The following is a 72,089-nucleotide window of genomic DNA, read 5'->3' as shown; positions in this document are numbered from 1 at the left end:
GAGCCTAGGGAGTCCGGAGTCAGCCATGTAGTCATGGATGTCGGACGACCGACCCCCCACCAGCCTGTGGGAGATGGTACAGGGACTCTCCAAGGCGTGGACATGGCGGGCCTCCGATCGTTTATGTAGCATACGGGCCAGCAGGCGGCCACATTTGTTACCATGTTCATAAAAGCGTTGTGCCCAAAAGCGCAGCTTGTCCCTGGCCCGTCTGTCCAGACAGGATGACAAGTTGTTCCTGAGCTCCTCTAGGGAGCGAGCATCCTCCGGGGCCTTGTCCCGCTTATGTTTAGTTTCCTGTTCGTGGATCCGATCCAGCAAATCGGAGACCTCCCGCTTCAGTCGGGCACCGTGCGAAATGAGGACCCCCCTGATCACAGCCTTATGGCCCTCCCAGACAGCGGACGGGGAGACATCAGGCGAAGAGTTAAGCTCAAAATAGGAGCGCACCTCTTCAGTAACCTGACCCAAAATAGAGGGGTCATCCAGGAGGTTTTCATTCAGGCGCCACCTCCGGGTCACACGGTGAGCACCGGGGGGCGCGAACGTCAGGGAGACCAGGGAGTGATCAGAGAGAGTAATGGACCCGATCGAAGCGGCACGGACAGAGTCCAGGTGGTACTGGTCCACCATGAGTAAGTCCAGTCTGGAGTACATGTCGTGAACCTTGGAATAGTAACTGTAGTCCCTAACCCCAGGGTTGAGGATCCGCCAGCAGTCTACCAAATGCAAGGCCCTGAACTGCCTGCGAAGGTGCTTATGAGCTCGGAAAGAGAGAGGGGAGCACCCTGAGGAGGAGTCCAGGGAGGAATCAAGGACCACATTAAAATCCCCTCCCAAAACAACAATGCCCTCCCGAAACCCCTTGAGTTTGGTAAGGGCAGAGGACAAAAAGGAGACTGTTCTAGAGTTAGGTGCATATACATTAGCGAGGGTGTACGTGTGGCCGTGAATCGCACCCTTCAGAAAAAGGAAGCGTCCCTCAGGAACCACAAGAGAGTCTAGGAGTACGAAGGGACACTTTTTATGGATTGCTATGGCAACCCCCCTGGCTTTGGCAATTGGGGATACACTATGATACCATTGGGAAAACATCAGGGTAGGTAAGCGGGGAGTGGAGGAGGCAGTGAAGTGCGTCTCCTGTAAATAAAGTATATCAGGGCGCAAGTGACGCAGTTCCTGCCACATCCTACCCCTCTTATTGGGAGAGCAAAGCCCCCATACATTGTACGAGGTTACACGTAGTGTATCAGCCATGAGACATCAATGGGCAGTCAGTGAGAACAGGCAAATAATACGCATTCAAAAGCCTCGCCCCGATCAGTAAGGGGAGCAAGAAGAACTCCAAGACGCATTGCCCCACACCTCTATCGCGGGCTCCACGCCCCCCCTCCAGACCACCCAGGAAAAACGAGAGAGAGATGGGAATGTGTAAAGGGGGAAAGGGGAAAGCGGAGGGGGGAGACAGAGAGAAAGAATGGGACAGCAGAAATGAGGAATAGAAAAGAAAGAGTAGGAGACAAAAATCGTCCCCAGCATGGTGAGCTATCCCACAGGAACACGCCCCCTCAGAGGCAAGATTTTGACACAGATCTTAGGCTCGATTTACACCTATGCAGTGCTTTTAGCTGTGCTTTCCACGTTTTCGGACACGTGTTTTGCATTCTTTTTAATTGGCCAATTTGTTGTTGGGCAGATTAAATCATGCAAAACACATCAAAAATGCAGGACTTGCGTTTTTAATGCATGCCCATTAAAGTCTATTACGTGCAAAACACTGCATTTTGTGGGAAAAAAAGTTCCTGACCCTATCCAAAAATGCAGAGGCACAAAAATGCATTGGATGCGAACATGTTCCATAGGAACCCATGTTAAAAAAAAATTAAAATGAGTTTCTGAAAAAATGCATTAGTGTAAATAGAGCCTAAGGGCTTATTTCCACCCTCCTGCAGAGCCTGTAGGTCTCTGAAAGAAACACAGAAAACAACTGTTTTCCATGTATCTTGTTCATCCTGAAGTGCATCCACAGACGCAGCTCCATCTAGTCAGAGACTATAGGCATTATGCTCCTATCAGAAATAGGCACTACGCAGGAAAAAAGCTTAACCACACCTATGGGGGGCTGTCCCTGCAGGCATAACCCCATCACACCCTGCTATCAAACAGTTTAGTTGCAAGCAGTGTTTACAATAGAAAAAACCCCATCCACTCAGAAGTAGAGGGGCAGGTGCTGCGTCTGTCTATAAACTTCAGAGAAAAGGATATTACAGTAAGTTCTTACAAAAATCCAGCTTTCTCTATCGTTCATCGACAGACGCAGCTCCATCTATTCATATAGGGATGTCCCAAAGCAGTATATTCATGAGGGGTGGTAAGACAATGGAAACGTAACTCCCCAAAGGCTAAACTTAGCCAACCAGGTAACATGGAGCTCAACCAGGAACAACTGGAGCTCACCCTGAAAACAAAATACACCCTCAAAGAGGAAAAAAAACAAAAAAACATTTCTCTTTAAACAACAGCCTGTAAAACCTTGTGGCCAAAAGAAGCATCCGAAGATGCCAACACATCTACTTTGTAGAATTTTGTAAACGTATGCACAGACAATCATCCGCCTTGCAGAACCGATGCCTGATGGCGAAAAGCCCAAGAGGCACTTGGCGCTCTCGTAGAATGCGCCTTCACTGGGAAAGGAGGAACCTGACCCTTCATTGAATAAGCCTGAACTACCGTCAGCCTAATCCATCTGCATATGGTCGCCGCAGACGCAGCCAATCCCTTTGGTAAGGGATCCTTTGGTAAGGATAAAAAGAGCATCTGATTTTCTAAGACTCAGTGGTCTCCAGATATGACCCTGATCGCCCGAACCACATCCAAAGAGTGCAACGCAAATTCCTTAGAATGTTTGGGCTTAGGGCAGACTGAAGGCAACATAATGTCTTCATTCAGATGAAAATCAGAAACAACCTCAGGAAGAAACGACTGATTAGGTTGAAGTACCACTTTATCCCTGTGTATCACCAGATAAGGTGAGCGGCAGGACACCGCCGCCAGTTCAGATGCGATAGCCACCAAGAAGGCAACCTTATGGGACAATGAAAGCAGAGAAATCTCCCAAATGTTCTCAAAAGGAAACTTTTGAAGAACAGATAATACCAGATTGAGGTCCCACAGAGGTAGCGGGGACCTTCTCAGAAGAGTCATATGGCGCACTCCCTGTATAAAAGGTACGAAACAAAACATGCGTAGCTAACGGGCGTTGGAAATATATAGCCAAAGCCAACACTTGGCCTTTGATAGTGCCCAAAGCCAACCACTGTTCAACTCCTTTCTGCAGAAAGGCCAAGACCCTAGCTATCGAAAACAAGTGAGGGTGCACCTTAGTGACTCACACCATGAAAATCTAGGATTTCCACGTACGATATATCTTCCTAGAAGTCAACTTCCTAGCCTTCAACAGCGTAGGAGTCAGAACGACCTCTATCTCTCAACACCTGGCTTTCAACAGCCATAGAAAGAAAAAACTGCGCTAAATATCAAGAAAATAATTAAAGCAGCAACTTAAATATGACAAACATCCCAAATAAATATAAGTGAAAAAGCTGCGCTAAGTGAAAAAGACCGTAAATGATTTAAAGTCCATAAAGTTCCAAAAATTGAGTGAATAAATAATGTAATGTCCAAATGATCAACCAGAACTCCACAGATGCAGATGATGTGTATAAATACTGCTTACCAGATACAGCAGTATAATTCGCCTTGAACAAAGATTCGCCAAACCAGACGAAAATCTTATGGAAGGATCTCTCACCAGGATATCCGACCCAAGAACATGGATTGATGGATGTTCAAGTAAAAAATTAAATAAAAAATATAGCGTGATACTGCATAATAGTGAATTCACAAAAATACACCATGTGTGTGTTGAAGAAGTGCTGATGTACACCACCACCCACATAGGCTGCTTACCAGAAGAAAAGGTAAATATGACAGAAAGATCAAATCACCATCAAATTCCGTCCATGCAATAACAGCAGTAATAAGTGTCCCTGCTTACCAGAAACAAGTAAGTTGAAAGCATATAGAAATTAGGATGTTCTCCAGGGATTATGAAATTCTATGTAGATTTCTTATCCTCCAACGATGTAGTAATCTCAGAGATCATCAAACATGTGCAAAAAAATATATACACATAGCGTAATATTGTCACAGGAATCAACACACCCCCAAGTGAGTGAATAAATGCTAAGCGTGAATGGAGCCGCCACCTCCCTCACAATCTCTTTACCAGATTCATGCGAGTGAACATCAGAAGCAAAGCCGCCACACACCCCAACTACGTGACACCACTAACCATCTGTGTTTGTGTGTTTGAATACTGCGGATTATCACTGGACTATGACCGGATTGCCATAAAGAGAGCGATAGGAATATTTCTAATGGGAATCATTTATTCTTATTGAGATACAATCGTATGCCTCTGGTAAGCTGTGACATATGGTGGCGGTCTTAGCGGTGTCACACAGTTGGGGTGTGTGGCGGCTTTGCGGATGGCCTACCCGGAAGTCAGCTGGAACACAGTACGGGTGATACCGCTCTCCACGCTACAGACTTCACTACTAGCGGGTGCGGCTTCATTTTAAACTACAATTTACATGTTATTTTGATCTCTAATTTGGAAATAAACCTTTTTAAACGGTACTTCACCATCTGGAGGCATTTATTTATTTTTTCCCTAACCGGACCTTGAGGACATCGCTTGCCTAGGAAGGGATCACGGTCTATGAGGGATAAGCCCAGCAGGTACCGCATCTGAGGCCAGGAGGGCCACCAAGCCTTATTGGTCTTTGTGCCGTAAGCCAACTTAGACCCACTATTTCTGGTAAGCGTACATCTTACTTACCCTAAATCACTCGATCGGCTATTGGACCATAGGAGGATCCAGCACTGAGCACCTGCACTTTTCTTTGCACTGCAGTGATATCAACCTTCACTAAGTCACATATGAACTTTTTATTGGACTTTAATTTTGCACTTCTATGCACTTTTGACACTCTATTGCTTTTATGATATCTATTGTATATAACATTTCTTAGTGATGTTTTTTATTGTTATTTATGATTTTTATTGATCTTAATGATTATATTTTAGTGGTGACATTTTAGCTTTATAATTATTGTCTTATATTGTAAAATTCCTGTTCCCAGCAACTATTAGCAAGCGCTATACAATCCCAAATAGCTTGGGGTTTATCCGTTTCAATCCTTTCTATACACAATATAGCAGCTGCTTTCCCTAGCTTTATTAATTTCACCCCACCCATTAGCCTTCCTAGGCGCGAAGAATACACTCTATTGAGTATATTCACTATCTAATTTTGTTTGTTTGATTATTTAGTAATTAGCACACCGTTGTAATTTTCAGTTACATATTTTCACATTATTCATTTATTTTTCACAGTGCTGCTTTTACACGTTTGTATTGGTTCGCGCACCTTTTTTCATTTTTATTCAAATTGTGGAATAGACTCCCTCCAGAAGTGGTTCTGGCTAGCGTACTAGATTGCTTTAAAAAAGGTCTGGATTCTTTCCTGTGTGTACTTCATATAAGTGGGTACTAAAACATTTTTAGGTAAAGTTGATCCAGAGAATATCAGATTGCCTCTTGGGGGATCAGGAAAGCATTTTTTTTCCCCTGCTGTAGAAAATTGGATCATGCTTTGCTGGGGGTTTTTCACCTTCCTCTGGATCAACTGCGGGTAAAGGATTGTGTATATGGGATTGTATGGTTGGGTTTTCAATACTGTGTTGTTTTTTTTTTGTTGGTTGAACCAGATGAACTTGTGCCCTTTTTCAACCTGACTAACTATGTAACTGGTCCAGTAGTCCCAACAAGGCCCGGACTGGGACAAAAAATAGGCCCGGGCATTTTGGACTGAGCAGCCCGCGAGGGGGGGGGGGCGTGGCGGGGCATGGCATTCGTTGGCATGGTTGATGACAGGATTTAATGTTCCAGGATGTGTGGATTTGATTACGGTACCTTTTTTAGTTTAATCTTCAATTTAGATCAGAGCTGCCATATGATGCTGTTTTTTTTGTCTTACTTTAAATCCTGTTTTGATGGTTGAGTCCTAAAAATAGTATGAAGCAGATCAGTCCCAATTCCTGCACTATCACACCTCAGATCACCCCCAATTCCTGCACTATCATACCTTAGATCACCCCCAATTCCTGCACCTTCACACCTCAGATCACTCCAATTCCTGCACCTTCACACCTCAGATCAGCCCCTGGTAGGCTGGCACTGGCAGCAACAATTTTATTCAAATCAGGATTTCTTCTGCAAATAGGCTGACCTGGCACTGGCAGGCATAGTACTAGACTAGTACTATGCCTGGCTGCCAGTGCCAGGCCAGCCTAGTTGCAGAAGAAATCCTGATTTGAATTAAATTGTTGCTGCCAGTGCCAGCCTATTTGCAGAAGAAATCCTGATTTCTTTGAATAAAATTGTTGCTGCCAGTGCCAGTCCAGCCTATCTGCAAAAGAAATCTCTAAGTAGAAGTCACTCCTCTCTCCAGTCTTCCACTTACCTTGGGTGTGCTGTGCGGTGTGGCTGCAGAGTGTTCCCGCTGGACATAGTACAGGAAATGGTCAGAGACTGAGGACATGATACAAGAGATGGTCAGAGACTGAGGACATGATACAAGAGATGGTCAGAGACTGAGGACATGATACAAGAGATGGTCAGAGACTGAGGACATGATACGGGAGATGGTCAGAGACTGAGGACATGATACGGGAGATGGTCAGAGACTGCGGACATGATACAGGAGAGACTGCAGATGTGATACAAGAGAAGGTCAGAGACTGCAGACATGATAGAAGATAGGACACTAGGGGGGCTGGAGAGCACAGGGAAAGCAGATAGCACTGGAGGAGCTGAAGGGCAGGGGGGGGGGGGCACTGGAGAGAATTAAGGAAGGTGCAGGGTGTGGATAGCACTGGGGTGGGGGGGGGGGGCGGTCAGGGAAAACCAGGGGGATGGAGAGCACGGGGTAGGGGGACTGGAGAGCACTGGGGGGGGAACTGGAAATCACTTAGCCAGGGAGCACAGGGGGGTGGAGAGCACTGGGGGAGCCAGAGAGCATAGGGGGAGACGAAGCACTGTGGGGACTTGAAGAGCAGGGGAGGGGCTAAAGAGCACTGGAGGGGGGGTTGAAGAGCACTGGGGGAGGGTTAAGATCACTGGGGGGGGCAGTAAAAGAAGTTGAATAGGAGGGGGATGGGACAGCTCAGCTGCATATATAGAGAAATTGATATTTCTCCTGCAGCCGCAGAATGCCTGCAGAAGGGAGGAGGAGAATCAGGCATCCATCCAGCGGCAGCAGGATCCGGAAGAGGGAAACATCAAATCCTCTATATGAAGCCGCCCCATCCCCCTTCTATTCAGTAGCAGTACACACGGCCGGTGACACCGGGGCTGCACAGCACTGAAGACACTGGCGTCATGGGGAGCCGCACTTACCTTCTCTCCCCGGCCCGCCGCCGCCCCCCGTGAGCAGCCCGGAGTCAGAGTGAAGGAGCTGCCATCTGCAGCTGCTTGCGTCGATGGCCGATGCTGCGAGTGCGGGCTGTGCTGCTGGCCGCGCCGGGCAGGACACCGGCGCAGCGGGAAGGAGCACACAGACACTGACACAAACTTCAGGAACATACTTCTCTTCACTTCCGGCTCCCTAGCCAATCAGACTCCTGCTCAGGGGGGGTGTGACTCACACCCCCCCCGAGAAGAGGGCTGATTGGCCGCGGAGCCGGTGTAGCTGGCAAGTACACCGGCCGCTGCCGCCGCAGTGAGGGAAAATGAATGTCTGGCTTCTACATTCTACTATGAGGAGTCCGACTGAGTGTGAGCCGGCGCCGCGGCCCACCGGGAATGTGCCCGGTGTGCCCAATGGTCAGTCCGGCCCTGGTCCCAACACTGCAGGGAGGAGCCGCTCAGCTTCCAAGTTACTTGTAAGTAACTTCACCCTAAAGTCTTTAATATGTGACCTGCTACCATGTGTAAATGGCAGGACAAGGTATCCACCCATCTATCCACGGGGTCTGCAAAAGTTGGAGACTCTTCCACCGGTACCAGAGTCGCTTTATTCAACCTGGACACCAGGAATCCACTTTTGGTGGTACAGTCCACCAAGTGGACACCGCCTCCTAAAAGGGGTAACAGCGTGCAAAACGCTTAGGCTTCACTAAAATGTGCTTAATGCGTCGGCATTGTTCATCCACAATAGTATGAAACAATTCTGGACAAGGGAACACCTTGCCCGATTTACGGGAGCCAAAAGACACCTGCATACCCATCGCTGTGGGTTCATCAGCCAATTTTAAAGTTTCCCACACTGAAACTATCAGAGCTTCCACCAAAGGTCCTCTTCACCGCCAGAATACGACACCGACCCCTCAGGGTGGTCTGCATCGGCCATGTCTATCTCAGAGTCCGGAGAGCGTTTGCGGCTGGCAGCACTAGCAATGACAAAATCTACCGTAGACATCAAATTTAAAAAAAAAAACAAAAAAACTGCAATCTCTGGCTGAGACTGAGAACCAGAAGGTCCCACAATCACTCCCAGGGGGTCTGCAGGTGAAATATTATCCTGGAACTCCATGTTACACTTTTTAAAATAATTGGGCAGTGTCTCTTTAAGACTGCAAAAACGCAGTCCCACTGCTATAAGTGCGGGCTCACAATTCCTGGTTATTATAAGATAATAGAGTGAATGAAGAAAAAACCCACATGGAACCCCAGGAAAACTGTTACCAGACCACAGAGGAGACTTCTAACACGATCTGAACGAAAATGGACACTGACTGTACAGGATGAGGAAACTCAGCCTCAAATTTAAAAACCATACCGCATGCATGTCCAGCCTATGCACCTCAGGAAAATGGCCGCTCATGCATTCTCACAGGGGAATTCTAGAAAAATGGCTGCCCATATAAACAAACGGGAATATAAACATGATCCACAGCAAAATGGCAGCCCCCACAGCGCACCAAAAGGGGGCCCAAAACAATAGACTTTTGAGGGAGCCCCTAAGGTCTGACTATTCCAGGGAAGGGCCCACGTCCGCCCAGAGAACGCTGTTTTTTTTTTTGGGGGGGGAGGGGGGGAGACAATTTACTAACCATACCATAGTACCAGGTGGGTGCCATTCCAAAACATCACCTCCCACCCGGGATGGGGGTGCTGTCAGCCAAGGGGAAGCTGCGACTCAGGACATTCCAGGTCGTGTGCGTCCCAGCAAGACGGTCCACTCGCAGACTCGTCCCCATCTGTTGTGGCGAGGCCTAGCTCTCTCGACTATAACCTGCTCACACTCACTGGCCAGGCTGGGAGACCTTAGGGCTCTAGATTATCCAGTGTGAAACCGCAGCCGGCTGTTGCTTGTAGTTCCTCTGGATCTTGGTCCTCAGGTTCCTATTCCTAGGAGGAGGAGCATAACCCCTATAGTCTGACTAGATTGAGCTGCATCTGTCAATGAACGATAGAGAAATACATATTTTTACTTTTAAGCAACAAATGTCAGAAAAAGGTCTGGTCTTCAAGTGGTTAAACTATAGAACTAAAAAAAAAAACACCCTTTTCATTGTTAGTTTGTCCTAGCCCCTATAATTGAAAGCCTTGTTGGGCAGCTTGGCCTGGTAAAAGCATGTTAAATAACAGTTCTACTGGCAGAATCAACAGGTAAGAAAAAGGTTGTGTGTGGGGGGGGGGGGGGGGGTCACAGAAAAAAAAAAAAAAAACTGCTGTCAATTGAAACAGACTGCTTCATGCAGAGTATGCCATTTATTTGGTCAATAGCTACATTTTAAATGCCCCATGTACACTCACCCAGCCAGGTGCATGGGGCTCTTGTGTGTATTTGCAGGTGAAGAATATCGGTACTCCAGCAGCTGGACAGTGCACCTAACTGTACCTCTGTTTTATGCAGTATGTGCCCAGGGACAAAAATGCTCAGAATGCAAGTCGGAGTTCCAGGCATTTGTCTCTGGGGCGCATATTGCCCTACACTAAATACAGGAGTGTGCACCATCCAGGCGCAGATTGACAAGTGGCTGGCAGAGGGGCTGAACAGCACACCGGTCGCTTCTGCCTGCAATTAAAATCGTGCCTAATGCATTGGGGCCTTACCCAGAAGGGAATATTATTTTTTACCCTCTCCAACAGCTAATCTCAAGTAGTTTGGAGAACATAGAAAACCTATTCCTCCTGAATTACGCAGTACTCCAAGCATATGCCAGCAAATCTCTATCAACTGTCCCCAGGACAAATGTGAATTCTCAAGAAACTGTTTTAAATGGGATTTTAAGGCACCACACTAGAAAAATAATGCAAAGCTTATATGTAGGACATTAAAAAGGAGGGTGAACAGGTCGAAGCATCATGATATACAGTACATGTACATGCAAACTAGTTTACACATAACATTGGCACTTTTATAAGCGCTTGTAGTGGTGGTTCAAAATTGTTTTATAGACCCCAATGCAAAAGCATCAAGGTGTGAACAGCACAAGGGCTACCCATACACTCGCCAAAATACAGTAGCCCAGAAAACACTCGAATGACGATGGTGAAAAAAAAAAATGAATTTTTGACTTACCGTAAAAATGGATTTTTGTAAAATCTTACCGTAAAATCCTTTTCTCTTAGCTCATTGACAGACGTAGTCCTCGGTGATACACCACCTTCGGGTTATGTTGCCTCCACAGGAGCAGGACTAGACAGGAAATTAAAAAGCTCTGGCCACACCCCAGGGGCAGTCCCAGAGGGTATATCCTCTCTCTCTCTGCCTCAGCAAATCAGTTATGTGAAAAAGCAGTCTTTAGAGATTTTAACCCAACTCAAAAAACAGAGGGGCGGGGACTACGTCTGTCAATGAGCTAAGAGAAAAGGATTTTACGGTAAGATTTTACAAAAATCCATTTTTCTCTAGCGCTCATTGACAGACGTAGTCCTCGGTGATACACCACCTTCGGGACGTCCCAGAGCAGTATCACAACTGAGGGGTGGGAAAATGGAAATCAAATCCCAATCTAGAAGGCCCAACCGGTGCCAACTAGAAGTTTACAATGCTCATCCTTAATGACGAGACTCAACAAAAAAAGAGAAAAATTTTTTTTTTTTTTCCAAACAGAAAAAACCCTCGAGGTAGACCACCGGTCTCCTCAAATTGCGGCCTGCAAAACCTTGCGGCCAAATGAGGCATCCGCCGATGCCGTCACATCAATTTTATAGAACTTTGTAAAGGTATGTACCGACGACCACGTGGCCGCCTTACATACCTGGACCACTGACGCCTGATGGCGAAAGGCCCAGGAAGTACTGAGCGCTCGAGTGGAGTGCGCCCTAACAGGGAACGGAGGACTCTGACCCTTAATAGAATAAGCCTGTACCACCGTTTGTCTAATCCATTTGGCAATGGTCGCGGCAGATGCAGGCAAACCCTTTCTGGGGCCATCCGTGATCACAAAAAGTGAATCCGTCTTACGGAATGATTCCGTAGCTTTCAGGTATACCCTGATTGCCCGAACCACATCTAAGGAATGCAACGCATGTTCCCGATGATGCTTGGGCTGAGGACACAAGGAAGGTAGTACAATATCTTCATTCAGATGAAAATCTGAAACCACCTTGGGAAGAAAAGATGGCTTAGGATGAAGTACTACCTTATCCCTATGAATCACTAGGTATGGTGACTGGCATGATAATGCAGCCAGTTCTGACACCCTGCGAGCAGAAGTAATAGCCACCAAGAAGGCCACCTTCTGGGATAAAGTAAGCAAGGGAATCTCCCTGATGTTTTCAAAGGGAGGTTTCTGTAGAACCGACAAAACCAAATTAAGATCCCAAGGCGGTAAGGGCGCGCGGACTGGAGGAGCCAGGTGCCGCACCCCCTGGATGAAATTCCGCACCAAGGATTTGGTAGCTAAAGGCTTCTGAAAGAAGATTGCTAATGCTGAAACTTGACCCTTGATGGTGCTCAAGGCTAGCTTCTGCTCAACCCCTTGTTGCAAAAAGGCCAATATTCGAGACACCGAATAGGTACGTGGAGGAAATCCTAAAGATTCGCACCACGCAATATAAGTTTTCCATGTGTGATAATAGACTTTGCTGGATAATAAGGGTAGGAATGACTGAAGCTGACAAACCTCTGTCCTTCAGTACTTGGGTCTCAATGGCCAGGCCATTAAACCCAGCGACTGTAAAGCATGATGGTAAATTGGTCCTTGAGACCACAGACACTCCCTGAGACGAAGTTCCCACGGAACGTGTACGACTAACATGTCCAAGTCGGCCAGGCCGGCTTGAGGAGGCCAGCCTAGAATTTCTAGGACCACTGGCGCTGATTGAATCTGAACCAGGCGTCCCTAGAGGTATCTGGCCCCGACCATCCGAGAAAGTCTGGTCGTTTTCTGTTCCCACACATTTATCAGATACCTGATAGTTATCAGGAAAGGTGATCTTTTCTGGTTGAACCTCAGGGACCGAAGTCACCCGACTAGAGGCTACTTGGCCTATCTGGTCAACCAGATCCGATTCCTGTGAGGTATCGGGACTAATCTTGGGAAAAGGTAAAGGAAAAGATCTATTCAGGGAACGGTAACTACCGCTTCCTGTAGTACTTAAATGTTGGAAGGGAAGAATCGCACCGGTAGTAGTGGTTGATGCTCGATCTAATGTCCTGAATACCGGTGAAAACGTCCCCCCACCCTGAAACCGGGTGGGGGCGCACCTTCAGGCTGTGTACTCCTTTGCTTCGGGTTTGGCTGGGTTGGTCCCCTTCTTGAACCCTCCTGGAGGAGTCTTGCCTTTCCCGCTAGTACCAGCCGGGCGCCCTTTATGGGCGGTAAAGAAAGGTCCTCGCTTGTTGCGAGGTCCCTTAGCTTTAGCAGCCTGTGGCAAAAAAGTGCTCTTGCCCCCAGTGGCATCCTTAATGATTTCATCTAGGTTGGCCCCAAATAGACGATTCCCCTGAAAGGGGAGATTTGTCAAGGTCTTTTTGGAACCTAGGTCAGCTGACCAGCATTTTAACCACAGCACACGTCTGAGGATCACCGCTGTCTTAGATGCATGCCCTAATAAGGGAGTAGTGTCCAAGGCTGCGTCACAGATAAACTGTAGCCCTTGTATAATCTGTTCCATCAAATCAGATGTCTCCTGGGGAATATCTTTTCCCCTAAGTTCTTGGCGTACCATTTTCGCCCATTCCGTAAGTGTCTGGGAAACTAGACCAATAACAATTACTGGTCTAAAAGCTGACCCTATCAGAGGGAAGATGGTGCGGGACTCTGCTTCCATCTTTCGATCCACCGGATCCTTAAAGGACGAAGTGTCCTCCACTGGAATAACCGTGGCTTTATTCAGCCTGGAAATAGGCGGATCCACGACTGGTGGTACCGTCCATTTCTTAATGATGGATTCCTCAAACGGATAGCGTCTAGCAATACGCTTGGAAATAGTAAAGGTACGTTTAGAATGCTCCCATTCTCCTTTAATCTGATTACCGAAACATTTAGGTACAGGAAAAGCCTTCATCGTCTTGATGGGCTTATTAGTACCAAAAGGAATCTCTGTTTCAGTTGCCTCTGCCGGTAAAGCCTCAAGTTTTAAGGTTTCCTGCACTGCCACAACTAGTGCGTCCACCAATGCTTCTTCCTGAATAATAGCAGGAGAAGAAGCGTCCTCCTCACTGTCTGAGGGGGCTTTACCTGGGATAACAGCCCTTGCAGAGGAACCTGCAATTGCCGTGACCACCTCTGAATCTGAGTCAGAGGTGTCAGATGGTATAGGGGTAGGCGGGGGTCGCTTCCTTGACCCCCGTCCCTGACAGGCCGCCTCCACCCGAGCCACCATAGACTCCAAAATTGCTGTAAATGACGCTATACTCTGTGCACCGGCGGGTCCCGTGGCCCCCTCGAGGGAAACAGGTGGGGGAATATGTGTGGCAGGGTCCATGATAATTCCAGTTACTTCCTGGTTAATATAATTCAAAAATAAAACTTTTTTTTTTTCGACCCCCAGCGCCACAAAAGCCCCTTAGTGTTACCTGCTAGGGATCCCTATCGATCGAGAGAGAGAGATAGACCCCCAGGCTCACCACTTGATGCTCAGAGTTTAACTGCAACAGGTTACAGCGCTGTCTTGACAAACAGGAAGTCTTTTGGCTGGCTGCCCAGGAAAAAAAGGAGGCGGCTCCGCCCCTCTGTACGCCTTCCGGCGCCTCCCCCAAGCTCCACGAGGTGTTTGGATCACCTCAAACATGGCTGCCCCCATGCTGGAGACACGAGGCTACGCCAAAATGGCGGCTCATGCGATCCAGCAAAAAAAATGGCGGCGGCCCGTACTGAATAGCGGTGTGCTGCAGGGCACACAACACTCTCTCTGCATGGGGATATGGCGTGGTTGGCGGTACCGGCCCTGGCGGACCGCATGGCCGTTCGGGCCTGCTAATAGCTGGAGATCTGATTAGGAAGGCAGTCTACATGTCCGTGGCTTCTGACTGGTAGGTAGCTTATTCTTAACCCATAAGATTCCCAGAATGCCACAGATTACATCTTTAAAACATGTATACAATTAGATTGTTAGCTCCCAAACCAAGCCTCCTGGCTTTTTGCACACATAAAATCACACTCAAAGTAGGAGGATCTGTGTCATGTTGTAGGATAGAAAGGGACTCTATCTTACCATACAGAGAGGGGCCCGCGTTCACCACAAAACCCGTCAGGGGGAAAGGGGGAACATACTACTCACCATACCGGAACCAGGCGGGCACCAACTCCTGACAGTACCCCTCTCCACCGGGGCGGGAGGGCTGTCGACCGATACGGACGCCGTGACTCATGGTCTTTGGCGTTTCAGCGAGACGTTTAACTCGCGTGGACAGTCCTTTAATGGGACTTTGTCGCGGCCGACCCAGCGCGGAGCTATGGCCTGCACGCGCTCGTAGGCTGAACTGGGGTGACCACCGGATCTCAACATCCAGCCCGTCGCCCAGTTCAGCTTTCTTGCTTGAAGATCTCACAGGAACACTGGAGAAAAAAAGCTGTCTAAAAAATCCTTTAAGAAAAAATTCTTGCCAGGACCTAAGATCCCAGCAAGGTATCTAGGTCCTTACTCCTAACTAGACAGAAAATAACTGATTTGCTGAGGCAGAGAGAGAGAGGATATACCCTCTGGGACTGCCCCTGGGGTGTGGCCAGAGCTTTTTAATTTCCTGTCTAGTCCTGCTCCTGTGGAGGCAACATAACCCGAAGGTGGTGTATCACCGAGGACTACGTCTGTCAATGAGCGCTAGAGAAAATACTTTTCTCTTAAGTTCATTGACTGATGCAGTTCTCTGATCCATATCAGTAGGGTTATACTGCCCCCTACAGGAGTAGGACACTTAGGCAGAAAAGTTCTGGCTACGCCTATGGGCAGTCCCGGAGGGTACACCCTCTCTTCCTGCATAGGATGTCAATTTTATATCACAGCAGTGTCAGAAAAAGTAACACCAACTCCAACTACAAATAGAGGGGCGGTTACTGGGTCCGTCAATGAACTTAAGGGAAAAGGATTTTACGGTAAGTCAAAAATCCAGTTCTCTCTATCGTTTGACGGACGCACTTCTCTGATCCATATCAGTAGGGAGCAGTGCCATAAATGAGGGGTGGGAAAAGCAGAAAAGAACAAGTCCAAGGCTAAACATAGCCAACCAGGCAACGCAGGACTCATCAGAACAAAGGATGAGTCCCACCGGAAACAAAAAACAGTAAACACCCTCAAGGAAGGCCAAAAGCCCTCCAGACAGCAGCCAGCAAACTTTGTGGCCAAAAAAGGCATCTGCAAATGTCAGCACATCCACCTTATAAAATGTAGTAAAGGTGTGAATAGACGACCAGGTAGCAGTCTTGCAACCTGAAGCACAGATGCCTGTATGGCAAAAAGCCCAGGAAGCAGGCGCCTGAGTAGAGTGCGCCGAAACAGGGAAAGGTAGGACCTGACCCCTAATTGAATAAGCCTGCACCACCGTCTGTCCGATCTGGAAACCGTCGCAGCAGACGCAGGCAGACCATTTCTCGGGCCATCCGTGAGTACAGAGAGCGAACCTGACTCACGAAAAGACTCAGTCACCAAGTACACCTTGAGTGCCCGAACTATATCCAGAGCATGCAATGCACATTCCATAGGATGTTCGGGCTTAGGACACAAGATGGTAATACAATGTCCTTGTTAAAGTGACCACTAGGACCACCTTCGGAGGGAAGGACGGATCCGGATGAAGTACCACTTGTCTTCATGAACCAACATATAGGGAAAACAACATAACAGTGTCGACACCCTGCGCGTAGAGTGACAGAAACCAAGAAAGCCACCTTCTGTAACAAGGTAGGCAGGGGATACCCCCAAATACTTGCAAACGTGGGTTTTGAATAACCGACTGCAACAAAACAAGGTCCCCAGGTGGTGACGGAGGTCGCACCGGAAATACCAAGTGTCGCAACCCCTGGAAGAAGTTACACACCTTTGGAAGAAAATTTCCAAAGCCGAAACCGGACCCCTGATAAAACTCAAGGCCAAGTTTTGATCAACTCCCCGTTGAAGGGTAGCCAAGATCTGGGCCACCGAGCAAGAGCGAGCCCAAAGAGACTCCACGCAATATACGTCTCTCTCCCACAATGAAAAATCATCCTAGAAGTCGCTTCCCACGCTTTAAGCAGGGTAGGCACTCACTGACATCACTGAAGCAGACAATCCCTTGCCCTTCAGCACCTGGCGTTCAACAGCCAAGTCAAAAAGCCAGCGACCGTAAAGCAGGATGGAAGATGGGCCCTGGGGACAACAAATCCTCCCTGAGACAAAGCCTCCAAGGAGCAACAGCGACTAGCCTGACCAGGTCCGTGCACCAAGCTCGGCGAGGCCAGTCCAAAATCCCTTTCCGCCTCAATCCTGCGAAGTAGTCTTGGCAGCAACTTGAGAGGAGGGAAGGCAGACAGCAGCTGATACTGACCTTAGCCCATCCGTGATTGCACTCACACGACTATGCCGGCGTCATCCTTGCACACGTGACCATGCTAAACTTCTCTGCATCGTTCATGTTGAACTTGGCATATGTTCTTGCCCACGGCAGAACCCATGGTACCACCAGTGCATCTGCCAGAGGGTGCCGGGAGCAGGCCACAAACCTCTGAACTAGCCTGTAGATGCAACCCCCAACAGATCCACGCCTGGAGTGCCCCAACAAAGGCACAACCGATAGAAAACCTCCAGATGAAGGGACCAATCCCTTGCATCCACGGCCTGGCGACTGAGGCAATCCACCTGCCAATTTTCCACACCTGGGAAGGGAACAGCGGAGACAGCTGGAACAAGGTGCTCCGCCCAACGAAAAATGTCTGTCACTTCCAAGACCACAAGGACACCCTTGGTAATGACAAGCCATGACCATGGCATAGTCCGATGGAAAGCGCACTGGACAGCTGCAGGTGCCCGGTCCAGTGAACTAGGCAAAGCTGGATCGCTCTCAGCAGCAGAACACTGATCGGTAACCTGGATCCTCCAGGGACCATACTCCTTAAGCAGAGAACCTGCCAAGGATTCCTCCCCAGCTGGACAGGCTTGCATCCGCGGTGACAATTGTCCAGTAAAAAGGGGAGGAAGGATTCTAGATCAAAACTCCCTGGTCACCTGGATACGAATAACCAGAGAGTTAGGACTCATTTGAGAAGGATCGCCTTCTGGGGAATCCTCGAGAGGGATTGAGTGAAAGGGACCGTCTCGAAAAACGACACCATCAGTCCCAGAACTTGCATGCAGATCTGAAGGGACCACCCTGTGCTGGACAGTAACCGTTGAACCACAGTCTGAAGTTCCAAGATTTGTTTTACCGGAGAGAGAGAAACACCCTGACTGAGGACGAGTCCAAAGTCAGGCCCAGATAGTCCAATCTCATGGAAGGGACCAGAGATGACTGCTGAAGGTTCAGAATCCACCCGAACTCCTCCAGAGTTCTCATGGTGACTTCCAAATTCGCCGTCCGCACCGTAGGGACTCCCCACGGAGAAGCAGACCGGCCAGGAACCCAGGACTGATACATCCCGCTGCCGCAACCGCGCCAGAGCAAACACCTTGGTGAATACCAGAGGAACAGAAGCGAGACCAAGAGGTAACGCCACAAACCGATAGAGATCTTCCCCACAGTAAAAACGGAGAACCTGTTGGTGTCCTACACATAACAGGATGTGAAGGTAGGCATCCTTGAGGTCTATGGAGGCCAGGAATCCCCCTGATGTAGGGAAGCCACCATCATGCAAACCGATACCAGCTAGAACTTTTGATCCGCACGGAACCATCAAGGGCCAGTAGGTCCAGCCTTGCTGAACTAGAGCCTGAGCGGCCCCATAGAGCACCTGCAAGCAATCTGGAGACAGCCGTACATTGGAAGGGAAAAACCTTACTGGAAAAAAATTGATCGAAAACTCGATCTAGCAAGTGGACCGCACGACCCCCCCGAACCCAGCTGCCTGGGATTCCAGGCCAGCCGCAGGTGCGAGAACCAGCAATGATGCACCTTCAGGCCGAGTAGGCCTTGTCCGCAGGTCTGGAAAAAAAAAAAAACGATCTCTGGTTCGCCAGACCAGGGTCGTTTGGAACCACCCGAGGAAGTCTTGAAGGACTGTGCCACATCTACTGTCCCTGAGGAACAAAATGTGAGCCGAAAAGGAGGGACCCGGGTCCACGACAAAGGCCCTTACCCCTGTTAGCCTGTGGAAGAAAAGCACTCTCCTCCCCCCCCCCCCCCACGAGAGACCCTTATACAATGTCATCCAGAGCAGCGCCAAACAGGCAATCCCCCGGAAAAGGGAGTTCCATTAAGGCTTTCTTAGAAGCTCATTCTGCAGACCAACACCCCGACCAAGGATACGGCAGATAACCGCCACCAAAACCGGCAGGTGACCCAATAAGGGAGCCGTGCCAAGCGGCATCGCAACAAATTGCAGCCCCCACGCCAGTTGTCCCAACAGCTCCCCCAAGGCAGGAGGGAAGAAATGCACTCTTCCCCTGACTCAAGTCACGGCATTGGAACTCTGCCCTCAAGAGTCTACGTGGCAAGGGCGCTTGCACTTTATGAACATGCTAGCAAAATAGGCTGCTCCGGATGCATGTGTGCCAGACGCAACCCGCGCCCCAGGTGCAGCAGCCGCCGCTGCTTCCTCCAATAGCAGGGAGGCACCCACCGAAAAAAAAAACAGTGCATGCACCAGCGCCTGTATCATGCGCGGCAGGGGAGGTAGAAATGTAGACTCCGAATCCAAGACATCAGATGAGGCAGGATTAGGTGGAGAAACCTTTCAGCGTACCTCGCCCTCTCGAGGCCCCCTCCACCCCGGCTAAAATGCTTCCTGAACTGCTGAAAATGCATTGATGGACAGTGGAGCTCCGGAAAGGCTCTGCGGACTGAGGGGGTCAGGTGGGAGTCACATGGTCTGCAGGGTCCATACTGAACCAGAAGAACCCACCAGCAGAATAAAAAAAAAAAACACACGATCCCACTGTGCTACAGTGCCCCCCAAAGGTCAGGCACGCCCACAGACAGACGCAGAGGCCCCCAGAAACCACTGTCCCAAAATGCATTCTCAGGACTAGTGCGGCAACAGGACCCACAGGGAGAGCCTCCCGCCAGCCCTGCTACACTATCCTGCAGCAGGATGCCCTGGAGGAACCGACCAAGGCCCCTCCTGCCTGCACGATCGACCACCGCAGACAGTGCACCCCCGGCCCCCCATGCGGCCTGCACACTAGGTTTTAGCCTCAGGTAGGCCCAAACAGTTCCCCGGGGGGGGGGGGGGGGTGTTGCACAGGACGGAGGGAAACCCAGGAGTGTGAGGGTCCGACCATCCCAGGGAGGGTGCCCACGTCCACCCCAAAATCCGCCAGGGAAGGGGGGGGGGGAACGTTTACTCACTGTACCAGGAACACAAGTGGGTGCCATCTCCTGACAGAACCCCTCTTCACCGCAGTGTGGGGGCTGTTGGCCAAATAGGAATGCTGCGGCATAGGCCTATACCCAGTGTACGACCTGGCGAGACGTTTAACTCGCAGGGCCAGTCTCCGTCCAGTGGGACTATGTCACGGCCGACAAAGCGCAGAGCTAAGGCCTGCACGCACTCGCTGGCCAGACTGGGGTGAACCCGGCCTAAATACATGCAATTCAGCTTAAGAGATTACCTAAGGGATGTCCACAGAGGGAGAGAGCAGAAAGAGCTGTAGGGGAAACCAGGGCTAGGCCGTCTGGTTTTTAATGAGTGGGAGTTCTCTGGTGTTAAGGTTTGGATGATTTTATAATATACAAGATATTAGTTCTAGAAAAAAAAAAAAAAAAAAAAATCCCCCTGTGCAGTGATGCATGAGCTGAGGCTCCACTGTGGATGATAATCGTACTGGGACTTTTGTATCAACATAAACATGTCTGGGAATTAGCCTTAACCAAATCAAACAGCCCCATGATCCATGGCGCCTCTCCCTTATGGCACAACAAACTACTGCATGACCTCATAGTCCAGAGATATGGGCCTCTAAGAGAATTATTTGTGCCACCTCTATACCTCAAACTGTCATAAACCCTTTAAGTTATTATAGGGAATTTTGACTCCAATTCTTTGTTCTTCAGATACCCACAATTGAGACATGTGCAAACCCAGTTTTCCAATACTCTCCCAGTGTTGGCAACTATACCATTATAAACTGTTGTAGGTGGTCTAGAACCTCAAAAAGCGGATCTCCACATTTTATAATATGCTCATTACATCCTCAGCCACTAAATTTTTTTACCAGGCTAAGTCCCCGTTCACACTGGGGCGACCTGGTCGCCTGACAGGTCGCCTTCCATAGAGAAGCTGCGGACCCGTTCTAATAGGAGCGACACAAGTCGCTCCGACTTAGAAAAAGGGTCCGGAGCTTCTTTGGGGCGACCCGGAGCGACCTGCATAGACTTCAATGTTATGAAGTCCGTGCCGGCCGCTCCCGAGGTCGCGGTGGCAAGTAGAGTCGCCCCAGTGTGAACGGGGCCTAAATCTCACTGGGAAGCAGATATAAAAACAAACAAACAAACAATCTGAATGATTAAAACTGGGAAGAGGCTTCAGACACCTGTAAACTGGTATTTCCCAAATGGTCATATTTAAACACAACTACAGTGTAAATATATATCACACACACTATTTAAGCTTTACCCAATGTGTAGCCGCCCACTATGCTCTAGGTGTCAGTAGCCCCTGGTACCTGCATCACTTATGGGCATGCGCAATTATTCAGAGATATTGGCAGCAAATTGTGTGGTTCCTCCACAAAACACCATGGGATCTTCCCTTTCTCCAAGTTTCAAACATGGTAGACTTGTGATATTTCCTGACCCTGAAGATAAATTCATGACTATATTACTCAATTAAACCTTGTATTGTTTAAAGAAATTGATATCTAGAGCTTGGATGCAAGCAGCTCACACCCCCCAATTCCATGCATCTATTAGAGTTTGATGCTTTCCTACCTTACAAAAAAAGGGTGGTACCTCTATGTATATTAAAATATGGGACTTCTGGCTAAAAGCAGCAGGCACCTGTGTATAAATTGCCTTCTCCTCTCCCAACCTTGAACCGTTGGGACTTACTGCCCACCCAGCTTGCTTTCCCTAAAACTAGTAGACCCCCCCCCCCACATTAAACATTCAGGAAAAGCTTTATTCACCACCATGCTCATTTCTAGTACATGTGATGTAATGTAATGATGCCCTTTTCTTGAAAGTCTAGTGTCCCGTTTAGCCTCTCATGCTCACACTCATTGCAGCTCTGATTTAGATGTACATAGATATTGCTACCGATATGTTAATTTATCTCACCGCTTACTAACAAGTCAGATTGTTCCTCTCTTTTTTTTTTTTACTGTACACCTTGTTGTATTCACTTTCAATAAATTGTCTTTTTATTTAAAAAAATAAACATACATTTAAATAAAAAGGGAGACCTCAATTTTACATTCAAGACTCAGAACAAAATTACAAAAATTCCACAACGATAAAAATGTCATCCAGTCACATCCTTTATTAGATAAATAATAAAAAAAATTCACATATTGTCTCTCAGGGCTAAGAACCTGAGTTTCCATATTAGAACATTCTATTGCAGCATGATCTTCTAGGTAATGCGTGCAGTCTAAAGAACTGTGGGGGCTGACTTATAAAAACCAGAATGAAAACAAAATAATGGTTTTGCCCCCATTTAGCAAAGTTTGGCTTTAAGTTGTATCATGTACATTGCACAGCTCCAACCCTACACCGAGCACTGTATATATAGGCGGATTAGAAAATATTAAACTTAACAGTACATGAGCTAAAAAAAGTAACAAAAAATATTTGAGATAGAGACAGTAAAAACCCATGAGTTAGTATATGCAGGATCATCACCCTGGAAACAGTCACATTAATCATATCTGGTAGTTTTTGGTTTCTTTTAAGAATCTTCATTAATGTATGTTAACATTTAAGTTACTACCAGAAACAGTATAGTCTTTAATAAAATGGAATGCAAGAGTTCTACCTTATATTGCTATGCACAATGGTCCCTCCTAACTGTAGGATAAGCTTTACCTGAAGGAAAAATGTGTAAAAAAGGAGGGGAAAAATAAAAGAGGACTAGCTTCTGTATAGAAAATCAGGACTCTACAAAATAAATTGCCTTGTAACAGATAAAAAGGTTTGAAGCAGTCCTACCCTTATTCATAAGAGGTGTTATGTGTTCTTTGGTCTTTTGACAAGACATATATAAAAAGAAAAATGCAGCAAAGAAAAAACAAAAAAACAAACAAACACTGTTAAAACAAAACGATTTTCCTCTTCTACTTAAAGGTCTGCTGAGAATTTAATAAAAAGTTACACAATTTTACTACCTTGCAAGACTAAGACTCAAGCTAGCCATAAACCTAACAGTTTGGAAGCTTGCAAAGATGGGAAAAAAAAAAAAAAGTATTTTACTACAGTCTTTCCCTGTTATATATGCACAATATACAAAACTCAAAAAACATTGACATCTGTGTCCCTGGTGCAAAGGGGTAGACCCCAAGACAGCTCTACATGCGACTGGATGTAAACCGACCCCAGTGTCCAATTACATCAGGCTACCTCCAATCTGTCCTGTTTAGGCCTGGGGAAAAAAAAAAAAAAAAAACAGAAGATAGCAGTCCAATTAAGTCTCTTTCTGGACCTGGACGGACACAGAGGTAACTTGTGTAATCAGACACAAGTCCATTTACATCCACCTGTCCATAGAGCTGCATGGAGCTTCCGATCAGATCTGCCTGAAAAACGGACAGGCGGACATAATCAGAAAGCCTGCGTGAAAGGCCCCTTAGGAATCAATGTAGTTTCAGTGAACCAACCCAGCAGAAAAACTTTAGTCAGGTGTGTGCGCACACCCCTGTTTATAGCCACAAGTCTCTGATATCCGAAATCAAGACGGCATAAATCTCACTGTGGGTGCCCTGAGTGGACATCAACAGATTAGCTACACTGGAAATTAGCAGTTTTAGCTCCTATAGGACACCTTTGAGGTTAGAAAATTCACTTTTGGGATTTTTTCTTCTTCAAAAAGAGGTATGGCTAATACTATCGCCCCTGAGAACTTTAAAGGCACTTACTAGGCCATAAGCAGACCTCTGTACATATGGCAGTATTATATACTTGCATCTTCAGAACCTTTTCTTGTTAATACTTAATCATTTTAAAAGCAAAATATTTAAATACAGAAAATATGAAAGTCTACATTTTTGGGGAGAGAGAAAGAAAGGCAGCTTGGTCTGATTTGGAATGGAATTTGTATTGTGCCGCATGTGTACCATCTAAAAGTCCTGTTCATTAATGTAATTGTACGGTTGCGGTTCTTCATCCTCATCATGCGGCAGGTCATCAGGATTGCCCTTAGGACAATATTTAGGATCGTAGATCTGTCGGCCCAAACCAAAAATCTGGCCACTTTGATTGGCCCCTTGGTTATATCCCATCTGTAGTGACATGGTAGAGTTATCACACTTCTCAGTACCCGTTTTGGTATCATAGATGTGTCGTCGTGTTCCTGGAGCCGTCATACCCACCTGGAACAGTGCAAAATATGTGAACAATGGTTAACACAAGCACATACTTTTAATTGTTTTATCCTGGAATATAGACACATACCTTTTCCATTGCTAGAAAGATGGACAACAGTTGAAATGGAATTCATAGCACAAGTATTCACAGTTTTAATAACCAATCACATAGGGGCGATCCGACTCGGGAGGGCGACCTCCGAGGTCGCTCCTATTAGAACGGGTCCGCAGCTTCCCTGCGGCGACCTGTGAGGCGACCAGGTCGCCTCAGTGTGAACGGGGACATATACTTCTATTTTTACAAAGCAAGCATTTACAGGGCTCTGCAGACCACATACACCCCCGCCCCCACCGCTGTAAGCAGTTTAGACCTATGGAACAATACAAATGCATACCACAACACGTACGCACTACCATGTAAAGTGAATCTGTTAGCTTTGTTATCAGTAACTTCATGACATTGCAACAAACAAATGTTCATTTTTGGCAGCAACCATAATGAATCAGATTCAGCGTTTGTTCCTCATGGAAAACTGCTATATTTAATACTGCTCCAAACATCCAAATCAATACTCGCATCAAAATTTGATGCGTGGCAAATAAGACCTAGAACCCCCCACATGTTTAAGAAAATAGCAGGGACAAATGCTGGCTGAAGGTCAGAAGGTCAGAATTTGGGCACCCACATCTATAATTTTATAAATATAAGTCCACTTATAGTGTTCTCTAGTAAATATGAAAAAAAAGCCAAATCTTTTTTTTTGTTTCCTCAATCTTCAAATTCTCTAAGGCTCAGTTCACATTACTGCAACATGAAAGTCGCGCAAATTACTGTGGGACTTTGTCAGGCAACTTCCTGGTGATTTTCTGGCAACTTGAGCACTACTTTGAAATGAGGGATGGGGGACCATGCAGGGAATGCCTGGGTAATCTTCCTGTAATGTTGGATCCAAAAATCACATCAATATAGATGAAGATCTGACTTGGGTGTGACTTCCATTAAAGTCTATGATAGAAGTCAGATAGAAGTCACCCTGAGGTACAGGAACCTTCCCTAAGGTCAGAGCAACTTCAGTAGTGCTAATTAAGACAGCTCTCATTGACTAAAGTGGAATGTCACAGCTCATGCAAATTGGGGGTCTCACGTCGGATCTCAAGCCAAGACAGTGTGAACCGAGCCTTAGATTACATTTCTTGTGAGCATATAACTGATCTACACCGTTTTAAACCTGGTTTCAAATAAAAGATCTGAAGCCGCTTCTTTTATGTACTTCTGCTTACCTGACTGGCTCCTTTGTTGGTTCCCATCTGAAGACTAATCGTGGAATGATCCATAGGTGGCAAGATATTATGCTTTGGGTCATAGAGATGCCTTCTTGTCCCATAGGCAGTCATGCCAGACTGGCTGGCACATTTATTTGTCCCCATCTAAAGGAGAAGGACAAGAACCAAGTTACAAAGAAGAAGTTCATTGGTTAGAATACACGTCCGATGTTAAGGCCCTCACTGGATTATATGTCACCCAAGCTTCCCCTGAAAGAGCACAGATCCAAAATGTCAAAGACAGGACTGACTCTATAAGAGCCTGTTGATTTTTTGCTGCTCTGGGTCTGTTAACCAGCTCAGATACAGAACTAAAAAGATTCAAGCAGTAAAAAGACAGACCTCACCTTGGCAAGTAAAATTAGCACCCTAATACACAGGACTTCACTAGGCCATAGATTTTACATCAGATATGCAGGTTTAAGTCACTTTTAGGTAACATACATTCAGAGTGCCTTGTACACTTCATTTTGGCAAGCGTACCAATCCATTTCACCCATAGACTTCAAATGGCCCATTCATTGTCCATGCTTCCTCCTCTCCCCTGGAGCAACCTAAAAATAAGTACAGTGGTGGAGCCAGAGGGTTAGCTGGGGCCACCCCAGACGAAGTCCTTGCCACCCCTGTTGCCACCCCGATCCTGGGCTGGTGCATGGCAGCAGAAGAATCACAGGGGATCGCCGTATGAGAGCTGCGGAGGGAGGTGGATGGAGAGCTGGTAGGCAGAGGGAGGGAGGAGGAGCGGAGGAATCACAGGGGAGCGCCGATCCATCCCACCCCAAGACAGGAAGACCGGACAATCGTCCTGCATCTTACTTTGTGTCCTCCCAATTCTGGGTGATGTCATGAGGGAGGGACTAACGAGAGAACCTCAAATACCCATTGGCTGGGGAGGCAGCAGGAGTCGGTGCAGCCTAAATCTTGCAGGCTGCACCGCCTCCTGCTACTTACACAGTCAATGGGTGCGTCGGAAGCGCTGTCTGTCAATCACATGCCTTAAATCTTCATCCCGATTCCCGCGGTCTTCCTGTCTTGGTGAGGGATGGATCAGCTCTGAAAGGAGTTCCTGGGAAGCCTGCAGTGACTGAGGGTGATGGACGGTTTTGCCCAAGTAGTAGAAGCGCCTGTTCTTGTACAGTCTATGCTCCTTACCAAAAAGGTTTCCCCCTTTAAGTCATTGTAATGTCACCCATATTCTTGCCCTTTTACCAGGGTGAAAAGTACCCCGACATCTGTGCAACATTAGTGTCAGCTTACTGTCAGTCACCCTATTTAAAAAGGACAGGAATATGGGTGGCATTACAATGATTTATAATAATTCTTCTAAATCCTGTTTTTTTTTTTTCAGCAGAGTGGCAGATTTTTTATGGGGCTAATAAGCCACAACAGCAAGCCAAGTGTTTGGCTTATGGTTGTGGCATGGCCCCATTGACCTGGATAGCCAAATTTCACATAGGCTTAACATAAACCATCGCGGCTGTGGCACATGTAGAGGGGTTCAAGTTGTGATCTAGACTTCGAGTTGCCTGTTTTTACCATCCCCTGACCGCTCAGGAAAAAAAAAAAAAAAAAAAAAAGTCTTAAATGGGCAAAATGATCTGAAAAAAACTGACCCTTTAACTACTTCAAGCTCCCCCTTAACTACTTCCGGCCCACGCTATAGCCAAAAGACGGCTACAGCGTGGACTCCAATTTCCGGGAGGCCGTCTTTATATGGCCTCCCAGTAACAGGCTCCCCGCGCGCTCCGGCGAGCGCGCATCGGGGAAAATCTGTTTCGGCCGTGTCCCTTGGACACAGTCAATCACAGATCGTGGTAAATGGCCAATCGCAGCGGCCATTTACCACGTGATCGGCCCATGCAATGAGAGATGATCTCATATGTAAACATATGAGATCATCTCTCATCGCCAGCTCTCCTTCCTCACACAGAGACTGCGTGTGAGGAAGGAGCAGAGCCGATCAGCGCTTAGGGGACAAAGAAAAATGTAATCAGGGCACTGATCACCAGTGCCCTGATTACAAAAGAGGTAAATAAAATAACACAAGTGCCCACCATCAGTGCCCACAATCCGTGCCCATAGTGCTGCCAGTCAGTGCCTGCTCATTTAGGCACTGACTAGCAGCACTATGGGCACTGAGTGTGGGCACTAATGGTGCTGCCCAGCAGTGCCGCCCCTCAGTGCCCAGCAGTGCCGCCTCATCAGTGCAGCCCATCAGTGAAAATTTACTCGCAGAAAATAAGAATTTTTTTTTTTTTCCCTTCAAAATTTTCTGTTTTTCTTTTTTTTTGTAAGAAATAAAAAATCCAGAGATGATTAAATACCACCAAAAGAAAGCTATTTGTGTGAAAAAAATGATAAAAATGTCATATGGGTATAGTGTAGCATGACCGCGCAATTGTCATTCAAAGCGTGAGAGCGCTGAAAATTGGCCTGGGCAGGAAGGGGGTGAAAGTGCCCGGTAGGCAAGTGGTTAATGACCAGACCATTTTCTGCGATACGGCACTGCATTGCTTTAACTGACAATTGTGAGGTTGTGCGACGCTGTACCCAAATACAACTGATGTATTTTTTTTCCCACAAATAGCGATTTCTTTTGGTGGTATTCGATCCCCTCTGCAGTTTTTTTATTTTGCGCTATAAACATAAATTAGCGACAAATCCTTTTTACTTTCTGCTAGAAAACTTTGTATATTGACCCCCCCAAATTAATACCTTGCCACCCCTGTTTTAAAAGTCTAGCTCCGCCACTGAATAGGTAAACTCTTAGACACGTTGGTAAGCATAGGCATAAGGAGGGAGGGGACAGTTTTAGGTGTAGTTGGGGTTATACTGAATTTCACTTTTAGGTCTAAAGGGGTTTTTTTTGCATGTCCCACCCACTAGCTGCAAAAAAAATTGATTTTTGTAAGAACTTACCGTAAAATCCTTTTCTCTGAAGTCCATTGACAGACACAGCTCTTATGCTTCTTATACCATAGGGTAATGCTGCCCCCTACAGGAGTAGTACTAGGCAGGAAAAAAAATCAATGACGCCTACAGGGGCTGTGAGGGTTGAAAAGAAAGCAAAAAAAAAAAAAAAAAACCTGAGACCGAAGTTCCAGCAGGAAACCTAGGTCCTACTCCTTAACTTGGCAGCAAGAAACTGGCTTGTGGCAGAGAATGAGGGGTTATGCCGTGAAGGACAGCCCCTGTAGGCAGGTCAGTGAATTTTTTCCTGCCTAGCACTACTCCTGTAGGGGACAGCATATTTCTATGGTATAAGAAGCATAAGAGCTGCATCTGTCAATGGACAATAGAGAAAATAAAAATATATATTATTTCGAAGGCATCACCTGTGTAGTAACTTTTTTTCCCTTCAATTGCTTTTCACCAGTATTAGTTAAAAATGTCCTCCCCCAACCTCCACACCACCAACCATCCTTACCTGCAGTCCTATAACACACTGCCCTGCCTTCTTTGTATTGTCATCAAAATTTCTGTGCTGCTTCTCAGCATATTTTACTCCAATATCCACATCACTCTGAAGACCTTTTGTCTTTGCCTAAAACAGAACAAAACAAAAAAAATTGAGATGAAGAAAAGCAAGATTCCGGAAATGTTCAGAGGCAAGCAATAATATATCCCAGTGTTTCACCACCCTTTTCCAGTCAAGTAACCCCATTTTAAAAATGTAAATGCAGGATACTTAACATTAGAGAGAATTTATTTTTTCTAGAGAGAATTTATTTTTTCCCGAGCAACACACCTTTGCACAACTGCTATTGACAAGTATTCCAAGGTTTCAATTCTCCCTCATTTAGGTAATGTGACCTCAACGCTGATTGAAAGGTGCAGGGGAAGAGGCAAACAAGGATAATGTTCAGGCACTCAACATCCTCCCTATCAACCGATGATGCCACTTGTTTAGAAGCCAGCGGCTAGAAGGTTGCCACGATGCACAATGAAAACCTGGGGCTTTTTGTAAATAAAAAAAGGCAAGCTTGATCCACCCGCTGGCTTAAATACAATTTTTAGGCATTTTGCCAAGGCACCCCTGAAGATTGAAAATGGCTGCTTTATGCTTTCACCTTGGTTTTTAACCACTTGCCGACCGCCGCACGACTATCTACGGCGGCGGTCAGCCCCTCACAGGCAAAGTGACGTAGGGCTACGTCACTAGCTTGTGAGGGTCTAGGGAGCGAGCGCGCGCCGCCGGAGGCGTGGTCACGGGGCCCCCCCGTGCGTGTGACCGGCGGACCCGATGTCCGCCGGCCACTCTGCGATCGGCGGGGGAGAGGGAGAAAGTCAGGCAGCTTGTGTAAACAAGCTGCCTGTCATTCTCCCCTCTGTATGAGAGATGATCATATGGATCTACTATGTAGATCCGTTGATCACTCTGCATACAGCTGAAGCCACAGCCAATCACAGTTAGAATCTCGCCCCTAGGGACACACACAGCCCCTCCCTCTAAAATAAAGTTAACCCCTTCACTACCAGTGTATTTTTACAGTAACAGTGCATATATATAGCACTGATTACTGTAGAAATGTCACTGGTAACCCCAAAAAAGTGTCAAAAATGTCAGTCAAGGGTCCGATCTGTCCACCGCAATGTCGCATTCCCGCAAAAAAAAAAAAAAAAAAAAAAAAAAAAAAAAAAAAAAAAAATCGCAGATCGCCGCCATTACGCGTTAAAAAAAAAAACAAAAATGACAAAAATCTTTCCCTTAGTTAGTAAACGCAATAACTTTTGCGCAAACCAATCAAAATACGCTTTTTGCAATTTTTTTTACCAAACATAGGTAGCATAAAACAAATTGGCCGAAAATGTTAAAAAATTTTGATTTTTACATTTTTTTTGGGGGAATTTCATATAAAAAAAAGGGAAAAATATTGCTATTTTTGCAAAATTTACGCTCTTTTTTTGTTTATAGCGCGTGATCAAAAAATCGCACAGGTGATCAAATACTGCCAAAGAAAGCTCTGTTTGTGGGAAAAAAAAAAAAGGACGCCAAATTCGTTTAGGTACAGCGTCGCACGACCGCGCAATTGTCCGCAAAATACCCCCTGGTCGTTTAGCAGCCAAATCCTCCGGGGCTTAAGTGGTTAAAGAAGCAAAAATTGTTACTGTGTGCTGTTTCTATAGTTCAGCTCACAGAGAGGGATACTTATTATAAGAGCTGGTTTTAAGGCTCCGTTCACATGTAGGCATTTTTGGGGAGTTTTTCTGCTCTAGGATCAGCTCTCAAAAACACCCAACAAGACAAATCCTATTCATTTCAATGGCCCCTGTTCACATCTGAGCGTTTTGACGCTGTGAGCAAAATGCTCAAAAAAGTACATGAGCTTCTTTTTGGGCAGATTACAGGCGTTTTCCATTGGTCTCTATTCAATCTAAAAACGCCTGTACAAAAGCCTGTAAATCGCAGTAAAAATTGCGCGAAAACGCTACGCTCAGGTGTGAATGTAGCCTAAAGGTCAGTTTGCGAAGAATTTCTTTTGTTCATCAATAAAAGTCCAACTACAACGTACAGTGAATACATGGTTAATGAAAAGGTAACAAATCAAATGCCCTTAGAGAAAGCTGGGAATACCAAATATTTGGAGCGCTTCTTTAACCTCCCAAACTATATGTGAACCCCTACCTTGTAAAACAACCCATTCTGTTTAAAATTGAAATGCAGAAAGTTTGTAAAAAGGGGAGAAAAAAAAAAAAAAAAAGCCACCACACAACAGTGTAGCAGTAATGCAATCTAAGATTTGAGAAGCTGCCATGAAATATATGGTTTTGGGTTTAATATCACTTTCAAGTTGGAGATATCAAACATGTAAAAAAATAAATAAATGTGCAAGTCTACATATACACTAAATTACCAAAAGTATCGGGAGGCCTGCACATGGACTTTAATGGCACCCCAGTCTTAACCACTTAAGGACCAGTAAGTTAACAATTTTTCTCTATAAAGTGAAAGAATGTTACGCCAAGTAAATTTATACCCAACAGGTCATGCTTTAAAATTGCACACACTTGTGGAATGGAGACAAACTTTGGTACCTAAAAATCTCTATAGGTTGATGCTTTAAAAATTTCTAAAGGTTACCAGTTTAGAGTGTCAGACGAGGTCCAGGGCTAGAATTGCTCTCGCTCCAACGATCACAGCGATACCTCACATGTGTGGTTTGAACACAGTTTACAGATGGGAGCGCTACTTGCATATGCCTCTGCACGCGACCACGGAGGGACAGGGCGCTTCAAATTTATTTTTTTCTTCATTTTACTAGGCATAAGCAAGACAGGTCCTCTATAATGTGAGGAGATCTGGGGTCAAAGAGACATCCGATCTCACATTTACACGCAAAAGCAAAAAAAAAAAAAAAAAAAAAAAAAAAAAAAAAGGCCCTTTAACCACTTGACGACCAGCTGCTGTCCATATACTGAGGCAGGTCGGCATGTTCCCGTACGTTGCTTCGCGGGAGCGCTCATGGGGGCACACCCCTATACGCCACAGGGGAAGTTGATCTGCGGGGCCAGCGGCCGCCAGGCACCTGCGATTGCTCCCTCTGGAGACAGAACGGCGGGCTGCCGTTGTAAACACGGCAGACAGCTGTTCTGTCAGCAATGAACACAGGGCTCCTGTGTTCCTCCTATTTGGGAACACAGGTCCCTGTGTTCATTCCAAAAGTCCACCCCCCAACAGTTAGAAAGCACCCCTCAAGGACACATTTAACCCTTTGATCGCCCCTGGTGTTAACCCCTTCCCTGCCAGTGTCATACAGTAACGTGCATATTTTTAGCACTGATTACTGTAGTAATGTCACTGGTCCCCCCAAAAGTGTAAAAAAAAAAAGTCAGTAAGGTATTCCATCTGTCCGCCGCAGTCTCGCTAAAAAACGCTGATCGCCATTTCTAGTAAGATAAAAACGACATAAACCTTTCCCCTAGTTTATAGAAGTGATAACTTTTGCACAAACCAGTCAATAAACGCTTATTGGGATTTTTTTTTTACCAAAAAGGTGTAGCAGAATACAAATTGGCCTAAAATGATGAAAAAAAAAAAAAAAAAAAAAAAAAAATGATTTTTGTCTTATCGTAAAATCCTTTTCTCTGATGTTCATTGACGGACACAGCTTCATATCTTCATTGACCATTGGGTTATGCTGCTCTTCTCAGGAGTAGGACACTAGGTGGAAGAGAGTTAAAGCTCGACTACACCCCCTAGGGTGGCCCCAGGGGGTATACTCCCACTTCCTGCTATAGGATCTCAGTTTAGTAACAAGCAGTGTCAGAAGAATACATAACCCAAATCCACAGATGGATGGGTGCTGTGTCCGTCTATGAACATCAGAGAAAACGATTTTACAGTAAGACAAAGAACCTGGATTTTTTTAGTTCGACAGACACAGCTTCATATCACCTTGTAGAACGTGTGCAGACGACCAGGTGGCAGTGTTAATTTTGGCAGCAAATTTCAATTTAGTTTTAGTCTTAGGACTAAAATGGCATTTTAGTTTTAGTCCTATTTTAGTCTTCTGCAAGTGTTTTAGTCGTATTTAGTCGACTAAAACGCCATACATTTTAGTCGACTAAAACGCCATACATTTTAGTCGACTAAAACGCCATACATTTTAGTCGACTAAAACGCCATACATTTTAGTCGACTAAAACGCCATACATTTTAGTCGACTAAAACGCCATACATTTTAGTCGACTAAAACGCCATACATTTTAGTCGACTAAAACTAATTTTAGTCATTTATAATCAAATGGGTGTAGTTCATTTGTAATTTGTAATGCATTATTTAAGCATTTCTCTACTATTTCCAAACTCATTATATACTACTGCTGGTCCTGGAGGGAAAAATCTAATATGTTATTATTTATGCTTTGAGCATGCACCAGTGTTAATTTTTGGCAGCAAATTTCGATTTAGTTTTAGTTATAGTCTTTTGACTAAAATGCCATTTTAGTTTTAGTCGTATTTTAGTCATCTGAATTGTGTTAGTCGACGAAAACGTTTTAGTCGACTAAATTAACACTGCCAGGTGGCCACCTTGCAAACCTGGACCACTGACACCGGATGACGAAAAGCCCAGCAGATGCTACCTGCCCCTTACAGGAACCATCCGTAAGGACAAATAAGGAATCTGATCTGCGAATGAACTCAAGATGCCGCAAGGCACACCCTAATGGCTCAAACCAAATCCAGGGAATATAAGGCAATCTCTTTTGGATGTTTGGGCTTAGGACACAGCGAAGGCAAAACCATGTACTCATTCAATAGGAAGCCTGAGACGACCTTAGGGGAACAACTGACAGGGACAGAAAACCACTTTGTTCCTGTGAACCACCAGGTAAGGCCACCGACAGGACAACACAGCCAGTTCTGAAACCCTGAGTGCAGAAGTAATAGCCACAAAGAAGACCACCTTCTGTGATAGAGTCAGAGGAATCTCGCAAATTATTTTAAAATAGCGTTTTTTTTTTTTTGAAGAACCGACAGCACCAGATTAAGATCCCACGGAGGTACCGGGGACCTTACTGGAGGAGCCAAATGGCAAATCCCCTGCACAAAGGCATGTACCAAGGAATTTGCAGCTATCTTGCGTTGGAAAAAATTGCCAATGCCAAAATCTGGCCCTTGATGGTGCCCAGGGTTAAACGCTTATCTACACCACTTTGTAGAAACTCCAGCAGACGCGATACCGAAAAAGAACGGGGGGCGGGGGGAACCCTCCCGAGACTCACACCAAGTAATGTACGCCATCCAAGCCAGATACCAATACTTCCAAGGAGTAGATTTTCTAGCTCTTCGAGTAAGAATCACCAAATCAGACAACCCTCTATCCTTCAGTACCTGGCTTTCATGCCAGGCTGTTAAAAGTCAGCAACTGTAAAGCAGGATGGAAGATCAGTCCTTGAGATACAATATCTTCTGAGAGGGAGCCGCGGCGTCCCAGTCTCATCAACCCTGATGTACCAGGACAGAAGAGGCCAGCTTGGGGCCACCACAATGACTGACATCCCTTCTGCCTCGATTCTACGCAGAAGTTGTAACGGAGACCACACACACACACACACACACACACACACACACACACACACACACATTTTTCTTTTTCTTGGGTTCACTTTATATTTACATTTACATTGAAAACTGAGGTTCTGGTTATTGTTGACCCAGTTTTTGATACTTATGAGTTGTTAAAGGATCCTTTCAGGATTTGCTTTAAGGTTTCTCACAATATATGCACTTTCCTTTATTGTTTTCAACCTGCACTTTTCAATAAAATAAATTCCAAACACTTTCTATTATTGCCTATGGCATTTTTTATTTAACCCACAATATTACACTTGTATATATCATTTTGGGTGGCACTGTGAGATACACTCACCCTTTGCGGTAATTTTTATTTGCACTGTATACCACCTTCTTGATCCATGAGTCACATCTATAGGTAGCGCCTGTATCAACCTCCACGCACTTTCACTTTATTCTCACCCTTGCACCCCAAGGGTTGGTTGGTGGCAGCTTACACCTATTTTTATGGTATCTAATATCCTCTATTCACAGTAACTTCATAGCGCTGGTCACTTTTCTTTGTTATAGTAGAGCTTTGTTTCTGCCTAATGCCCTACTCCTATAAAGAGCAGCATAACCCAATGGTCAATGAAGATATGAGGAGGTGTCCCATCAAAGACCAGAAAAGAAATAGGATTCTTCATTTTTTTTTTGCGCAAAAAATAAACCATCAACTTCAGTGCCTGACCTCACAAATGCGCTTCTGGAAGAATGGTCAAACATTCCCATAGACAATAAAAAATAATTTTTCAAAAAGAAACATTCCCATAGACACTCCTAAAACTTGTGGACAGCTATAGTAGAAGAGTTGAAGCCGTTATAGCTGCAAAGGGTGGGCCAACTCAATATTGAACCCTATGGACTAAGACGCCATTAAAGTTAATGTAAAAGGCAGGTGTCCTGATATTTCGGTAATATAGTGCATGTACATGTATAATTCCCCCGTATACCATTTCTATTTTATCTTAAAATATTACAGAACTAGATATGTATAACCATTATATGCAATCACTGGCAAGTTATTGGTCACTAATCAGATTCTCAAAACACGTGAATAAGAATATACCATTCCTGCTAGGGCCAACAACGAAACTTGTACTTGGGTCATATTGCCATTCTCAAACAAGTCATTTGCTTCAAACAGATCTACAGACTTCATCCCATAACTAGACATGGCTCTGATAAAGTTTGAGAGATTTTCCAGCTGTGGGATAGAGAAAATAAATTAGTATTTGGTGCAAGAAATACAAACAGTATATTACTTCAAAACCTTTTCCGCATTGACATAATTAGCACAACACTGGGATAAAATATTATATATATTTTTTTTATTTTTTTTCTTTGATTTACCGTAAAATCCATTTCCCTGATATTCATTGACAGACAGCTCCTGATATTCATAACCATTGGGTTACACTCCCCCCTACAGGGGTAGGAAACTAGGCAGAAAAGAAATCTGGCTACGCCGATGGGCAGTCCCGGGGGGGGGGGGGGGGGGGTATACTCCCTCTCTCTGCTATAGCCACTCAGTATTGTTACAAGCAGTGTCAGGAGAAATAGAACTCTGCAGAGGGGTGGGTGCTGTGTCCATCAATTATCAGAGAAACTGCTTTTACGGCAAGTCAAAAATCCCCATTTTCTTTTCGTTCACTGACAGACACAGCTCCTGATATTCATAACTATTGGGACATCCCAAAGCAGTGTTAAACATGAGGCGTGGGAACAACAAAAGAAAATTCAAGGCTAAACAGCCAACAGTACCAAACAACCCAAAAACACACACCCTCAGAGGATCAGGTCCTCTTAAAAACAGCAGCCTGCAAAACCTTTAAGGCAAAAAAAAAAGCATCCAGATGCCAACACGTCCACTTTATAAAACTTAGTGGAAGTGTGCGTAGACAACCAGGTGGCCACCTTGCAAACCTGCGTCACTGATGCCTGATGGCGGAAAGCCCAGGAGGCACTAAGCGCCCTAGTAAAGTGTGTCTTGACAGAGAAAGGAGGAACCTGACCCCTGATGAATAGGCCTGAACCACCGTCTGTCTAATCCATCTGGAAATGGTCACAGGGAAAGGAGACAACCCTTTGAGGTCCATCCGTGAGCACAAAGTGACTTCCTGAAAGAACTGCCAGGTGTATCAGTTGTGGATTTTTTTTACAAATGTTCCCATTACATGTGTAAATAATTTCTCTCACCCACAGGTAGTTTTAAAATGGCTGCCGCATATTTAATGAACCATGTGCTTGTAGGGGGGGAGGTGTGGCCATGTGTGGATGACCTCACTCAAAGTGACCTAGGAGTGGTCAAAAGATATGACCACATCCTGTGGGTGGTCTCTCTGTGTACAGGACTATAAAAAGGGTCAATTTGCATGAGAAAAACCCTTCTACCTCACCCTTTGGCCCTTAAACATCCATGATGCAGCCTGGCTTGTTTGTTCGTTTGTAGTTGAAGAAAACATGCGGCGAGGACCTCTTTGTCCTGTTGCCGCAGAGATCTATTGGAAGCTGCTGAATCCACTACCAGAGCTAAGTATTTATTCAATATTCTTGGGACAAGGGTTGTATGTTTAAGAAGCGTATTTCTGCTGTTTTCAGACCATAGGCTGTTCATGTGTTAGGCATTGTTATATCTGCCAGTCTTGTGATGTGTTCCTAATATTGCAATAGTTTGTATGTACAGCATGCTTTTGTTTAGTTAAGGTGCATTTATACCCTGCAGAGGTCTGAGCTTCCTTGTTTATACCGCAAAGTAACCCTTGCTAGATACGCAAGCAAAACAGTTTGGGGGCTCGTCCGAGATAATTGGGGGCTCGTCCATAACAATTGCCTGCACGAGGCAAAACACCAGGTACACCCCAATTGCCCAGACCACATCCAAGGCAATTTTCTTCGGATCAAAAAATGGTGGTATAATCAGCGCAAACCATATATGTGGATAAAATAAAATAAATGCAATAAATGAATAAAAACGCACAAGGCTGCAAACAATCAGTGCTATACACAAAACACCAGTGAATACAATTACATAAATGATATTGCTACACAGCAATATCATTTATGTAATTTTCTTCGGATGTTTAGGTCTGGAACACAGGGAAGGCAACACAATGATTTTCATAATAAAGACAGGGGTGAAGAACCACTTTATCCCTGTGAATCACCAGGTAAGGTAAATGACAGGATAACGTCGCCAGTTCCGACACCCTGCCCGCAGAGGTGATAGCCACCATAAAGGCCACCTTCTGGGACAGCGTAAGCATGGGAATCTCCCAAATATTTTCAAAGGGAGGCTTCTGTAGAGCTGAAAGCACCAAATTAAGATCCCAAGGTGGCAACATAGCCTGCACTGGAGGAACCAAATGTTGGACACCCTTAAGAAAAAAAAGGTATGCACCAGGGAGTGTGTGGCCAAAAGTAATTGAAAGAAGACCGCCAAAGCCGATACCTGGCCCTTGAGGGTACTCAAGGCCAATTTCTGTTCAACCTGCTGTTGAAGGAAAGTTAGGATCTGAGCCACCGAGAAGGAGCGAGGATGAACCGGAAAAGACTCACACAGTGCAATGTACATTTTCCACGTCCATGGTAGATCTTCCTAGAAGTAGATCTCCTAGCTTTCAACAGTGTAGGAATCACTGACTCAGAAAACCCCTATCTATCAACAGCCAAGCCGTCAAAGCCAGCCACTGTAAAGCAGGATTGAAGATCACCCGAGACGCTAAAAAGATTCACCTGGAGGTTGCCCCACCGGACATACAGCTGATCAACACCTCCGGATGAAGTGACCATTCCCCATGCAAGTCCAGAGGGAGGACCATTTGTTGGACAGCAGGAGGCGAATTGCAGCCTGCAATTTCTGCAGTTTGTCCAGAGGAAGGAGCACTCTGGCTAAGGCTGAGTCAAGAGTCAGGCCCAGATAGTCCAGCTTTGTGGACGGAACCAGGGCAGACTTCTGAAGAGTCCGAATCCAGCCAAACTCCTGCAGAGTTCATATTGTGATCTCCAGGTTTTCCACCAGAGCAGAAGGAGATTGTCCAAGTAGCCCAGCCCAGTACCGCGATCCCCCGTTGGTGTAGCAAAGCTAGCACCTGGTCTAACACTTTTGGGAAGATCTGAGGAGCAGAGGCGAGACCAAAGGGCAACGCCACAAGCCGATAATGCTCCTCTCCCAAGGCAAAAACGGAGGAAGCGCTGGTGACTGGCACATATTGGAATGTGAATCATCCAAACACGACGCGCGTTTCAGAGCATGCGCCAAGCTCCCCGCGGGCACGCGCGCTTTTTCAGGTGTGAATCTGAAAAAAGAGCGCGTGCATGCCCGCTGGGAGCTTGGCACATGCTCAGAAACGCATTGTGTTCTCAGTCTTACTTTGGTGACGTCACGCGGCTTTACGATGTGTTCCAGCCCGACACACGGAAGTACCGGATCCCAGAAGCCAATGGCCGGCCTAGTTTGTCCTCCTGCTCTATCCATTAGCCTCCCTTTGCACTTCGGTCACTGGATTCCACCACCATCCTTTGAGCCTTACATTATTGTACCCCATGTGAGTTTTTTTTAAATCTTGTATGTATTCTTGGATTAAAACATACTGCACTTAGAGGCGCTCCGTCTCCCTCTTTTCACCCTTTCCACAGAGCCTTGACTTCCCTGTGTTGTGGAGCTAGCCCTTCGTTACAGACTGTTTTTTCCTTGATGGACTTCCATACCTCCATAGTATGTCCCATGCACACTTGCACCACTGCCATTTGAATTTTTGACATTTTAGTGTATTGCTTACCATACGCTGGTCATACCGACCTCTCTGTAACTACCCAGAGCGCCAGCTTATTCACTGTTTTGTCATTCCTGGGAACTGTAGAAACAGGTTTGAGTAAAAACCCTAAAAAGTCAGAACAGGGACAATCACCCTTTGAGGGCTTCGGGCTTATGAGCTGAAAAAGGCAGGCCCACGTCTACAACAAGGTTCCTTGCCCTTAGTAGCCAGCGGAAGAAAGATACTCTTCCCCCTGCAAGACCTTTTGTGATGTCATTCAGGGTAGCTCCAAACAGGCTATCTCCTTGAAAGAGAAGATCAGTCAAGGCCTTTTTAGAAGTCTGGTCCGCAAACCAGCATTTGAACCAAAAGACATGCCGAAGGACCACCACCAAAAACAGAGCCGAGCCACTAGGGGAGCCGCAGCCAAAGAGGCATCACAGATAAGCTGCAGCCCCTAGACCAGCTGGTCCACCAGCTCAGCAAAGGCAAGGGGGAGCTGTTCTCCCTCCACGGCATAAAAGCTTAGCCCACTTGGTCAGAGTTTGCAACACCAGGGCAATGGTGAATACCAGTCTCCGTGCCGAACCAGCCATAGTGTACATATTGCGGGCCACAGCCTCCGCCTTCCTTTCAGCCGGATCCTTAAAGGCCGGGGACTCTTCAACTGGAATCATGGTTGCCTTGTTCAATCTAGAAACCAGAGAGTCCACCACCAGTGGAACGGTCCACTTCTTAAGAAGGGATTCCTCATAGGGGTAACTCTTTAGCGACAATTCTGTCAAAATATGAGGGGGAAAGGAAACACCTTTGCAACTCTGGAAGGCTTGCGAGTGCCAAAGGGAACCTGCGCCTCCGTCACAGCTGCTTCCTCTTATCTTCAAGGTCTCACGCACAGATACAATCAGTGCTTCAACCAGCATCTTTTCGTGCGCGGTTGCAGACGGAGGAATCATCCTCACTATCAGAGGATTCTGGGCTCTTGGTTGCAGACCCAGCAGGGTGACCCATGTCTGTCAAATCAGATTCAGGATCTGATGAGACAGATGAGGCAGAGGAAGGAGGGGGCACTTTTTGCTAACCTGTCGCCCAAAGACCACCTCCAGCGTATCGATAATTGGTTGGGACCCAGAGGGCCCCGCAGCCTCAGAAGGGGGGGGGGGGGGTCAGGTGGGGAGATGTGCTCCTAAGACTCCATGAGGGAGAGAATCCCAGCAGAAACCGGCACCTGCAGCCACCAGGATAATCTGTAATCCACGTGCAGCAATCAGGAAGTGAAAGGATCCAGGAGTCCGCAGAAAAAAAACACACACACACACACACACACACACACACACACACACACACTTTTCTCACTAAAATGAAAGAAAAAAAAAAAAAAAAAAAAAAAAAAAAAAAACACAAAATGGCCAGGACCAAAGATCCCAGCAAGGAACTAGTGCCTAAGGCTCGGTTCACACTATGGCGAGACGACTCACTACTTCAGGGGCGACTTGTGCATTACCATGCACCACAACTTCGGAGCGACTTGCAGGGACTTCACATAATGGAAGTCTATGCAAGTCGCTCAGAGGTCGCCCCAAAGTAGTACAGGACCCTTTTTCTAAGTCGGAACGACTTGTGTCGCTCCTATTAGAACGGGTCCTGTAGCGGTCAATGGACCGCGAGGGAGCGCGACTTGTCAGGCTGACAAGTCGCGCTAGTGTGGACCGGCTCTTACTCCTGACTAGGCAGAAAAAAAAAAAACAAACAAAATCAAAAACACCATGAAGTGCCTATTGCAGAGAAGGAGTATACCCCTGGGACTGCCCATGGGCATAGCCAGACTTTCTGCCTAGTGTCATACTCCTGTAGGGGGCAGTACAACCCAACGGTTATGAAGATCTGAAGCTGTGTCCGTCAGTGAACAAAAGAGAAACGTGTTTTTTTATAATTTATATAGAGCCAACAGTTTATGCAGCGTTTTACAACATAAGGGCATACAGTAAAGTTACAATGCAATAGGAATCAGAGGGCCCAATCTAAGAGGGAGGGTCAAGAGATACAAAAAAGGTAATAACTGCGAGAGATGTTATGTATAACATTAAAAAATTAGTGGCTATACCAGAAATACATCATCTCACCCTGCTCTGCACATGCTCAGCTGCTCTCTATTTTTAGGCACTGCCGAATTTGTAGAGGCCAATCTACTGACAGCCTAAACATTTAATGCTGCTCAAGGGCTCTGGGCTTTAGCAAAATGGCAGCCTTTTACAGCACACTTCCACTTTAAGGACACAGTACAGTCATGGCTATAAAATTATAATTAAAATAAAAGTTAAAAACTACACACTTCAGATTACTCCTTACTTACCTGATGCCAGTTTTGTTTGGAAACATTGATTTTTGAAATGGAACGTGGACTTAACTTGTTCATGAGTCTAAGATGGAAAAGTGAAAAAAGAATGGTTAGCAGTAGTAGTGGAAACTAGCTCTAGGACAATATTTTAACTCCAGATTTGGACTGTCTAGGACAGCATTTCTCAACCTTAGCCTCTCCCACTTGTGATGCTCTCCCTCCGCTAACAGTTCACAGTTCTGCCGATCCCAGCCTTGTATACAGAGCCGAGACTGGCAGAGTTTCTTACAGTAGGTAAACAGAGTTGATAGTGATGAGCAGAGCCGACAATGTACAGAGCCCTGGAGGGAGGGGAGGGGGGCTGAAGGCTTTTTCGAGATGCTGACCTGCGTCCCCTACAGCGTGGGACTTCGCAGATAAGCATAAACAAACATTTCTCCGGGCAGTGGGGGAGCCGAAGCCAACCATAAAAGTCAGCCAAGTGAGGTGTCTGGATCAGGCAGGTCAGTAGATCTTTTTTTTTTTTTTTTTTTTTTTTAAAAAGGCAAAGAAGAAGGGCTATATGCATGTATTTGTTTGTGTGTATATGCATGTACAGTATCTCACAAAAGTGAGGACACCCCTTACATTTTTGTATAAATATATCTTTTCACGTGACAACACTGAAGAAATTACATCTTGCTACAATGTAAAGTAGTGAGTGTACAGCTTGTATAAGTGTAAATTTGCCGTCCCCTCAAAATAACTCAACACACAACCATTAATGTCTAAACCGCTGGTGACAAAAAGGAGTACACTCCTGAGTAAAAAAGTGTCCAAATTGGGCCCAATTAGCCATTTTCCCTCCCCGGTGTGAATGGGGAGCAGGTGTTAATCGCTCTCACTTTCTCATACTGGTCCCTGGAAGTTCAACATGGCACAGAAATCTGAGAAAAAAAAAAAAAAATAGTTGCTCTGCATAAAGATGGCCTAGGCTAAAAGATTGCCAAGACCCTGAAACAGAGCTGCAGCATGGTGGCCAAGACCATACGCCGCACACTGCATCAAATTGGTCTGCATGGCTCATCCCAGAAGGAAGCCTCTTCTAAAAGATGCACAAGAAAGCACGCAGTTTGCTGAAGACAAGCAGACTAAGGACATGGATTACTGGAACCATGTCCTGTGGTCTGATGAGGCCAAGATAAACTTATTTGCTTCAGACGTTGTCAAGCGTGTGTGGGGGCAACCAGGTGAGGAGTATAAAGACAAGTGTGTCTTGCCTATAGTCAAGCATGGTGGTGGGAGTGTCATGGTCTGGGGCTGTATGAGTGCTGCCGGCATTGGGGAGCTACAGTTAAATTGAGGGAACCATGAATGCCAACATGTACTGTGACATACTGAAGCAGAGAATGATCCTCTATTTGGAGACTGGGCCGCAGGGCAGTATTCCAACAGGATAATGACCCCAAACACATGTCCAAGATGACCACTGCCTTGCTAATGAAGCTGAGGGTAAAGATGATGGACTGCCCAAGCATGTCTCCAGACCTAAACCCTATTGAGCCTCCTCAAGTGGAAGGTGGAGGAGCGCAAGGTCTCCAACATCCACCAGCTCCGTTAGGTCGTCATGGAGAAGTAGAAGAGTGAAGTGGCAACCTGTGAAGCTCTGGTGAACTCTATGCCCAAGGGGGTTAAGGCAGTGCTGGAAAACAATGGTGGACACACAAAATATTAAAAACTTTGGGACCAATTTGGACATTTTAACTTCGGGGTATACTCACTTTTGTTGCCAGTGGTTTAGACATTAATGGCAACAATGGCAATGTCTTAATTTAGACATTAATGGCGACAAAAATTTTAATCAAGACGACTCTCTCAGATTGAATGACAAAAAAAGACATGGTATGTGTATGGTGAGATACACCAAATGATACATAAAGGAAAATAGATTATATACAATACAATATGTACTATAATGTAAAATTAATGTTTTGTCTCTATCCCGTTATAGAACATTGCAAAATAGTTGTATATATTAAACTGGGACCACAGTCAAAAGACCCCTGAAGAAGAGTGATATTGAAACGCGTAGGGTCTTCAGCACCATACGTCAGGTTCCTCCATGTTGAAATGGTCATTTGGTCTGACAATGTAAAGAGTCGCCTATAATTTTAATGCATTTTTTCAATTGTGCAATTGCGTATAATTTCTGCTCTCTTGCCAATTTCTGTGTACACTGTCTATATAAAATAAATTATTTATTTTTTGATACTTACCTGTGTCGTCACCCGTTATAGTCCCAATCAGGGGGATCTCTTCCATGTACATGCTTTCTAATAGCTAAAGGGATGAGGGTTTAAACGACTCAGCACCTCTTCCAATATATCCAACTCCCACACCCCTTTTTTGCAGTAAAAGTAGAATTCCCCCCCCCCCCCCAACCCCTTGGCACTGGCTCCTTCCGGCCCTTTAAGGAGTTTCAGATGCTAGGAGGCAGGGCTTCTGACCATGTGACCACCTTGATTGGCTGTCACATGATTGGAAAGCGATTACCGATTTCCGTTAGCTGCAGGTAACTGTGCTGAGATCGCACAGAGCCCACCTGCCGAGAGGCCAAAGAAAACATTTTCTTGAAATGTGGGGTTAAACTTTAAAATGCTGCCTATAGAAATTCAGCCACCCAGTCTGACTTCTCAGGTAAATTGTCACAGCTTTAGGTTTCTGGGTCAGGCATAAATGCTCAAGAAAACCAAGTATATTGATCCTAAATGTATCAGCAAACAAGGGTGCCTGACAATGGATGTTCATCCTTGCACATCAGATCAATCTAAAGGCATCCTACCTATAGACGCTTAACCGTATAGATAATTTCCACTGCAAAAAAGGCGTTAGGCTAATTACAGGACCAAGGAAGCCCATGAACAACCCAATGTTTGCAAGTAGCGTGCCCATTTCAAACACCGTTAAAACATGCAGAGTTCCTCAAATCTCGATAAATCACTTCTGATTATCAACAGAACTCACTTATCTCACAGAAGATTTTTCGACTTGCTGAAAAATCTCTGCAAATGGAAGGGATCATTGCCTTTCCTTCGGAGGAAGGGGAACATGCATTTTTCTGAGAAAGTCTAGTCATAGAAAAGATAGTGGGGAGACCTGCCTGTGCAAGGTCAATAGATTTCTTATTGCCATCACTTCGTGAAATCTGCATTTTTTTTGGAAACACCACACTCCAAAACCATCTTTTTAAAAAAAAAAAAAAAAAAAAAAAAAAAATTGCATTAAAAGAAACATGGAAAGTCCTAGAGTAACATTCTGCATTACTATTCAAAACATTTACCGTATTTAATTTTTTTAAATGCAAAAACTAAAATATACTTACTCACACAAGATGACCCCATCCTTTAATCCCTTCTGAAAGTCTGGACCAATGGACATTCCAGTGACCTCTTCCATCCAGATTTTAAGCTCTGCCTCTTTTTGAGGATCATATTTCTGAGCCAACTGGAAAAGCAAGAGAAAAACGGTTTAATCTTAAAGTTAACTTTAGTTTGCACAAACTAGGTAAAGTAGGGTGCCAAAAACAGCCTGCACCTGCCTTTCCCATGTTACCCCACAAATCAGGTCTGCTGCTAGAGCCTCCAAAAATTCCTGTGTAAAATGTGAAAAAAAAAAAAAAAAAGCCACCAATGAGATAAAGTGCTTTAACTTGGCAATTTGGGCCCCCATTGCAGGAGGTTTAGATAAGGTTAAATGTGCTCTATACAAAGAAGTATTGTGTTTTTTTTACAGTAGCAGTGGGGAAGAGTGCAGGAGATGAGCACAGGCGATGAGCACAGGCTGCTACTTGTGAACAGAGAATCTGCCAGTTTCCCTAGTATGAACCCAAGTACAAGTTTTAAAGGAGTTGTAAAGTCAGAAGGTTTTTTTATTCTTAATGTAGTCTTTGCATTAAGATAAAAAAAAAAAAACCTTCTGGGTGTAGCAGCCTCCACTATTTACCGGAGACCCTTCTCTGTTCACAAGTCCCTCAGCCGCCAGGGAGTCTCCCTCCCGATTGCCTGGGACACAGCTGCGGCGCCAAAGTCAGTAGGGAGAGGTCAACTTTGGTGCCCCCATAGCAAGCTGCTTGCTGCGGGGGCACTCGATAGGAGGGAGGGGCCAGAAGCAGCAAAGAGGAGGATCCAGGCTACCCCTGTGCAAAAACCACTGCACAGAGGAGGCAAGTATAACATAACATGTTTTATATAAAAAAAAAAAAAACAACAAAAAAAAAAAAAAAAAAAAAAAAAAAAAAGCCCCACAAAACACCACGAGACTTTACACTCAATACCAGGCACTTTCACCCCCTTCCTGCCCAGACCAATTTTCAGCTTTCATTGCGGGCACACTTTGAATGACAAATTGTGCAAGCATTCAACACTGAATTTATATGAATTCCCCCCCCCCCCCCCCACACACACACAAATAGAGCTCTCTTTTGGTGGTGTTTAATCACCACTGGTTCCTTTTATTTAAAATCCCCCCCCCTTCAAAGCAGTTTTAGTTATAAAATTTTGCTAATAAGTACATTTTCTCCTTTATTGATGTGTGCTGGTGAGGCTGCACTGATGGGCACCACAACCAGTGCCCATCAAGGCAGCCTATAGGTGGAAATGTGCGCTGCCAGAATCCCCTGTTATCGACTTTCTCCTCATGTCGTGAGAGCAGGAATGCCGCTCACATGTAAACAAAGGGTTTGGGGGAGTACTGAATGACTGCGCTGAACCTGTTGTCTTTGTTGGCACATTCTGGAAGTGGTTAACTCCTAACCTAGATTACTTTTACTAGAGTTCTTGTCGGTGTTTTTAGGAAATGCATTAAAGATTTTTTTTTTTTTTTTTTTTTTTTTTTTTTTTAAATCGGGAGGGGGAATGGGGTAGAGCATTTTAGCCTTATTGCACCCCTGCACATTTGTTTTATGTACACCCTGCAAAAGGTGGCCATTTAGGACTGCTTTGCAACCAGATCTTCCATGGTTGCTCTGTGTATGCACTTTACTCTGACCAGCACTTCAAAACCACTTCACACTCCCAATATTCATTCTCTCTTTCACCGAGTTGCGGCAAATTATGCCTTTAACCACCCCTTTCCACCTGGGGACTCTATCTCCATGAGTAAGGTCTGGTGGGTGGAGTGAAACCTGCTGGGGGCATGGCCTGGCGGGACAAGGCTGAGACTGCCATTCACAATCATACAGCACGTCTTGTCTTGATGTGCTGCTCCCAGTACACCTAGTCACTTTTTCTGGAACACCATTTTCTGGAACAAAGACAAGCTCTCTTCCCAGCCAGCACTCACAGGACTTCAGTCCCATACCGCCTGAGTGGCTTATATACATATTCTTGACCTGCAATTAGGGTAACATGTCTACACAGACCACCCCCCCCCCCAACCTGATAATTGGCTTCCTCTCCGCCGCAGCCAATGTCACATTTTAAAAATGAGTGAAGAGCACCCTCAGTCCACTGACACTTCCTCTTGCTTTCAAAACAGAAAGCCCATACAGAAGTATGGATAGAAAGGCAAGTCTGCAGGAGCCTGACATTTCACCCGATTGTGGGATCCTCCCATCAAAAAAAAATTAAATAATTTTTCCTGCAAAAATATGCTCACTAAATTTTTTTCAGAAAGGTGAACTTTTCCTTTAAAGAAGCGTTGCTATATTCAACACAAAGTTGTGAAGTGACCCATAAAAGTGTAGAAGATTGCAACATCATACCCCACCTATACAGGTGAGCATGAATAATAGAATTGTGTGTTCAGCAAACAATCTGGTGAAGTAAAAATACATTGTATAGTTCTCAATACACAGGTTTTGTTCTTTCCCTCTGATGTTTTCTTCACAGATATGAGCACAGAGAAAGACAACCAACCAATATAGAAACAAAGCCCCCACCCTGACTTCTAAAAGAGCCTTTCCATATCTGAGCTATTCTGGATTGTGATACTCCTCTCTGGGATGGTGAAAATGAATAATCAGCCCTTGGCGATGTCGTGTCATTCATACAGGGTGTGGAATCTACTGCAGTGTCATTGCAGTAATCACAAGATAACCTTATTCCAACCCAGATTTCAATTATGAAATTAGCTACTTGATCATAGCAGTACAGTCATGCCAAGAATAATAAGAGGTCATATGAGCTTATACATTCGAAAAGGGATGGTAACAGAATGCCAGTAAAAGTCTTGCAACAAGCAAAGTTTAAGGCCTAGATCAAGAGCACCGGTAAAAAAGGAAAAAGTATCCAATGACAACATTTACAGTCTTGTAAAAAAGCTGGAAGAAAAAGTGCATGTGCTCTCCATAACCCTTAATGGGTCCCAATTGCCCTGAAAAGCTTTAAAAAACACACTGAAAAGCGAGAGAGGATTTGTTTGGTTGCAGAAGGTAACTGCAACTCCTGAAGACACACTAGGCAAATCAGTTTTGACCACTCGACCATCCAAAGTAAGTTTCCCTAGGTAGCAAGCAAGCCCAAGCAAATCTAGCAAACCTGTGATAAACGCACAGAATGGCTTGCTTGTAAGAACTGAAGGAAAAAGCCTCTAGCCCCGTGTTAAATGGAACTTTAGTTAGAAAAGTCAGCCCTGCTAGGTCACTTCATGCTGACCCATGTATAGCCAAGTTAACCACTTGTCAACCGCTGCACGACTATTTACAGCGGCGGTCAGTCCCTCACAGGCAAAGCGACGTAGGGCTACGTCGCTAGCCTGTGAGGCTCTGGGTAGCAGGCGCGCTGCCGCTCCCGTTCAGTCACGGACCCCCCCGCACGTGTGCCCGGCGGACCCGATGTCCGCCAGGCACTCGCGATCGTCTGTTACAGCAGGAGAAAGGCAGGCGGCTAGTGTAAACAAAGCCGCCTGTCATTCTCCCCTGTGTAAGAATAGAGATCATACGGTTCTGCTATGTAGGACCGTTGATTACTGTTCTTACACATCAAGCCACAAACAATCACAGTTAGAAACACGCCCCTAGGGACACACTTAACTCCTCCCTCTCAAAAAAAAGTTAACCCCTTCACTGCCAGTGTCATTTTTACAGTAACAGTGCATATGTATAGCACTGATTACTGTAGTAATGTCACTGGTAACCCCAAAAGTGTCAAAAATGTCAGTCAAGGGTCCGATCTGTCCGCCGCAATGTCGCAGTCCCGCAAAAAAAAAAAAAAAATCTTTCCCTTAGTTAGTAAACGCAATAACTTTTGCGCAAACCAATCAAAATATGCCTTTTGCGGGTTTTTTTACCAAACACATGTAGCATACAACAAATTGGCCTAAAATGTTAAAAAAAAAATTGATTTTTACATTTTTTTGGGGGGAATTTCATTAAAAAAAAATGTGAAAAATATTGTTGATTTTTGCAAAATTTACGCTTTGTTTATAGCGCAAAAAAAAAAAAAAACGCACAGGTTGATCACCTGTGTGTTTTTATTTTTTTTTGATCATGCGCTATAAAAGAAAAAAAAAAAAGGAGCGTAAATTTTGCAAAAATAACAATATTTTTCACATTTTTTTTAATGAAATTCCCCCCAAAAAATTTAAAAATCAAAATTTAACATTTTAGGCCAAAATTTTTAGGGAAAAAAAAGGACGTCAAATTCGTTTAGGTACAGCACCGCACGACCGCGCAATTGTCCATTAAATTCACGCAGTGCGGAATCGCAAAATAGGCCCTGGTAAGGAAGGGGGTAAAATCTTCCGGGGCTTAAGTGGTTAAAAAACAAAAAAGCCTATACGGTTTAAAATCAGTAATACATGGTCTCTCCCTGCTCTGCGCACGCTAAGTTGCTTTCTATTTGTTAGCACTGTGCTAAAAAACAGAGCCACTTGAGGCCGATCTGTTGACAGCCTTTAGATATCCTGCTGCTCAGGAGCTCTGGGCTTCAGCAAGAAGAAACAGGAACAATGCTGGAGGCAATTTACAGCACACTAGTTTTGGTAGCATAACTATTTATGTGGAGTTCCATGCTAAAGAACATTTTTCACCACGTTGTTATGGGTAGTGTTCCACTTTAAATAAGGGTGTACTCACACTAGGTGTTCCCATACTGTGCCTGAGCAGGTTTCCAGTTCACTAGTGTGATTGCTTCATACCATGCTCCGACATGGTTGAGTCTGCTCTGGCACATTTGAAGAGGTAAGCTCAGGCACCTGTGTGAGGTAGGAGGTGATGACATAAGCATGCTTGGGCCCAGCACAATGAGTGCAAGCCAGTGAGAATGGGGACAATACAAGGTTAAGTACCCCCTAAAATAACAACCAACAATAAAGGATGAAAAACAAGTCATCTGCGAAAGCATTTAGCTGGTTCAGAAAGGTTTGCTCTTTCAGAGAATTTGTTACACCCTACTCTTGATACCAACCTGTACTTGACAAGTGAATTGCCAAATTCCAAAAGTGCAGCTACCCCTTTAAATGAAACAATCCACTACTCTTAGGCCCCGCTCACATCTGAGCGATTTCCTGCTTGAAGCTCCAAAACGCTCAACAAGCCAAATCCGATTAATTCCAATGGTCCCTGTTCACATCTAAACATTCTGTCGCCTGAAGCAAAAAGCACACGAGCTGCTTTTTGGGCCCCATAGACTTTAATAAAACGCCTGACTTGAGTGTCTGGTCACTCATTTTCTGTTCAAACAGAAGCTCTCTACCCCTAATTTCCTCTCCCTCTTCTCCCCCTAGTGCTTTCTATTGGCTAAAAAAAAAAAAGATGCCTGAAGCTGGAAAACGCTTTTAATATGCTGCTAAAAACGCTCAAATAAAAACACCAGTAAATTGGTACACTTTAGGAGTGAATGCAGCCTAATGCAATAAAATAGAAAGCTACAGCTTTAAAACTGACAGCCCATATAGAGGTACAGTCTGAAAACCGCAGGGCTTGTCTGCAGGATCCTGACAATGCACCGCTAATCGACTGATCATGGGTGCAATGCTTTCCAGGCTCCTGCAGGAAAAAATAAAATGCACATTTTTTTTTTTTGAAAAAAAATAAAATAGGGGTATTTTTTTTCTAAAAATATGAACTAAGAGGAGCTCCTCAAACATAGACCCAACTGCAATGCTCAAATTAGGTCAAAAGTGTTCTCCTTAGGCTATGATCTTCACAAAATGAACAGTCATTTTGCCTTCTGAGTAGCTCGTTTCAGACCACAGCCTTTCATTCAGGAAGCAATCCAACCGCTAAAAAAAGAACAAAATCTTTCATACAAATAGCATAAAAGCTTTAAATGGAGCATTAACTTTTTGTTCCTGTAGGAAAAAGGTGGACAAAAAAAAAATCTACATTTTATTTCTGTTTCCGCAAGTTTTGTATTGCAACCATCTGTGCAGGAAACGCTGTTCAGTTTTAAACAAAACATATATCACAGAAGTTCTGGACCTACAGTTTTGGACCTACTAAAAAAAAAAAAAAAAAAAAAATTATATATTTAGACGGTATCATTTATCACTTCCAGTCATAGCAAATATAACAACCATCTAGTTGCCTATACATCTTTATCTACCATTTAGTTCCCTCCACTGAGTCTGAATATAGACATGTTTGGCAGTTAAAACAGCTTATCCCTATGGCCCTAGAATTCAGAAAGAAAGAAAGAAAGAAAAAAAAAAAAAAAAAAACAATGTGTACATAAAGGGCTAAATGTAAAGAAAATCACAGGCACATACAAGAAGGAAGGAAACCGGCTCTGCTAGAGTTTTTATGTACCTTTTGAGAAGGACCTCCTGTCATTGTAAAATAAAAACGGAAGTGTAATATGCCGCAACCAGAATGCATGTGGAAATGACTTTTGCAGAAAACAGAATGTTTGGTTTTACTAACAAGTTTAACAGTATACATTAATACATATTCACTGTCCAACCCAATTTTCAAATATATTACCATAGAAAGATATACTTGGCTTGTTGCATTTTCTTTAACTTGAGTTTTTTGTGTTATAAAAGACTACTGCACTCATCAATTCATAGAGGATGCATTATCATAGCAATGTTGGAGGAGTTGTTGCCTACCCAAAGGCAGACTGACTTTTGAGCCCTTATTCAACTATTGGTCATGAGGGGGAAGGGGGGGGGGAAATTGGTTCATCCAAAATGCGAGAAGCTAGCACACATTTTGCAGAATGTGGCAAAATGCTTCACAAGCTACTGTGCTATGTTTGGCAAGCTCTTTGAAATTCTTCATTGGTCAGCTCTTCAAAATTCTATGATAGGTGTGACTGAGGTCTAAAAGGGTTTTTACTGTCATCTTGCCGAAAGCAGTCACCCTCATCTGCACAGGTGACAAGAGTTTTTGGAAATCCAAAAGCTTACATTTGTCACAAGAAAAGGGGAGGCGAAGGTGAAGCTTCTATGGTTTCTGATGGGATAGGCCAAGATTTACTCACTGGGTGGGTGTTGGCAGGATCGCCTGTTTTGGTGCTACAGACTAATGGCCCATGCACACGATCCAAAAATCGAATAAAAATACCGCTTTTGAATAGATTGTACGATAATCGGCTCGTTAGTACAGAGCTTTCGAAAGCCGATCACAAAATTTCATCCGATAGGACAAGCACGAACAGATTTTGCGCACGATTTTCATTTAACCACTTAAGCCCCGGAGGATTTGGCTGCTAAACGACCAGAGGGTATTTTGCGATTCGGCACTGCGTGACTTTAACGGACAATTGCGCGGTCGTGCGACGCTGTACCTAAACGAATTTGGCGTCCTTTTTTTCCCACAAACAGAGCTTTCTTTTGGCGGTATTTGATCACCTGTGCGATTTTTTGATCACGCGCTATAAACAAAAAAAGAGCGTAAATTTTGCAAAAATAGCAATATTTTTCCCTTTTTTTTATATGAAATTCCCCCCAAAAAAAAATGTAAAAATCAAAATTTTTTAATATTTTCGGCCAATTTGTTTTATGCTACCTATGTTTGGTAAAAAAAAAAAAAAAAAAATCGCAAAAAGCGTATTTCGATTGGTTTGCGCAAAAGTTATTGCGTTTACTAACAAAGGGAAAGATTTTTGTCATTTTTGTTGTTTTTTTTTTTAACGCGTAATGGCGGCGATCTGCGATTTTTTTTTGCGGTACTGCGACATTGCGGCGGAAAGATCGGACCCTTGACTGACATTTTTGACACTTTTGGGGTTACCAGTGACATTTCTACAGTAATCAGTGCTATATATATGCACTGTTACTGTAAAAATACACTGGTAGTGAAGGGGTTAACTTTATTTGAGAGGGAGGGGCTGTGTGTGTCCCTAGGGGCGTGATTCTAACTGTGATTGGCTGTGGCTTCAACTGTATGCAGAGTGATCAATGGATCTACATAGTAGATCCATGTGATCAGCTCTCATACAGAGAGGAGAATGACAGGCAGCTTGTTTACACAAGCTGCCTGACTTTCTCCCTCTCCCCCGCCGATCGCAGAGTGGCCGGCGGCGATCGGGTCCGCCGGTCACACGCGCGGGGGGGGTCCGTGACCACGCGGGAGCGCGCCTCCGGCGGCGCGCGTTCGCTCCCTAAACCCTCACAGGCGAGCGACGTAGACCTACGTCACTTTGCCTGTGAGGGGCTGACCGCCGCCGTAGATAGTCGTGCGGCGGTCGGCAAGTGGTTAATCAGCACATTTGTCATCCGAAAAACACAATACAAATACACTACAACACATTACATCATTTCCGATTTTTTATTCTGTCGTATGAGAATTTTTTCATTTTCGCTATGCGACTAGCATGCAAAAAAAAAAAAAAAAAAAAAAAACGATTTGTCGTCCGATTTTCAGATCGTGTGTATGGGTCAGAAGTCCAGCCATAGACCGAGCAAATCTCTTTACTGCAACCATGGGGGGGGGGGGGGGGGGGTTGGGGGTGTAAATATCTCCAATGCAAACACAGATCTGTAAATAAGTTGTTTTTTTACAGCTGTGTGAATGAAGCCTAATTGGAGAATTCAGCTAGGCCCTCATATTACAGAGTTTACACAGACCTAAAGTTATTTACAGAGATTGCAGTGTGTACAGGGAGCCTAAAGCCCCGTACACACGTACCGATGGTCGGCATACAAATGTTCCTCTTTTCTCCCCGGGATGTCGGTGTCTGCTGAAAAGTGCAAAGACAGCACAAGGACAGCACAAGAATTTTGTCCGCCGACTGCAGAAGTGATGTCATGTAATGGTTAACTTTCCCTGTGTTTTCTATTTTCTGAGCATGCCCAGTCTTGCAAATCTGCGGTCTGTCGGCCGAATTGTGTACTGACAGGCGAACAATCGTCCGTTCTGGTGTCGGCATACAAAAATTTTCATGTTTGCAAGAAAGACTTTTGTCCGCGGATTGTGCGCAGACATCTGTCGGAGGCACCATACTAACACGCGTACAATCGGCAGATCCTTCGTCCACCGACGTTTGTATGCCGACGATCGGTACGTGTGTACGGGCCTTAAGGCCTAATACACCATCAGGTTTTTCTTTTGATCAGCCTAGTTGGCTGAATGAAAAACACCTGAGGAGCTCGCTGTACTAACTGTGTAATGTTAGTACAGGGATTTCCTCGCTGAGCTACTGTGTTCTGAGAGGGGGACTGACCCCTGACCCCCCCCCCCCCCAAGGACATAGCCTGATTGGCAGATGTTTTTCTGCCATGCCCCTTCGACCAAAGCCGAACATTAGGTTGGCCTGTGTCGGACTGGCTGTAGTTTACACAGGCCAAACTCAACGGTTCAACAGGCCCATGTGTACCAGGCATAAGGTGCCAGTCATGCTAATGCATTTTTTTTATGCAACATCATAGGGCAGGCTGCTGGTGGCTGAACGCCTGCCATAAGAAGCTCCTGCACCCTTTGGGGCTACAAACAGTTTACAGCCATATTTCAGGGTGCCATTACCAATTCGGCCTCATGCACACTTGAGCTCAGAATGCTTGTTAACCAACCTATATGTTCATGCACACTAGGGATAGACCGATACCGATATTTTGGTCACTAAGTTATCGGGCGATATTTTATACATTTAAAGTTCTGAAAAATAAAGAATTTTTGACACAAATCTGGTACTGAACATGTAGGGTAGGTCTTTTAGCTGTAATGTGCTGGCTTCCCTTCCCTCCCAGGAATCCCATGTGAACCTTGTTTAGTGTCATTAAAATTCTAGAATCCACTTCATTAGTGTTTTATATAATGTCCAGCGTGTGTGTTTTTGAAATAGAATAGAGGGAAATACCTTCATTACATCGCTGCTCCAGGCTCTCCTTGCTAATCTCCCACTGTATTGTTTTCTCCTCTCATAGCTGTCAGGGGGGGGGGGGATCTCAGTTTCCCCCCTCTGCAGTGTACACAGAAGCGCCGGGTATTAGAATAGAATAGTGTGAAATACCATTTGTTACATCGCCGCTCCGGGCTTAGATAATCTCCCGCTCTGCTGTCCTCTCCTCCCCCACTGAAAGCTGGGGGTCACGGAAGGTCCAAGCGGTGATGTAATGAAGGCATTTCACACTATTCGAATTACAAAAACACACAATGGACATTATATAAATAAACACTAAGCCCCCGTTCACACTGGGGCGATCCGACTTTCCCAGGCGACCACAGAGGTCGCTGCTCGCACCGCGACCTCGGAGCGGCCAGCACGGACTTCATAACATTGAAGTCTATGCAGGTCGCCTCAGGTCGCCCCAAAGAAGCTCCGGACCCTTTTTCTAAGTCGGAGCGACTTGTGTCGCTCCTATTAGAACGGGTCCACAGCTTCTCTATGCCAGGCGACCTACGGCGACCTGTCAGGCGACCAGGTCGCCCCAGTGTGAACGGGCCCCCGTTCACACTGGGGCGACCTGTCAGGTGACCTGGTCGCCTGGCATAGAGAAGCTGTGGACCCGGTCTAATAGGAGCGACACAAGTCGCTCCGACTTAGAAAAAGGGTCCGGGGCTTCTTTGGGGCGACCTGCATAGACTTCAATGTTATGAAGTCCCTGCTGGCCGCTCCGAGGTCGCGGTGCGAGCAGCGCGCTGCGACCTGTGAGGTCGCCCCAGGAAGTAGCGTCGCCCCAGTGTGAAGGGGGCCTTAAAGTGGATGCTAGGATTTTACATACACTAATATTGGCAATATCGGCCAATTCGATACCGATACATCTGTAAAAGTGAATATTGGCCCTCCGAAAATTGGCTTTGCAGATATCGGTCGATCCTTAATGCCCACACGGGAGTTGAGGCAGAAAGAACAAAACACGTGTGCGTTTAGGGGAGCTCAAAAGTGCATTAAAACTAGGCACAGAAATTCTGGTCATAATAGATTTGACGAAAATTCCTTGAACATTCGCTGTATGGAAAGAGGTTCGAAAATTGTCTTTTGCCTTTAACATTCAGTTTTAAAATGAATGCAATTTGAGTGATAACCCATACACCGCATGAAAATTCATTGAGAAAAGGTTTTCCTTCTCGCCCCTTAACATTTCCCAATCACTGCAGTCGAAAACTGACCTTGCTTTGACCCCACGAAGGATTCGAAAAATCACACAACTTTCTTAAAGCAAAAATTTCTGATTGAAAATCTATAAAATGTATGGCCAGCATTTAGGCTGCATTTACACCTTGGCGTTTTGAATTGCGGGCAGATTCGCCGCGATTTCAAAACGGCCAGGTGCAAACAACAAATTGCACATTTCAGATGCCGTTCATTTGAATGGCACCTAAAACCGTGGTGCAACTCTGCTTATTACAAACTGTGCTGCAATCGCGGAAAGCCGCATTGCCTGAAGATTGTCGCCCAAAAAAAGTTCAGGAGCATCTTTTAGGTCAACGTGCCTACGCAGCAATGGCGGTAGAACCGCAGCGCATTTTTAGGTGCCATTCAAATGAATTGCGTTTGAAATGTGTGTTGTGCGATTTGTCATTGACACCTGCACTTTTGAAATCGTGGCAAATCTGCCCGCGATTTAGAACAGTAGAAATCCAAAATTTGAGACCGCACTCGAGGTGTATGTTGAAGTCAAAAGATATCCTTTTTTCTTCATAAATGAAAAATAGACAGTGTGCAGACAGACGTGCCAGGTTGACGCGTTTCACGACGCTGTAGGTCGCTTACTCACAACTCATGGTTATGAGCAAGCGACCTACAGCGTCGTGAAACGCGTCAACCTGGCACGTCTGTCTGCACACGTCTGTCTATTTCATTTATGAAGGATAAAGGATATCTTTTGATTTCAACATACACCTCGAGTGCGGTCTCAAATTTTGGATTTCTACAGTTCTTGGATTACGGATCTGATCTGCACCAGGTTTGGAACACACCTGAGCGGCTTCTCCTCTCCCATTGCTTCGCGATTTAGAACACCCAGGTGTGAATGCAGCCTAAAGCCCCCTATGCACTATGAGAAAATTGAGCAACCCAATGGCTGGTTTGAAATCGTGGCAAATCTACCCATGATTTAGAACACCCAGGTGTGAATGCAGCCTAAAGCCCCCTATGCACTATGACAAAATTGGTGAACCAATGGCCGATTTGAAATCATGGCAAATCTGCCCGCGATTTAGAACACCCAGGTGTGAATACAGCCTAAAGCCCCCTATGCACGATGGGAATATTGGGCAACCCAATGGCTGGTTTGAAATTGTGGCAAATCTGCCCGTGATTTAGAAGACCCAGATGTTAATGCAGCCTAAAGGTTCATACACACTATGAGAAAATTGGGCATCCCTATGGCTGGTTTGAAATCGTGGCAAATCTGCCCGTGATTTAGAACACCCAGGTGTGAATGCAGCCTAAAGCCCCCTACGCACTATGAGAAAATTGGGCAACCCAATGGCTGGTTTGAAATCGTGGCAAATCTGCCCGTGATTTAGAACACCCAGGTGTGAATGCAGCCTAAAGCCCCCTACGCACTATGAGAAAATTGGGCAACCCAATGGCTGGTTTGAAATCGTGGCAAATCTGCCCGTGATTTAGAACACCCAGGTCTGAATGCAGCCTAAAGCCCCCTATGCACTATGCAAAAATCAGGCGAACAAATGGCTGGTTTGCCCCGATGTTTCACAGAAAGCCATAACCAAGAATAGAAATAACATATAAACATTCTCAGACAAAATCTTCCCCCCCCCCCCCCCCATTTGTGGTTTCTGATCACGCGCAGTTCTTCATAGCAAATATTGCTTGTACAAAACTGTACACATTAAACAAAAATCCCTTGTTCTATTCCCCCACAAGAAAATTTGGAGTTTGTCCCTTCAGAAATTTTCATTTTGAAAGGTCTGAATCAGCTGTCAAAAATCAGAAAATCGTATAATCGTTCCTCGGACAAAAGCTCGCCCAATTTTATTCTATTTTGTACAAGCCATTAGGCACGTTCCCACTTAAAGCGGAGTTCCACCCTGGTTATACTTTGTTAATAAAAATACCCCCGGGACAGTCAGGGCTAGTACATTCCACAATGGCTAGCCTCTGATCTGTCCCGGTTCGCACTTACCTTTTAGGAGAAATACTTACCTTGAAAAAGTATTGTCCAGCGCTGCCATCTCAGGTGTGGGCAGCTTGAAGCCAGCGCGATCCTCTTCCTTCTTCTTCGGTCCCACAATGCACTGCACCGGCCCCGCCATCACTTCCGGTGCGCGCGCGTCATCCCTCCACAGCTTCAGGGCATGCCCAGAAGCTGTTTAGAAGGGAATGACGCATGCGCACCGAAACTGACGTTGGGGTCGGTGCAGGCGCATTGATTCCTGGGAGCGATGACGTTCAGCTCCCAGGAATCATTGCAAAAGCCAGGAAGTGACAAATCACAGTGGCCGCCGAGGGGAGGAAGGAGGAAGGAAGGTAAGTATATTTTCTCTACAAGGTAAGTAAAAAAAAAAAAAAAAAAAAAATTGCGATTATCCATTTGTTTTTCAGGTGACCCGGAGCGAGAAGATGGAGGCAAGTATAAATTTAGGGTGGAACTCCACTTTAATGCACAGTAGTGGCCAGAATTCTGTCCAATAGGCCGTATTAACACCAGAGGTAGGAATGCGCATGTAAAAACGCAGCTTTTTACCGCATTTTGCTGCCTCCTAACTGCTATAGGAGAAAAATACAAAAATTTAAAAACAAAAACACATCATCACTGGAATACAGTGTGCATGACACCTTAATAGCAATGGAAGCACAGCACATTCTTGTATGGCCCAGAATGCACAGGTGTGAATGGGGCCTACAGGAGCCATCAATGGAAGTGTAATAGAGAAGTGATGAGAGTAGAGATGGGTAGCAGGAAGAGACCATAGAGGTGCGCTCTCTCTCTCACACGTATACACACCACCCTGATAAGCCCCTCCTCACATGCACATTGTATATAAAAGAAGGAAGAGTTCCTATGAGAAGAACTACAAGTAACATAAGAAAAGAATGTTAGAGGCAGTGCCCGAAGCTCTACAAACCATCACCTTACCCTGTTCCTAACTTCTGCAGACAGTCCATAGGACGGCCCCTTGTTAAACTGAGAACTCATGCTGCCCCGTTCTAGAGGAAGGCCCTTCGGATGGATAACACACTCTCCGTTCCTCTCTCCAAATCTTTCTCTGTCTGTCTGTCTCCCCTTCTGTTTGTCTGACTCAGTTTCCTCTGATTGAGTCAGTGTCTGCGCCCCCGAACCCCGCCCTCTCCTCCACTATTGGCTGACAATAAAAATCCCCATATATGGGCAAAGAGCGCCGAATTCCTCAGGATGGGTCTTGTCCCGCCAGTCCCAAAATCTGAGTGAATTCCGCGCCAGCATCCGGGGCACGGTGTGCGGGGACACGCCCACTGCACAGGTATCGGCCACGCCCAGCACGGGGCTCGGTCCACGCACACAACGCCTCGTGAGGGTGAGCTGCTCGTCTTAGATTCCCGGTGGTCAACGGTATCCAAGGCCCTGATTTTTTTGTAAGATTTTTTTTTACACCCAACTTTATTTAGTGAAATGAAGTTCAGAAGCACAGTCCCTTTTTCCTCTTTAAATGTCTGTTTTATCTCTGGTGCACTTTATAAAGCCCACGTTCATACTTGTGTGTTCTGGAAACGCGCTTGCAATTCTGTTCATTGGTAATGGCACCTCAAACAGTGCGGCTAGCAGACCTGCGTTTTTGTTGCGTTCAGGGTTTTCGCACCTCGTCTCTTAAAACCAGGACACACGTTAATTACACAGGTTCTGAGGCAGAGAGGGAGTAAACTCTTAACTTTTTTTTTTTTCCCCTGCTAAGTAAATGCATAATGTGCTAGTATGCATTGCATACTAGCACATTGTGACACCTGCAATGAAGCCCGTGTTGTCCCTGCTGCCGGCCGCATCCATCTTCACTCGTCTTCCTTCCGGGTCTGCAGACTCCGGCTGTATTACTGGCCACAGCCGTGTGACGGGAGCAGCCAGTCACGGCACAGGGCTCTGAAGAAACGGCACGGGCGACGTTTCTTCAGATGACGTTATCGGCTGCGCCTGCATGCACTGTAAATGTCTCCTAAACGGTGCAAGTTTAGGAGATATTTACAGCACCTATAGGTAATCCTTAACCACTTGTGCCACGCCCACCATACATTTACTGCGGCACTCTGCCACTGCTGGGCAAAGCGACATAGCCCTACGTCGCTCGCTCAGGAGACTGTAGGGGGCGAGCTCGTGCCGCCACTCACGATCTCCCGCAGCAGTGAGAGAAGGACAGATGGTTGATGCAAACACAGCCGTCTTTCATTCTCACTGAAGTAATCACAGAGGCTATGTGATCCTGCTATTTAGGATCGCATGTCTCTGTGATTACTTCACAAGCCACGCCCCCTGACAGTTAGAATCACGCCCCTAGGGTCACATTTAACCCCTTAATCACCAGTGTCATTTTTACAGTAACAGTGCATATTTATAGCACTGATTACTGTAGTAATGTCACTGGTAGGGATGCACCGATCCGATATTCGGATCAGATATCGGCGCCGATATGGCCATTTTTGATGGATCGGGCGATCAGTAACATTGACCGCTCCACGGGCCGATCCGGTTTTTGCTGAGTAACGGCTCAGCCATCCCTTATTAGGTGCAGTAGTAGTATGGGATGGGAGCCGCTACTTCCTGTATAGGTCCGGCTCACAGGCGGAGTGATAGCAGATGCACTCCGCCTGTGAATGGAGGAGCCGTACACATGAAGCAGCGGCTTTGCTCTGTACTGCAACCGCTTGCTTTGTGTGTAGCTCTGGATCGGTTCCGGTATCGGTATCGGCTATTTCACAACGCCAGATATTGGTATCGGATCCAAAAAAGTCGGATCGGTGCATCCCTAGTCACCGGTACCCCCAAAAGTGTCTAAAATGTCAGTTAGGGGTCCGATCTGTCTGCCGCAATGTCGCAGTCCCACAAAAAAAAAATCGCAGTTCGCCGCCATTACTAGTAAAAAAAAAAAAAACAATAAAAATATACATAAATCTTTCCCGTAGTTAGTAAATGCAAAAACCTTTGCACAAACCAATCAAAATATGCTTATTGCAATTTTTTATTTTTTTACCAAAAATATGTAGCAGAAAATAAATTGGCCTAAAATGTTAAAAAATTTACATTTTTTGTAAGAATTTCATATAAAAAAAGGTGTTTTTTTGTTTATAACGCAAAAAATAAAAATTCGCACAGGTGATCAAATACCACCAAAAGAAAGCTCTGTTTGTGGGAAAAAAAGGACATCAGTTTTGTTTGGATACAGTGTCGCACGACCGCACAATTGCCCGTTAAAATCACGCAGTGCCGAATCGCAAAATAGGGCCTGGTCATTGAGCAGCCAAATCCTCTGGTCTGAAAGTGGTTAATATAGGCTTACCTATAGGCAAAAGTCATTAAAGTGGGTTTACAACCACTTTAAGGTGGTAATTAAACTCACTTAGTGCCTTATGTACATTATATTAGCCTCAGAACCTGTGTAATTAATGTGTCCTGGATTAAAGGGATGAGGTGGCAACCCTATTGCCACCTCACCCCTTTAAAATCAAACACATATTAACCACTTGCCGGGAGCCCACCAGGCGGCTCTCATTCTTCGACAACGTCATATGACGACGCCCCAGAATGGCCGCTCTCGTGCACTCCCGGGACACAGCGCAATTAGGCTTTTGCCTCCTCATCCCTTTAATCCAGGATGCGCAATAATTACACAGGTTCTGAGGCTGATATATGCACTTAGGGCACTAAGTGAGTTTAATTACCACCTTAATCAGCCACAGAACCTGTGTAATTAATATGTGTCCTGGTTTAAAGGAATGAGGTGGTAACCCTAGGCGTGACCCCGATCTTGGTAAAGAGTCAATCGGCTGTGTCCAGTTACATGTAAATGCGGAAGTGCCGTTTATTGGCGTTCCTCACCTCACACTGTCAGAGTGTGTGGCTAGAAGAGCCGATCAGCGGCTCCTCCCCAGAGGGGAGTCCAGAACAACGAATCGTGGCACTGATCATCAGTGCCCTGATTACAGTAAAGCAACAGCAGTGCCAATCAGTGACGCCAGTCAGTGCCTGCTTATCCATGCTGCCCATCAGTGGCGCCAGTCAGTTTATGGGTCCTTTCACACGGCCGCTCCGTGTGTCCGCAAATCATCCTATTTTTTTGCGGATGATTTGCGGACATCAATGTAAGTGAATGGCACTGCGGATGTCAGCGGAATACCATCCGCTGACATCTGATTTTCCTCCTTTCAGTTCTGTTCCGTTTTTACGAATGGAACAGAACCCCATTTTCTGTAAAAAACGGAAAGGAAGGAAAAATCGGATGTCAGCGGTGTCATCCGCTGACATCCGCAGTGCCATATACTTACATTATGTCCGCATATCATCCGCAAACGGATGGGATGATATGCGGGCATACGGAGCGGATGACAAAAATGTCATCCGCTCCGTGGAAAAAAAAAAAAAAGTCCCGCAGCGGACTTAAGCAGCGGAGCGATCGTCTGAAAGGAGCCTATCAGTGCTGTATATCAGTGCCAGCTCATCAGTACAGCCTATCAGTAAAGGAGAAAAATTACTTAAAAACTTTTTTTTTTTTTTCAAAATGTTCTGTTTTTTTCATTTTTTTTTTAGTAAAAAATAAAAAAAAAACCTAGAGGTGATTAACTACCATCAAAACAAAAGCTCTATTTATGTGAAAAAAATGATAAAAATTTAATTTGATTACAGCATTGCATGACCGCGCAATTGTCATTCAAAGTGTGACAGCACTGAAAGCTGAAAATTGGCCCGGGCAGAAAGGGGGTGAAAGTGCCCTGTATTTAAGTGGTTAAAGTGGAGTTCCACCCAAAAGTGTAAATTCTGCTTTAAGGACTCCTGACCCCCTGACATGCCACATTTGGCATGTATTTTTTTTGGGGGGGGGAGGAAGCAGGTACCTAGTTTTGACAGATACCCGCTCCTACTTTTGCTCGGGCCGCCTAGGCGGCTCGAGCGGAAGTTCTCATCTCCCCATCCCTCCCTGCAATCTTCTGGGATACCTCACAGGTTCCAGAAGATTGCTCGGCCATTCAGGACACGCAGCGCGACTTGCGCATGTGCAGTGAAGCCGCAAGCTGCTGTCACAGCTGGGTGCCCACACTTGTGATGCCGGGGAGAGGAGAGGGAGATTACCGAGGCTTCGGGCGGCCGCATCGCTAGATCCTGGGACAGGTGAGTGTGTGTTTTATTAAAAGTCAGCAGCTCCACTTTTTGTAGCTGCTGACTTTTAACCACTTCTTGCCTGAAAGGTTTTACACCCTTAAAGCGGAGTTCCACCCTGGGAATACTTTTTTTAATAAAAATACCCCCGGGACAGTCAGGGCTAGTACATTCCACAATGGCCTGGGCATGCCCAGAAGCTGTTTAGAAGGGAATGACGCGCGCCCTGGAACTGACGTCGGGGCTGGTGCAGGCGCAATGATTCCTGGGAGCGATGACGTTCAGCTCCCAGGAATCATTGCAAAGCCAGGAAGTGACGACGTGCCGTGGCCGCCGAGGAGAGGAAGAAGTAAGTAAGGTAAGTATATTTTCTTCTATACGAGGTAAGTAAAAAAAAAAAAAAAAAAAATGCGATTATCCATTTGTTTTTCAGGTGACCCGGAGCGAGAAGATGGAGGTAAGTATAAATTTAGGGTGGAACTCCACTTTATGACCAGGCCATTTTTTGCTTCACGGCATTGCGTTATTTTAACTGAGAATTGTGCGGTAGTGCAACGCTGTGCCCAAATATGATTGATGTCCTTATTTTCCCACAAATAGAGCTTTCCTGACAGACTCCATGGCAGCACACGTATGGGTAGGCTCCGCCTCCTCTCCTACCCTATAGGACCCCAATCCCATAAATCTTTGCTCCATACCAGGAGCCGTGTTCCTTTTTCGTCCTCCTCCTGCGAGAAGGAAGTCTTACCTTATAGGACGTCTATCGGTTTCAGGCGAGCTGGTGGCGTGTGGACCTTGTTGATGTCGGATGCCTCCTGTTTTATGTCCAGCAATCTCGATATTTATCGGGTGGACCCGGGCAATATTATTTTAAAATGCTGAAGATGCCGTAAATCCTGAATGAGAGGTGGGCTGCATTGATGGCCAATACGTCCTTGCTATTGAGCGGATAGGCCCTGGTGCCCTGTCACACACGCATGAATTCATCCAGGCCTGAGACTGTTCGTTTATCGTCATGGTGGTAAAGTATAAAACTTTCTTTTGGTTTCATTGCATTTCCTGTTTGTGCGGTGGAGCGCTCCTGCGTTCCAGATCGTCGCTTAGGCTCCTCCCCCTGCCTCGCTGGACCTTCAATTGGTTGTCCAGGATGAGGCTTGGCCCTGGTATCGTCTGCGCATGCGCGCGCATCGCTCCCGATCTCCTATGACGATATTGCGTCGTTTGGGGCGTGGCTTTGCGGCGCCCGGGAGATTTAAGCAGCTGTCATTCCTGTTTACAATGGGATGTCTGCGGGCGTTGCGGTGGCTTCCCCGTGCTGTTTCTCTGCTCTTCAGCGGTGAGTCATGCTTTGATCCAGGTGCCATTTGGGGTAAAAGGGTTGGTGTGGAGACGAAAGTCAGTACATGTATGCTTACTTTCTTCCTGTGCAGGCTTTTGCTTCTATCTGCAAATGGATGCTTCACCACCCCCCGGTGGCCAGTCCCTGCGCAACAGGTGAGCTAGTTTTTCTTAACCCTTACCTGCTTGCGTTGGCTGGTGGAATGGAGCCTAAGTGTGTTTTTCTTTCCCTATTCAGCCCTTTTAGGTCTGACCAACGCCCTATTTCTGGATCAAAGGATCGTTCTCCTTCAGCCCATCGGCATTCTTCATCAAAGTCTGGTCATAGGTCTAGCTCCAGGTCTAAACGACATGAGCACACTTCCAGTTCAGTCGCTCCGCGGCAATCCCGCCATTCTGACCGCAGTTCAGGGAAATCATGCTGGGGCTGTCGAGCCCATATCCCTGAGGATAGATCGCTATGTGATACCTGTTATTCCAGGGTTTTGAGGGAAAAGCAAGACACTGCACAACCAGTGGAGGCTATGGTCAGGCGGATTGTAAAAGAATCCCTTAGAGATTGGGATTTCGAGCAGGCTTTCGGGTCACTCTTCAGAGGCTCCTGGTTTCCTCCCAAGGGATGAAGTGGAGCCAGGTACCTCACAACCAAGTCGTCTGTCAGAAGATTCTACAGACAGTGAAGATGATTTGGCAGACCAGAATGTAGGTTTTGAACTTGCTATGGTCCCACCGCTAGTTAAGGCGGTTAAGGAGGCATTAAAATGGGAAGATCCAGCTGAGTCCCCAGCTAAACAGAAGAAATACTTCAAACATCTCAAAAAAGAGCGTTCCCATTTTCCCCTCCTAGGGGAATTGGGAGAAATTATTACAGACGAGTGGCAGGGAGTTGAAAAGAGAAACTCTTTGTCATCTAAGGTCTCCAGAATGTATCCCTTTAAGGATGATAAGGTGAAACATCTAGACTCCGCTCCCACGGTGGATGCGGCCTTGATGAGGTTGGTGAAACACGTAACCTTACCATTGGAAGACTCAGTCTCATTCAAAGACGCTCTTGACAGGCGGATTGACACAGATCTTAAGAAGATTTATCTCTCCGCAGGTATGGCGTGTAAGCCGGCTCTGGCTTTGGCAGCCACATCCAAGGCAATGGAAGCCTGGGTAGACAGCGTGGAGGCTACACTTCAGAGTGTCTCCGAAGAGGTGGCCAGGAGTTCAGCCATTCAGGAGTTGAGACTGGCAATGGCTTTCTTGGGTGAGGCATCCATTGATATCCGCTTGGCGGCGCGGGTCATGCTGTCCTCTGTCACAGCCAAACGCACCTTGTGGTTGCGCCCCTGGTTGGCCGACCCTGCCTCTAAGCAGGCCTGGTGCAAAATTCCCTTTGAGGGTTCCTCCCTCTTTGGTAATAAACTGGACAGTGCTATTACCCGTGCCACTGGTGGTAAATCTGGTTTCCTTCCCCAGGATCGCCGGTTGATAGATCAGAGAAGACCTCAAAACAGACAAAATCCTGATCGTGCCAGAGAGGCCCGTTTTTACAGGCCCGGTCGTGAGTTCAGGAAGAACTGGAAGCGCCCTCAGTCTACAGGGCAGAAGTTCTCCAAAGGAAAATCTTCAGCAAGCCGAGAGGCGGCGAAGTCTTTTTGACATCAAACCTGTCCAGACGGTGCGGGTAGGCGCACGCTTGCTTCAGTTTGCGCACGTCTGGGCAGCCTCGATCGAAGATCAATGGGCCGTCAGAACCGTATCACACGGACATGTGTGGATTTTCGACAGAAGCCCCATTCTTCACTTCATTCCTACGGCCTTACCCCGTTCAGAAGAGAAGAAGTCAACTCTTCTTACATATGTAGAATCCCTGGTTGCCCAGGGTGCGGCAGTGCCTGTCCCAACTGAGCAACGGTTCCAAGGCATCTACTCTCCGCTCTTCATGGTCTTGAAGAAAAGCGGCTCTTGGAGGCCGGTTATAGACCTAACACACCTAAACACCTTCATCAAGAAAGAGAGGTTCAGGATGGAAACACTTTTTACAATTCGGCAAGTGGTACAGCCAGAGGATTGGTTGATATCCATAGACTTGAAAGATGCCTACTTTCACGTCCCAGTCGCAGCAGAAATGCAAAAATTTCTCCGATTCGCAGTGGGTCAGGTGCATCTTCAATTTACCTGTCTCCCTTTCGGGCTTACCACATCACCTCAAATCTTTTCCAAAATCTTACTGGCTGTAGTAGCCCTGATCAGAGCAAAAGGGATTCGTCTTTACCATTACTTGGACGACTTGCTCCTTCTGTCAGAACATCAGGATCAAATTCTGCTTCACAGATCTCAAGTAATTTCCACCCTTCAAGAGTTCGGGTGGCTCCTGAATTTGGAAAAAAGTCATCTGGAACCCACAAAGTCGTTGGTCTTCCTAGGGGCCCTCTTCAACACTTCCAGAGGCACTATCTCCCTTCCATTAGAGAAGATTCCGACAATTCGCAACAGGATTCGTCCGGCATTATCAGCCTCTCATCTCCGGGCGTCCCAGTGCATGAAGATAATTGGGACCATGGTTTCCACGGCTCCCATGGTGAAGTGGGCACAGTGGAAGATGAGGCCCTTTCAGATGGGATTCCTCCAACAATGGAATTTCGAGAATCCAGAAGTCCTCATTCGGATAACTACGTCCATGAAGGACAGCTTAACCTGGTGGCTTCAGCGAAAGAATCTTTTAAACTGCCATTCAATCGTTCCAGCGTCCTGGTTGGTCATGACCTCGGACGCCAGCAGGACGGGATGGGGAGCGCATTGCCTGTCGGAGGTGGCCCAGGGCAGATGGGACTTCCCTACATACGGGGTGGTCTCGAATGTGCTGGAGCTTCGGGCAGCGTTCTGTGCTCTCCAGGCCTTTCAGCATCTGGCGACCGATGCCTCGGTCCTCCTAAGACTGGACAATACGACAGCCGTCGCCTACATCAAGAGACAAGGGGGCACCCGCAGTCCCTCTCTTCTGAAAGAAGTGAAACCTATTATAGATTGGGCTCAAAGACATCTGTCCAACTTGTCAGCCGCCTATCTTCCGGGTGCCCAGAACGTCCAGGCAGACTTCCTCTCGAGGTCTGCTCTGGACAACAACGAGTGGTCACTCCATCCAGAGACCTTCATATGGGTCATGTCTCTAGGTTACCATCCAGAGGTAGATCTGTTCGCATCTCCAAGCAATGCCAAACTGGAGAGATTCTACACGAGGTGGCGTTATCCCCAGGCCTACGGGGTAGACGCCCTGACGGATCATTGGAATTTTCAAACGGCTTATGCGTTTCCTCCAGTGCCAGTCATCTTCAAGTTTCTTCACAGACTCAGGACAGAGAGAGTGCAGATCATAGCGATTCTTCCCTTCTGGCCAAAGAGACCGTGGTTTCCTCTGTTGCTCCAGCTGAGCTGTCGGGACCCGATACCTCTGCCAGTCAGGCCGGACCTTCTGTCCCAAGGGCCTATTCTTCACCCCTGCCCAGCACAGCTTCATCTCATGGCATGGCTGTTGAGAGGGAAAGATTGAAAGCGCTCGGTTGTCCAAACGAGGCAATCGCTACAATGATGAGTGCCAGAAGACCCGGCACGAACAAGGTCTATGAAAAAATCTGGTCCAAGTTTAAGGATTATGTGGATAGCAGATCTAGCTCTGTCTCTGACCCAGGAATCCAGGATATTTTGGGCTTCCTCCAGTCCGGTCTGGACCTGTCATTGGCAGTAAGCTCCCTTCGGGTCCAAATTTCAGCCATTTCGGCCTTCACTGGGACTGCATGGGCGAAACACCCCCTGGTTCGCCAGTTCTTCAGAGGCGCTACAAGGTTAAGACCTCCTAGAAAGCCCAGGTTCCCTAAGTGGGATCTTCCTACGGTCTTGGAGTTTCTTTCCTCACTCACCTTGGATCAGAAGGATCCATTCTTCCTTAAAAACATCTCCATGAAAAAAGCCTTTCTGGTGGCTATTACTTCGGCCAAAAGGGTTTCTGAACTCGGTGCCTTGGGTTACAAGGAACCATTCCTTACGTTTTTCCCTGATCGGGTAGTATTGGTTCCGATGCTTGGCTCCAATCCGAAAGTAATGTCGGTATTCCATGTCAACCAGGAAATTGTCCTACCCACGTTTAAATCTCAAGATGAAAATTCTGTCCATCCTTTGGACGTGGGGGAAACTCTTCGGCTATATCTGGAGACTAATTCATTTGGAAGGATTGGGAAACAGGGATTTCGGGCACAAGAGTTTTTTTAAAAAAGATTTCTTTTATTCAACAAAAAACTAAATATTTTAAAATCATAGAAAAATACAGGCAGATAATTGTGTATTAAGGACACAGTGAGACCACAAATCAATGGTCTATGTTGTACAATATCTCAGTACATAGAACTTATAAAAGTAATTTACATACAGTTCAGAGTACAAGATCATTAATAGTCATATAATTCTTGGAAACGTGTTACTTGATATCAGAAGAGAACCGCCGACGGACACCCAAGCAGTATGGTGCCGGTCAGCGGGGTCGACTGAAAGTATAAGTTAACATTCACCATGTAACATATGACCTTTGCTCGACATGTTTCGCTTTCTTAGACAAAAAAGCTTCATCTGGAGCATATCATTTCTTTTGTCTGTGTGAAAAATAACAGTGTTTAGATAAATTACATATATATGTTACCTCATTTTCAGTGTGTTATAATTACAGTTGCATATCATTTATCTCTCCTTTTAATTACATACAATCGTCTTACACATCTCAGATAAGTCCTTCTATTTTTGCAATATCAACACAATATAACATTGGGTCTTAGGTTGCATTCAGACACTAGAGGGGTTTAGGGGAAACAATGGAGGCTGCCAATAGTGAGTATATGTGGGGATCCATGCTGTAGTTATAGTATCAGCATATATATCCTGTTTATATACCTAGTATATGGACAAGAAAATGTATACATACCTGTACATATAGTAATCAGGCACATATCTCAATTTCCATAGAGAATTCTTTAACGAGGAGGACTGTGCGTTTTGGGAAGCTCAAAAAAGGCAATGTATAGTGACATAGTAGTGAGGGTAGTCACTCCATGTCTCATATCTGAGTGGATGAGAGCAAAAGAACAATGTTTCTCAAAATAGTAGGCGTTTTTATTCTATGATATCGCTTTAAGGGAGAGCCCATAAAAGTGCTAAACCATAAGCTCAAGTGTTCCAAAGTGGTAAAATCAGTGTGCCTCATGCTTGTTATAAGAGTGTGTAAGTACCTATAGAGCCCATAGATTATCTGCCTTGAAAGGGGCAAAAGAAAAAAGAAAAAACATATAGTCATTCTGGACCGTAAGAATGGACAGGTGCCATGCGTTTCTAAACGGTTATACACCAACATACAGAGTTTATCCATTCGTGTATGGGCTACCCCTATAATAAAATACATATTATGTATATTGGTTTGCTTTCATATGCATATGTGAATATGTGTGTGTAATCAATTTGGTATCCAGCCCACCCTCCTCCATAATAGTAGGGGGGTGACCAGGATTACATATAGATAGGCAGTTGCCACATAGGGTCCAAGATGAGTACATGCAAAGCGTACTTAGAATAAACATAGGTAGTAAATATAGTGGTAGATATATAGAGTGCCACCCAGTATAATAGATCCCTATGCAGTACGAAGATTCCAAACATAAACAGACACCTTAGCACGGCTCACCAAGCTTGGAAAGGACCAGAGCTTAATGTAGGGAGCGTATCTCCTCTGCTTGTATGTCGGCTGTTAAGCACAGTAAGATTAAGGTAAATTCCCGAGTATCACAAAAGTGTAATGTTAAAGTATTGGTGCTAGCCATATAAAGCTTACCCCTTGCCACGCTGTTCCCAGCTTCCGCACAGTCCTCACCGGATGGGGAACCTCCACCATACCAGGGCTTGTAAATGGCGCCCTTAAGTAGCATGGATCCCGGGCGGTTCGTCAAAAAGACGTCACCGCCCCGGCCACTCCCACCGGACATCGCTCGAGAGCAAGCGCGGGGACACCCAGCGAAGCTCTCGGCTCAGTCACAGGTGTATGCAGATCATACAGAGGCAGGAAGTGCCTCCGTAGTCCGCTCAGGTGCCACAGGAAGTTCCGCCCGGAAGGGGCGGAACTAAACTGCGGCCTATCTGGCCGCACATATCTCACTGATGAAGCCGACCTCCATGCTTACCCACACTGCCCCCACAGGATCGGTCCGCAATTACATGAGAATTCTAATTGCCTGAAATGAAAAAACAACACAACAAGACAGAAATTATATATTTAAAAATACAGATATAAAAGCATATTTCACTAAGGTACAAAAAAGTTCCTGGTAGGCCAGGAGATATATATCGGTAATATATTTGTTTATCAAAAATTATTATATAACCATGTTTATTTTTTGACATTAACCACTAGTAAGGGCGTTTAATAGTAATAGCCCTAATGAAAGAACAGGGGCTGAACTGCCCCCTACTAGAAACACTTCCATACTTCAAACCCCAAGGGAAAGTTGCATATTATGACTTATTACAAATCCTCAAGATCATAATATTGATGAGTGGTTAATGTCAAAAAATAAACATGGTTATATAATAATTTTTGATAAACAAATATATTACCGATATATATCTCCTGGCCTACCAGGAACTTTTTTGTACCTTAGTGAAATATGCTTTTATATCTGTATTTTTAAATATATAATTTCTGTCTTGTTGTGTTGTTTTTTCATTTCAGGCAATTAGAATTCTCATGTAATTGCGGACCGATCCTGTGGGGGCAGTGTGGGTAAGCATGGAGGTCGGCTTCATCAGTGAGATATGTGCGGCCAGATAGGCCGCAGTTTAGTTCCGCCCCTTCCGGGCGGAACTTCCTGTGGCACCTGAGCGGACTACGGAGGCACTTCCTGCCTCTGTATGATCTGCATACACCTGTGACTGAGCCGAGAGCTTCGCTGGGTGTCCCCGCGCTTGCTCTCGAGCGATGTCCGGTGGGAGTGGCCGGGGCGGTGACGTCTTTTTGACGAACCGCCCGGGATCCATGCTACTTAAGGGCGCCATTTACAAGCCCTGGTATGGTGGAGGTTCCCCATCCGGTGAGGACTGTGCGGAAGCTGGGAACAGCATGGCAAGGGGTAAGCTTTATATGGCTAGCACCAATACTTTAACATTACACTTTTGTGATACTCGGGAATTTACCTTAATCTTACTGTGCTTAACAGCCGACATACAAGCAGAGGAGATACGCTCCCTACATTAAGCTCTGGTCCTTTCCAAGCTTGGTGAGCCGTGCTAAGGTGTCTGTTTATGTTTGGAATCTTCGTACTGCATAGGGATCTATTATACTGGGTGGCACTCTATATATCTACCACTATATTTACTACCTATGTTTATTCTAAGTACGCTTTGCATGTACTCATCTTGGACCCTATGTGGCAACTGCCTATCTATATGTAATCCTGGTCACCCCCCTACTATTATGGAG

General features: G+C 45.6%; 1 protein-coding gene across 1 annotated transcript; it reads right to left on the bottom strand.

Annotated features, from left to right (window-relative positions):
• Nucleotides 1-23,870: 23,870 nt before the first annotated feature.
• CNN2 (calponin 2) lies at nt 23,871-59,227 on the bottom strand. Its single transcript, XM_082256175.1, has 7 exons — nt 59,054-59,227; nt 45,006-45,127; nt 41,660-41,726; nt 35,619-35,756; nt 28,919-29,035; nt 25,450-25,596; nt 23,871-24,174 (listed from the first exon to the last, which is right to left on the bottom strand). The coding sequence occupies exons 1-7, from the start codon at nt 59,111-59,113 to the stop codon at nt 23,923-23,925; spliced, it is 903 nt and encodes a 300-aa protein (XP_082112301.1). The 5' UTR covers nt 59,114-59,227; the 3' UTR covers nt 23,871-23,922.
• Nucleotides 59,228-72,089: the final 12,862 nt, after the last annotated feature.

This window comes from Pelophylax lessonae (genome assembly GCF_965119305.1).
Source record: "Pelophylax lessonae genome assembly, chromosome: 1".
NCBI classification, from domain to species: domain Eukaryota; kingdom Metazoa; phylum Chordata; class Amphibia; order Anura; family Ranidae; genus Pelophylax; species Pelophylax lessonae.
This window is presented reverse-complemented; position numbering and strand designations above follow the sequence as displayed.

What these genes read in the sequence shown, in the direction of transcription:
- CNN2 (XM_082256175.1), bottom strand. Translation starts at nt 59,113, where the DNA reads ATGAGTTCTCAGTTTAACAAGGGGCCGTCCTATGGACTGTCTGCAGAA. An exon ending in GATGGGGTCATCTTGTGTGA is followed by an intron (nt 41,727 to 45,005) that starts GTAAGTATATTT and finishes TTTCCATCTTAG; the next exon opens with ACTCATGAACAAGTTAAGTC. An exon ending in TGTTGGCCCTAGCAGGAATG is followed by an intron (nt 29,036 to 35,618) that starts GTATATTCTTAT and finishes GTTCTGTTTTAG; the next exon opens with GCAAAGACAAAAGGTCTTCA.